The 72,089-nt window shown below is 35.6% G+C and overlaps 2 protein-coding genes, 1 long non-coding RNA gene and 1 pseudogene across 4 annotated transcripts; 2 read left to right on the forward strand and 2 right to left on the reverse strand.

Annotated features, from left to right (window-relative positions):
* Positions 1 to 24,116: 24,116 nt before the first annotated feature.
* Positions 24,117 to 26,389, reverse strand: LOC120086532 (60S ribosomal protein L8). The gene is made up of 2 exons (XM_039043231.1): positions 25,863 to 26,389; positions 24,117 to 24,846 (listed from the first exon to the last, which is right to left on the reverse strand). The coding sequence occupies exons 1-2, from the start codon at positions 26,300 to 26,302 to the stop codon at positions 24,504 to 24,506; spliced, it is 783 nt and encodes a 260-aa protein (XP_038899159.1). The 5' UTR covers positions 26,303 to 26,389; the 3' UTR covers positions 24,117 to 24,503.
* A 3,994-nt stretch (positions 26,390 to 30,383) lies between these two features.
* On the reverse strand, positions 30,384 to 46,132 carry LOC120086082. The gene is made up of 2 exons (XR_005484142.1): positions 45,994 to 46,132; positions 30,384 to 30,711 (listed from the first exon to the last, which is right to left on the reverse strand). It is a non-coding gene; the product is annotated as an uncharacterized LOC120086082 (long non-coding RNA).
* LOC120087431 lies at positions 32,630 to 32,725 on the forward strand (annotated as a pseudogene).
* On the forward strand, positions 45,648 to 49,410 carry LOC120086081 (putative beta-glucosidase 41). 2 transcript variants are annotated; one of them, XM_039042515.1, is made up of 13 exons: positions 45,648 to 46,562; positions 46,646 to 46,712; positions 46,824 to 46,882; positions 47,165 to 47,240; positions 47,331 to 47,402; positions 47,487 to 47,574; positions 47,652 to 47,907; positions 48,030 to 48,145; positions 48,234 to 48,457; positions 48,589 to 48,620; positions 48,703 to 48,805; positions 48,878 to 48,986; positions 49,076 to 49,410. In XM_039042515.1, exons 1-13 carry the CDS (start codon positions 46,374 to 46,376, stop codon positions 49,278 to 49,280), a joined length of 1,596 nt encoding a protein of 531 aa, XP_038898443.1. In that variant the 5' UTR covers positions 45,648 to 46,373; the 3' UTR covers positions 49,281 to 49,410. The 2 variants fall into 2 exon arrangements, with proteins under 2 accessions (XP_038898443.1, XP_038898444.1); XM_039042516.1 differs by lacking the exons at positions 45,648 to 46,562; positions 46,646 to 46,712 and having other exon boundaries at positions 46,849 to 46,990.
* The last annotated feature ends 22,679 nt before the right edge of the window (positions 49,411 to 72,089 follow it).

Consider the following 72,089-nt stretch of genomic DNA (forward strand, 5'->3'; position numbering starts at 1 on the left):
AGGTCTATGTGATCCAAGTTTTAAACACTTCAAAACCATGAATTTTAACCTAAGTGAGCATGCATGTCTTTCTTATTTCTTTTAGTTCTAATTTCCCTTTAAATTTTAAAAAGAAACAACTAAAACCATTGCGCACAACGAGGCATTTATAACATTTATAAATTAACCTATGTGTCATGCTTCATGCAATGTCCGGTCATTGCTATATATAACGCGTAACAACCTAGCAAACATGCTATCATTCACCCTTATACTATAACATTTATAATATAAAGATGATGCATGTCAATACTTTTTATGCATACATAAATATAACTCTTATATTATATAATGCATAAGCATGGTCTTACATAATTAAATCATGCTTCTCTAAATTATAACAATTACAATAAAGAGAAGATGTATGACCATTGCATAACCTAAGGCGGGATTTACTATATGTGCATACCATATGACATATAATAAACATACATCGCATGTAATAAACAAAGGATTAATGGACCGGGATGAGCCTTTACAAAAATCAGAATGAAAAAAAACTTATCTATTACATTTTTCATCGAGCAAATTGGTTCACAGGCGAACTGGGTTTTGAACCGCCAGGAGGTCTTCATCGTGTAGTAAACTCTAGTAGGTAGACGATCGTTCAGCGCGCACTAGATGATAGGAACATAAGTAAACGATCACGTAGACGATGGCGAGGCTACGAAGCCTGATCGTCCATGCGATCTTGTAGCGCGATGACAGGTAAACGATTTACCGCACGTTACTAAGCTATCGTTTAGTCAGTTACTAAGCGATGAAGCTTGCTGACCTAAACTTTCATCTAGGGCATGTACTTTAAACGATACGCGAGCATCTCATCGTCTACATGATGTCCGCAACCAGGTAAACGATTTACCTTGCGATGTTGAGCGATCGTTTAGTCAGTTATTGTAAGACCCTAACACTAAATCTAAAGTGGGAGGTTAAATAGAGAAGAAAAATCCTAAGTAAGGATATTAGGGCAAAAAGTAAAAAACATTAATACTAAATTATCCAAAAATGTGACCAAAAGATCAAACGCATATGGAAGACTTAGGCATGTTAAACGCAAGAGTGCATGGAGAATGGAAGCAGACTTGAAAAATGGCTTAGGGCTTGCATACAACCAATGCAAAGGCATACACAAGACATGCGGACACGGGCAGGAGGCATGTGTCGAGTGGGCATGCCAAGCGCATAGACCATGCATCGATGATAAGTGTACAGGCCATGCGTCGATGCCAAGCGCATAGGACATGCGTCGAGGCCAAGCGCGCAGCCCATGCATCGAGCAGGTATGCAAGCACCCTGCCTATGCGTCAAGCGGGCAAGCTGGATGCCCATCTATAACGTCGAGCGTTGTCGAGTCTGCCGAGCAGACCATGCGTCGATGCTGTATGCCAAGCACATGCCCATGCGATGAGACATGCCCACGCGACCGAGCGCGCCTATGCGAACAAGAGTGCCTATGCGGCCAAGCGCACCTATGCGGCCAAGCAAGCAAGTGCCTAGGTAGCACGCCCAAGTGTCGATGGTCAGCGTCGTGCGGTCCATGCCAAGTAGGCCGAGCAAGCATACCTAGTAAGCCATGCGTTGAGGTGAGCGGCACCCTATGTGTTGGTGATGACCGAACTCATGCGATGGCTAAGTGGAATTTCAATGGAGGTAAGTTGATGCGTTAAGGACAAAGATTAAGGCTAATTGATGGAAAGAAACTCCAAGGAGAGATGCCAATAGTTATACGATCATAAGTCTTAACAATTTAAATAGAGGAATATGTTTAAGTATTTAAATGATATAGGTGGCAAAGGAGGATCACACAAAGTTCTAGCAGGAGGTGGAAAAAGGAGATTACATGCAACGGAGGTCTTATCACCCTAAGCAGGAGGTAGGTGAAGGAGATTACATGCAAAAAAGGAAATTTTTGCTGGCAAAGTTGAGGGTGAGAACAACTCAAGGCTAGGCTGGAGTAGGCTTAAGTGTTGGCAGCTCCAAAGTGAGACAAATGGGATTAGTTGTCACAAGAGGGTGAGTTTGGAATGGCTATAAATAGAAGGGTTGGGCGAGAAGGATTTATTCATACCATCACCAAAATCTTGTGTTGAGAGCATATTAGAGTTTATACGTTCGAGTTATTAGGCTGCCAAGTTAATTGGAGTTCAAAAGAAACAAAGGTTGTGTTTGGTGAAGCATTGAGCCAGCCCGGACGCACAGCCAACCAGCACATCCGGCACCTTGCACGCACGCCTTGCAGTGCTGCGTCCGCCATCAGCGCGCCTCGCTTGACGCATCCCGCGCGCTAGCCTAGTGCAGCTGCCCACCGTGTGACGCATCACGCCCAGCGCAGCAGCCCCACCATGCAACGCATGCCCAATGCATCAGCCCCTGTGTGGCACAGCACGCCCACCCTGCCTACTACCAAACGTCCAGCTGCCTACCACAGTCCAAATAACCTCTAAAGAGGCTAATCTTAGGATTTTGGCTAAATTGGAGTAGGGTAAGCTAGTACTTTGATTAAATAATGATATTTTGGCTATTTTGACATTATTTATTGATATAACAAGTATTAATTGAGGAATTTCCATTAATATGGAGGAATTCTCAGGAAGGTATTCTCAAGGTGATTTTAGTGGAAAAACTTGCTTGCGGTGAGTGGTTACTTAGTTTTATACATTGATATGTGAATATATGCATATGTAAGTGCAAAATGCATGCTGATGATGTTATGCTGCTTACCATGATATTGTTTGTGAAATTTCTATGGAAACTGAGATTATACTCGGACTACATAAGTTAGCATGCTTAAAAAAGGTACTTGGCGGGAAAATATAGTCGGCCTCGGTCGACAAGAAATATTAGTCGGTGACAACTGGGGTGAAATATAGTCAAGTTACCTAAGCATGACTAGCGGGAAAAGAATTGTCGATGTGCACATTGGCGGGGAAAGTGGGTTATTGGAAAGTTTTCATAAAAAGTTGTTATGATTAATATTATGTGCATGATATGAACTTGCCAAGTATAGCATGGAACTGAAGGATGATGATTGAATGAGTGTACACATGATCATGCATAAATTATACTGGAATTGTGATTATGTGATTGACTTCCCAAAAAGATGTTTTGCAAAGTGATTATTATTTTAAAAGCACCACTCACTAGGCTTAGAAGCTCACACTCTTCCAAATGTTTTCTTCTATTTCCCCCTCCCCCCCAGGTAGCAAAGCGGAGCGTTCAGGAAGGAGTCTACAAACCACCAAAACACTAGGACTTGGTAAATTCTCAGGGCACGGCTCGGATCATGTGATAAAAGAATATAGGAAATTGAACTATATGTATGAAAGTTAGATAGATTATTGTAAACATGTTAAAGTCTTTAATAGATAAGGGGGAAAATGTTAAATTAAAATGTTGTCTTGGAATACTACTGGTGTACCCTCATGCTCCTTTCCAAGTCTTGGGACTAAGGCTAGGGGGAGGGTGTGACAGTTACTAAGCGATGAAGCTTGCTAACCTAAACGATTGTCTAGCGTGTGCGCATTAAATGATACTTAGCGATCACGTACTCGATCGTCAACCCGATGCGATCAACTCTTGATCGCATTCCCCATCGTTTAACCGATGCGTTCAACAGCGATCGCGTACACCTTCATCTTTACGATGCGTTCAATGGTGATCACGTAGAACATCTTCTGCACGATGTGATCAACCTAAGATCGCCTCCTTCCTCGAAGAGCTGCAACGCTTGCCCAAAACTTCGACGAATGACTCAAAACTTTAAACAAACTTTGAATACAGACTCGATAATGATTATTAATGCCCAAAAATGCAGAGGTCTTTACAAACAACCGCAAATGTAAAAGGATTTAAATCAAACTAAGGCTTATCATCCCGAAAACATCCATTGATCCCGCACATCCACAGCAGATTTAACAATTAAACAGCGTAGAAATGCACCCACCATGAATGTATATTTCATTTCGTTGCAACAGATGAAATCGGAGTATCAGAACCTGTCTCTGATACCAATTGAAGGATCTCATATCTAAGAGTTCCATGAGCTTGTTTGGATCGCTCCGATCTCACAGTGACCAAAATACAATAATATACATTCAACACATACAGTTATGCAAACAAATCTAATCATCGGCATGCTACGAACAACAAATTAACAAAGGGATAGAGTTCCATACCAGTTGAAGACAATCTTCACACTTCGAAACTCCAACGCAGCGGAAAACCTCCATGAGATCTACCAACGCCCAGCGGAAACGTTAACTACAATAACACGATCAACGCAAACTCACGACCGCAATGAGGACGACACCACCACTAAAGAGCCTTGGGTATTCTTGGAGTGAAAACTCAAAGGGTGAGCTTTGGTGAATTTGATAAAGGAAGGAGGAAACAAGAATCGTGTAGGCGATAAGCAAGTGGGAGGGAAAACAATGCTATCGCATAGCAGAAGTGCTTATCGTTTAGGAGGTGCTACACGATCATGTAAGATTTACTGAACGATCATTTAGGAAAAGGTATACGATCGTTTAGTTAAATTGGCACACTATACGATGGTTTAGAGAAGCTATCCGATCGTGTAGGCGAAAGTGTACGATTGTTTAGCGCGAGGTGGACGATCGTTTAGGCGGAGAAGATCTATTGTATAGTCTCTCGATTTTCTTAAGCGATCACTTAGAATTCTCCAACGCGCGCTTCACGAAATCCTTTGGGCGAATGACAGACGATGCAAAAATGAAAACAACTTTCGTTTTGACTCATCGGTTACAATAACCAATGTTGCCCACTAACCCACGTTCGAATGTGAAATTTCGCATAATTATCTTATAATTAACCAACTAATTAATTAATAAATATAATCATATTATATTTTTATCTTATAGTTTGATATCACATATCTACTATAGTATTTTCTCCTTTACTTGATATAAATCATATTTATATCTAATTTTCTTCAAAATAATGTATCTTATATATTTGCCAATTATATCATATATAATTAACCAGTCCAATTATATCATATATAATCGAACTTCCTCTTGTCAATTTGAACATTTCAAATTAACCCAAATATTGGTTCTCGACTTTATCCAAGATTCCTATGGGACCTAATGGACCTGTGGCTCGAAACTCTAACGGTACGTGAATAGCTGGCTAAACTCTTTAGCCATGAGATCCACCATCCGTTAACTATCAGGCATTCCACTAAAGACCAACAACTGAACTCTTCTTACCACAGATATATTTCTGGGTCCATCGGATATAAAAAATCATGAGTACGATGACCCTTCACAGATGCTCGTAAGTATAGCTGGGCCAAATTACCGTTATGCTCCTGTAGTTACATCTCACTTCTTAAGTATCACTGATTTCTCTAATAAACAATACAACATAGTCCTACTATGTTTGAACACCTCTCGGGCCAAGAGAAGTTGTGTGGTGCCACATTGTTCAAGCCCCGAAATCAACCCTTAAGGAAGCTATCTATCTACTTACCCCTGCCTCGGGGAAGGAGTGAATTCCATCTTGTGTAGCTGAGTTCCCACCTCCCATATCAAACGAATCCCCAAAATGGTAGGTTTGAATTGGCGACCTGGCCATTCGCACCCATACAAATCAAAGGACCACCCTCAATGGTTGGAGTTCCCAACTCACTCAGGATTGAGGTCATGTTCCCTATGGTCATTCTAGTGAAGTGAAGTCTCTGTCATGAATGGTGTTATATAACGAGACATTAACACTTCGTGGTCAGGTCTTATACAAACTCTTTGTATAGGACGCCCCCACTCGCATGTCTGCAACACGAATGATCAGGATCAGACAATCTGTGACAAGTCACAACACTTGTGACCATTCCACAAAGCGGGTCGTGTTCGTAGCGTTACCAAGATAAGGTATCCTTCATTTATCCATATACTACAGACCATTTTGGTTATCACTCAAGACATGATCCACATGTATGTCACCACATACATGCTTGAGTCACATACAGATAACCAGGGATTTTATGTTTATTGGTTTGTGGTAAAGCAAATAAAACAAGTAAATGAGCAAAAAAAAAAGACGTGAAGTAAATATCATATATTAACAACACAAGCATTCGTACATACAGTTTACAAACTACAGGACACGAGACTTTAGGGCATCAACCCCAACAGTCCATACAACGCTTCATGTCGATTATGAATCTCGACTACTCCATCGAAAAATGTTTGTATAGGGTCAATATCAAGGTGAATGGGGAAGCAGTTCACAGTAAGTGGATGAAGGATATGTGTCAATGTATCCTACGGTCTCTTCCATTTCTTTGGATCGTGAGATTCCTATGTTACGCCTGCTTGTCGTCTTTAAGTCGGCCTCGCTAGTCGTTTAACGACGGCTATCCCCTCGGAGGGTTGTAACATAGGTTTCGAAACAACTCAAACTTCAGAAATGGATATGATTTCTTAGGACATTTTCGACTTTGACATTTCAATTCGGTAGAATCGTTGGAGCTGACCTCTGAGGACTGAAAATGGAGGGTTGCACTTATGGGATTACTAAAGTGTTAGTGAATTTTGACAAAAAAATGGTAGCTAAATGACTATCGGAATATGAGTTATTCTAGGGATAGTATTTTGTCAAGAGTGTCTTGCTATAGTATCGATGTAAAAATAATGAAATTTTGTGTACATTATTACTTTGCTAAAACATGATTGGGTTTAAAAGCAATTCTCTAATAAAATTTGTTTAATTTTTTCAAAATGACGAGTTATTGAGTACAACTTTTGGCTTCTGATAAACTTACTGGGATAATTATCTACGTGGAAATAAAACCTAAATACAATACTGGTGATAGATAACCTACAGTTTGTATTAACAGAGGAGTGTCTTCTCGTTCCTAGCTCAAATGCAAACCAAAATGTTCGAGATGAACACGATATATGTATCAGTGCTAACGAGAAAGCCCGTGCCTATATTCTTGCCAGCATATCTGATGTATTGGCTAAGAAACATGAGAACATGAGTACTGCCAGGGAGATTATGGAATCTCTACGTGGGATGTTTGGACAACCGTCCTTCTCCCTAAGGCATGATGCTATCAAATATGTTTACAAATGCCGTATGAAAGAAAGGGCATCTGTTAGAGAATATGTACTGGACATGATGATCCAGTTCAACATAGCAGAAGTAAACGGTGTTGTCGTTGATGAAAAGAGTCAAGTTGGTTTTATTCTTGAATCTCTTCCGAATAGTTTCCTGCAATTCTGTACGAACGCAATGATGAATAAAATAGAACATAACTTGACTACGCTTCTCAATGAGCTACAGGCTTACCAGACCATGATGAAGGCTAAAGGACTGGAATTAGAAGTAAATGTTACTACTATTGAGGAAAGAGGATCATCCTCTAAGAAGCCTGATATTGCCTCTTCTTCAAAGAATAAGAGTATTACAGTAAAGAAGAATAAGAGGAAAGGAAAAAAGAAACCTATTGGCAGAAAAGACAAGGCAAATGCTGCAGATAAAAACAAATGTTTCCATTGTAGTGAAGATGGGCACTGGAAGAGAAATTTCCCACAATACCTTGCAGAGAAAAGAGCAGAGAAAGCAACAAGGAAATTAGTTTCTTGTAAACTCCAAGTTTTGAACATGGGAGTATTTCTCAGAACAACCAGTGGGAAATGCAGTTGCTGTTAGAAGATAAATTTGTTTACTTTTATTACTATAATGAAAGTTATTTTATCTTTTTGTAAGAAACATATTGTGTATAAACTTTTATTATAAATGAAATGTTCATTAATAAAAGTTATATTTGTTCTACTGTAAAGCAACTTCTGTTAGAACCAACCAAGTTAAAAGTCATTTGAAAATATTCAGATATTTAAACGGCTACAAATGAATAAGGCAAAGAGTTATTTGACCTAAGTAATAAGTTTAGAACAGTTGAGAGGTTCGAGGTGTATAAAACTTATTAGTTAAAATAAAATCCGAAATACTTCGATTGATCAAAGTAAAAAGTATAGAGAGTTTGAGATTTCTAGGGCTATTTTGATAGAACTTGAAATTCAGTTAAAACTCTCTGCACCTCGTTACCTTAATTGTTTTGAACATCATTCCAAATTTCAAGGTTTTTTTTTTCCCTAAAACTCCATATGAGATGTGGAGAAAATTCATAAAAAATGTTTATGATATGTAAAAGATGTTTACATAGTTCAGAAATCTAAAGAGATCGGCACATATTTTTTTCCTTAAGTATTGGAAGACCGTTCAAATAGCATGCCTATTTATAGGCAATCCAAAAAGTAGTATACTTTTCATGTAAAATGAAAATCAAGTGTTTGTATTGTTAGTTACTAAATTTTTCCTATAAAAGTATAAGAGATCACCATGTATTATTTAGTTTCCATAAAAGCAAGTGTATATCAACAAAGAGTTATTGATTAAAGTTGTCACTGTAAACAAAAGTTGTTTGGACAGGTCAGATACATCTTACTCAAAGAGTTGAAGGTACCTTGATGTAGTGGGAGGAATGTATGACTTCCTAGCCATTATTTGAGTTTAGTGGAAACTCAAGTCATCAAGACTTGGCGACAGTATCGAGAAACAAGAGTTGTGAAAATAAGATGCATTCCCTATATAGTTTAATAAGAAGTCCATTGTATACTAACATGCTTACAACGATCTCTCAGCTAAAGTGTTCGATAATCTCCTAGTAAGACTAGGACTATGAGGTATATAACCTAGGGTAAGTGGGAGAAAAAACCATGGGTATGTGATATCTAAAGACAAACCATGGGTATATGATGTCCTAGTTTATTGTATTTCTCCGTAAAACTCAAAAACTCAGTATTATATATTCATATATGAAGAATATAAGCTCATACATCAACATCAAGATGCTGTTTCACATTTCTTTAATCTTTACAGTTAGTTATTGTAACTACTTGTATCAGAAATTAGTATATAAACTCATCGTTTACAAATTTTAGATACAACAACATATACATAGCTTCAAGAAAATCTTAAACAATCTGTAAAGAAAAGGGTCTCTGACTTAGCTTCTTAATAAAACTCTCTCCTTCTCGTGGACGTATGCTTTCATAGCCGAACCACGTACATCGCAATGTAAATTTCTTCTTCTCTTCTCATCGTCTACAAGATCGCTCATCGTTTACCTTTTTTCTTCATATCTTCTAGAAGAACAAACGATCGTCTACCTTTCTTCCAGCAATCGTCTACACGATTGCATGATCGTCTACCTCTTTTCTTCTGCCATCGTCTACCTGACTGCAAGCATCCTCATCGTATACTCATAAACAATTGCATAGATTAAACAAAAGGCATTAGGGTTAGAAGAAAGAAAAGAATATAGAAAGGCAGAGAACGAGAGAATCTGAAAGCTAAAGAGAGAAAGAAATTTTTTTTGCATTAATCACCCATAAGAAATCAAAAGTCTTTTTTATTTTCCATCAGACAAAAATCAGTGGGATCAACCATGTGTAAGCCATCAGCTGGAAAATCGTGGGCACTTCTCAATCAAGTTCTCTACCAATCAAAGAAATTTGGGGCAAAGATCAGGGCCTCTATGGATCAAGGTAAAGGGCCTCTTTTATTCTTCATCATTTTGGCTAATTAGTTTTTCTTTTGCAGAAGCAGGCCCAACGAAGTGGTAGCAGGCCTAACAAAGTGGTATCAGAGCAACTAGACATTCAAGATCTCAATTCTTGGAGAATCAAGACACAAGTTTTCATCCAAAATGTCAGTAACAAGGTTCGAGGTGGAGAAATTTGATGGCAAAGGAGACTTCGGACTGTGGAAGGCCAAGATCAAGGTGATACTCGACTAGCAGAAAGCCCACAGAGCCATCCTTGATCCATCAACACTCCCTGCCACGGTGACAGCCCAAGAAAAGGAGGATTGAGAGCTGGCAGCCTACGGTACGTTAGTTCTTAATCTAAGTAACAGTGTTATTAGACAAGTATTAGATCAAGAAACTGCATATAGAATTTGGACTAAGCTAGAAGAGTTGCATGCTACTAAAGACCTTCCTAGCAAAATGTATCTTAAGGAGAAGACCTTCCTAGCAAAATGAGTTACAGGCTTTAATTCCCTGACTGATGCGCCGAATATTTGTCACTGAAAAGCCGAATGTAATTGTTATCGTTAGCGGCTGTCAACTTAATTCGGATTCGACTGTAATCAGCTTTCTGTCCCATCGTGATAAGTATGCCTTTCACCCATGTTACGCCCACCAAGTTGCAGCAATCCTTCTTGAGCACATGTTTACGAACACGATCACCACAAAGCCTTGCGATAATGCTGCGCTCGGCCAATGATTTCCTATGATCGCAATTTTCGCTTTGCGCCAACGCATTTTCTTCACAAAAATACAAAAATCAACTGTTCCTATGCGATGAACGTATGCGACCGCAATATTATGAATTTGATGCTTGTTGGACGCAATTTAACATGTTTTATCAACGCAAGCCAGCATTGATTAAGAACTTAGCACTATGATAACGTGCATTTCTACCCATTATCACACCCCCAAATTTAAACAATGCTTGTCGTCAAACATAAGCTAAAGATTTCTTTTAGCAAATCGACCGCAATGTTCTTTAACTAGATTTCTCAAGGATACTTCGTTCAAATCCTATATACCAAAATTTCCTTAAGTCTTATTCAAGTCTCTTCATACAATATTTCTAAGACCTAAGGACTGCAAGCTTAACCTTCAAAAGGACTTTACTAATTTTCGGAACATCGCATAATTTATTTCAAAAAGAAAATTTTCCACCGAGGTGTCAAATGATTTTATCCTTGCATATTTCTTGACATTATTATTTTTTTCTGACCTTTCGCTGAACCAAATGCCTTGCCTTGTTTTTGGCTTGCCCCCATGTATGTCATGCGGACATCCAACTACGAGCAATGCGCTCTTTCTCAGACTAAACTCATGCCTACTTGGCAGTGAAGTTGCGGTCATTTATTTATGCGTTGATCCTGGTGACTTACTTTTGTTTTGGCTTGCCCCCACGTGTGTCGTGCAAACATCCAACTACGGGTAAGTGCCTTTCACAACTTAACTCTTATCAACATAGGTTTCCCATTGCGTTGACGGTGGAGTTGTTATTCTCAAAATTTTTCTCTCTTTTTTCTTTGTTTTTTTTGTTTTTTTTTTTCAAAATAGCAAGGTCAAAAATAAATATCTCACTCCTAAATTTAAAAAGCGGCAATGTCCTCATTGCCAAAAGATTGAGATAAGTCATGCAATGTTCTTAGAATGCATTGTAAAGAGAGTTTGAAAGAAAACTAGCAAACCCCTAACTTCTAGGAATATTTCATGAGGTGACTATCTTAAAGTTAAGTTGACTTTAGTATATACGAAAGAAATAAAAGCATGTTTTTCATCATTGAAATCGTAATTGGCAAAGAGACAAAATGCGGTAACTTACTAAATTTATCCATGTCCAATGATTATTGTAATAAAAAAGGATGCGTGATAAAAACTTTTAAAACTAAAACGCGATGCGATAGTGCAAAATTTGAAATAAAGATAAGGAAGAATACACCTCAAATTTGCTTGTCGCCCGCATTGTATATTGATGTGTCCTTCTTTACGGTGATCTATCTTCTTTGGATTGCAGTGATGGAATAAAGTAAGTTGTTCTTCATGTATCATCTCCGTAATCCAGCGCCTCGATCGTTGCAAGAAAAACAGAGAAAGGGTCAAATTATTTTAAACAAAACAAAATTCGTTATTGCAATCTCCTTTTTTTTTTGTTAAGAATAGAACAGCATAAAGCTGAAATAGAGATAGTATAATGAAAAATTCAGAATAGTAGAGAATAGTTGAAGAATTCCTATGCTTCCCAACACTTGTGTCCCTGATGGATTGCGAACATCAGATAATTGTAGGGACCACTACTTCCTTTTTCTCAAAGTTTCTTTTAGTACCACGGAGTCGACTTGGCGATGCCAGCCTTCTCCATGATATGCCTTTACTCGTGCCCATTAACTTTGAATATGTTGGTTCCGTCATCATTTGATAATTCAACCGCGCCATGCGGAAATACTTGTCTAACTATGAATTAGTCCAAACCAACGTGACTTTTAGTTTTTCCGGGAAGAGCGCAGACGTGAGTTGAAGAGTAAGACCCTCTGCCCGACTTGGAGGTTTTTCCGCATATTGTGTTTGTGTTCGTGTCAACGCTTGATGCGCTATTTGTAAATCTTCATGTTTTCATATGCATTAATCCTTCATTCTTCTAGCTCGACCAGTTGCATTTTTCGCGCTTCTCTTGCTTTCTTCAAAATCAAAGTTCAGATTCTTTACCGCCCACAATGCCTTATATTCCAGCTCCAGAGGCAAGTGACACGCCTTACCAAATACCAACGCATATGGGGACATACTATTGGTGTTTAAATGTAGACCGGTTATGCCCACAATGCATCATCAAGCTTTGGTTGCCCAATCTCCTTGCAAAGGCTTTACTACCTTCTCGAGTATCAGCTTAATCTCCCGATGTGGACACCTCGGCCTGACCATTCGTCTATGGGTGGTATGCGGTTGGCCACTTTGTGGAGAATGTTGTACTTGCGCAGCAGCTCCTTGATATTATGGTTTACAAAATGGGACCCTTCATCACTTATGATGGCATGGGAGTGCCAAATGATGAGTGAAAATATGTTTCCTCAGGAATTGGGAGACGACCGCTGCATCGCTTGCTGTGCATGCTATTGCCTCTACCCATTTGGATACATAATCGACGGCTAATAAAATATAATGTTTACCATTCGAATGAGGGAATGGTCCCATGAAATCAATCCCCCATACGTCGAACAATTCAAGCTCCAAGATGGTGTTCATTGGCATTGGATGTTTCCATGAAATGTTACCTGTGTGTTGGCACTGATCACACTTCATTGCGTAGTCAGCTGCATCCTTAAACAATGTAGGCCAAAAGAATCCACTCTGTAAAACTTTAGTTACGGTGCGCTGCCCTCCAAAGTGCCCACCATATGGTGAGTCGTGACATTGCGATAATATGCATTGTTGAGCAACGTTCGGTACGCATAATCGCAAAATCTGGTCTGCCCCCCTTTTGTACAGATTCGGCTTATCCTAATAATAATGTCTGCATTCGTGTTTGAGCTTCCTCTGTTGGTGGTAGGTGTAATCTTCAGGAAACTGCTCGCAAACTAAATAATTGACTATGTCTGCATACCACGGTAGTTCTTCAATATGGAACTGCTACTCATCTGGGAACACCGCACTCACCTCTGATTCATTGCGGTCAACTTCAAGGTTTTACAATCTAGACAAGTGATCCGCAACTTGGTTCTCTTTCCCCTTCCGATTAATTATTTCCATGTCAAATTCTTGAAGGAGGAGAACCCATCTGATCAACCTCGGTTTTGCGTCTTTTTCATCAAGTACTTTATTGCCAAATGATCAGTATGGATGAGTACCTTTGTCCCCAACAGATATGCTCGAAATTTTTCCAACGCAAAAATTACCACCAAAAGCTCTTTCTCTGTGGTGGTATAATTTGTCTGAGTAGAGTTTAATGTTTTACTCACATATGCGATGGGATGCAAGATTGTTTTTCTCTTTTGTGCCAAAGCTGCCCCCATCGTATACCCACTTGCATCACACATAATTTCAAAAGGAAGTGTCCAGTCAGGTGCAATTAGTACGGGTGCAGTAATCAGCGCATTCTTCAAAACTCGAAATGCGTTGAGGCAGTTGTTGTCAAAATCAAATTTTCTGTCAGCCTCTAACAACGCACTCAATGGTCGTGCTATTTTCGAAAAAATCTTTAACAAAGCGTCTGTAGAACCCAGCGTGCCCCAAGAAGCTTCGTACAGCCTTCACGCTTGTTGGGGGTGGAAGTTTTTCAATTGCTTCGATTTTTGCTTTGTCCACCTCCAACCCATCCCAGAAACCTTGTGTCCCAACACTATGCCCTCTTCACCATGAAATGGCATTTTTCCCAATTAAGCACCAGATTCGTATCTTTGTATCTCTTCAATATCTTCTCCAAGTTGGCTAGAAAGACTTCATAAGTGTTCCCATAAACAGAGAAGTCGTCCATAAAGATTTCGACAGAGTCCTCAACATAGTCCGAAAAGATGGCCATCATGTACCTTTCGAACGTGTTTGGTGCACTGCAAAGGTTGAACGACATACGACGAAAAGCAAAGGTCCTATATGGGCAGGTGAATGTGGTCTTGTCTTGGTCTTCTGGAGCTATCATAATCTAGTTGTACCCGGCATAACCATCTAGAAAGCAGTAAAAGTCATTTCCAGCTAGATGGTCTAGCATTTGATCAATGAATGGCATAGGGAAATGATCTTTCTTTGTGGCCGCGTTCAGTTTGCGGTAATCCATACAAATGCACCACCTAGTGATGGTTCTTTGCAATATTAATTCATTGTTTTCATTCGGGACTACTGTCATGCCGCCCTTTTTCGGCACACACTGCACGGGACTGATGCACGTGCTATCTGCTATAGGATAGATGATGCCCACATCTAACCATTTAATGATCTCCTTCTTGGCGACCTATTTCATCGCAGGGTTGAGACTGCACTGATGTTCGATCGTTGCTTTGTGGTCCTCTTCAAGACGAATGTGATGCATACAATACGTTGGGCTTATTCCTCTAATGTCGGCGAGCGTCCAGCCAATTGCTCGCACATGTTTCCTTAGAATGCTCACAACGCATTCTTCTGGTCTTCGTTTAGCTCAGAGGAAATAATAACAGGCAGCTTTTCATTCTGCCTAAAAAAAGCGTACTTTAAATGATTCGGCAGGGTCTTTAATTCCAGTGTTGGTGGTTCTACTAGGGATGGTTGTGTTATTTTTCTTTCTTATTTTTTTGTTGGCTCTTCTTCTTTATTTGCGATATTTGCTTCTTCCTTGTTTGTTTTTGTTATGATATTACAGGTAGCAACGAATGTGTTGGCATCCTCTTTTTCATTCTCTTCATCAAAATTTTCTTCCTCAATCAAATTCTGGTCATCTGAGTCATGCAGGTCTTCTTCATCCGGAAACTTCATGGCACGAATTATGTTGAACTTGAGCTTCTGTCCATTGATTCTCAAAGTGATGTCCCTTTTATGCACATCAATCTGAGCACGACCTATTGATAAAAATGGTCACCCCAAGATGATGGGCATACCTTTGTCGGCCACGTAATCCAATATGATGAAGTTGGCTGGTATGATAAATTTGTCAATAGTGATCAGCACATCCTTCACCTTTCCTTCTAAATGCACCAGAGATCGATCGGCCAACTGGAGAGTCACGGTCATGGGGACAAGTTGCCCCACATTTAGCTGCTTAAAAATCGACAGAGGCATCAAATTGATGCTGATTCCAAGGTCACACAATACTTGCCCGATGTACAGTCCTCCTATGGAGCATGGTATAGTAAAGCTCCCAGGATCGCTCATCTTCGGTGGAATTATTGATTTTAAACTTTGTGTTAACGCCACCGTAGCAAATTTATTAGTGCCCCTCTTCTTAGTTACCATATCCTTCAGAAACTTTACGTAGGCAGGAATTTCTTCAATCACTTCACTGAAAGGAATATTAATATGTAATTGCTTTAACATAGATAGAAAACGTTGGTATTGTACCTCTTCATTCTTTTTCTTCCTTAGTCTCTGCGGGAAAGAGGGTAACTGCACTTTCACGGTCCCCGTCTCAATTGGCTTTAAGGTCGATGTAACCTCTGGTTCTACTGCTTCTTTTTCTCTTTCTTCTTCTTACGTTACTGCAATTTCATGTTCAGCCGCAATAGGAGCTGTTCGACTAAGCTTCTTCTTTTCTCCCTCCACAGTCTTCCCACTTCATAATGTCACAACTTGACATTGCTCTTTACCTGGTCCCCCCAGGTTGCGTAGGAGTTCTGTTGAACTTGGCAGAGCCCCTTGTGGTCTACTTTTCAGCTCACTCGTAATTTAGCCCATCTGTAATTCTAGATTGCGGATAAACGTAGCCTGACTTTGAAGCACAGTTTTGTTTTTCTCTATGTATTGCTTCAATAGGCTTTCCAAGGAAGAGGATTGCGGTGGTTGTGAGCTACTTGTTTGATTGTTTGTCTGACCGTTGTTGCGTGGGAAGAATCCTGGTGACCCTTCTTTCTACGCCACGGGTTGGAAATTCTGTTGCTAATTCTTCCAGGTAGTTTCTCCACCTGGGGTTGTATGTATTCGAAAAGGGATTATTTTTTCCAAAGTAAACGGACTGTGGATTTTGAGGGCAATCTTCCATTGTATGCCCATCACCGCAAGTTGCACACCTTGCGGTGTTTTGACTGATTGCGTTGATTTGCCCATTTTGTGGGTGTTGGGCTGCTGATCGCAATTCCCTAAATTAAGTTCATCATTGCGATCATCTAGTTTTGTAGTGAAGCAATAGCACCATTACGTGCGTCATTGTCTTTGATTCTCAATCTCTGGTCACTCTCTCTCCAATCTTCATGGTTCTTAGAGATGCGATCCAAGATATTCTTCGCCTCGTCATACGTTTTATCAAGCAGACCACCAGTGGCTGCCGCATTGGCAGTGGTCTGCGAATCGAGATTCAAACCATGATATAAAATTTCTATTTGAAGGCAGTCTGGCAACTCATTGTGTGGACAATCCCTGACCAACCTCTTAAACCTCGCCCAGGCATCGCTGAGCAATTCGTCCATGTCTTGTTCAAAATGTGTAATTAGTTTCCTTCGTTTGGCATTTTCAGTAGGTGAAAATATTTCTTCATAAACTTCTCTACGACCTGTTTCTAGAAGTGATCTCTCCCGGTTTGAGAGAATATGCCCATTTCTTAGCCTGATCACAGAGAGAAAATGAGAACAAAGTTAGTCGAACTTCTTCGGCAGAGATGTTCGGGAACACAAAAGTATTGCAGATTTCAATAAAGCTTCAGAGGTGAACATGCGGGTCCTCGCCATGTCGGCCTCCGAATTGTCCTGCAATCTGGATCATCTACAACATCACCAGTTTCATTTCGAATCTGCTTCCATCGAGGGTAGGCCTCATAATTCCTGGAGAGAAATCGTAGAGGTTTGGTGATGCAGAGTCCCTAATGGGTCTATTACGATCGTTTGCCAGCAGGATTGGATTCGCCATGACATTATTTTTGTTTGGTGCTCCATTTTAAGGCTACTCCGCCATCTCTTCTTTATTTGACTGTGGTTGATGTTAGCAGTCTCTTAATCTTTGTCTAAACGTCCTCTCAATCTTCAGTCGTAATTCGCCAAAGATTGAAAGTTTGCAAAGAAATTAGAAAAATTATCATTAGCACACTATTTTGTCGAAGTCCCCAACAACGGCGCCAAAAACTTGATGCTTGGTTTTATAAAGTGAATTATGGATGATATGCGATGGTGGAATTGCGTTGAGCACTCAAGTTTCCTCAGTGGAATTCAAGTGTAAACCCCACTGAGTTTCCTGGTAAGTCTAGGGTCGAACTCAGGGACTTGTGAAATAGGTTGCGATGGTAATTTTTATGAATACTTTGCGGTAACTAAATAAATCAATAATTGTTAAGGTTGTTATTGATTGCATTAATGAAAAATAAAAAAATGCGGCGAAGTTTGAAAAGAGTTGATAAACTGAAGATGTGATGAGTATGTGGTGAACGAGTTGAGAAAAGTTTTGGGTAACACTTCTTAGAATACGTTCATGCTTTGCGATCATGCAACAGGCATACAATAGTAAACCACCTCTCGGTGCGAATGCCACGGCTTCTAAGACTATAACGCATGTGACGTACGTGCAAAGATGTCTATATGACCTACACATAAACCTCTAATTCTTGTCTATGCAATGATACACAAACAAGGCGACCACGTATCATCATTCCCATTTCTAGGATGCATGCGATGCAAGTTGGCAAACAGAGCTTATCTCTAAGTCTCCATCTCTTGTTTATGCAGTTCTAATATGACTCTCCCAAGCCTAGATTTTGACCTGACCTTCCCAAGCCTAGATCCTGTCCTTAGACTACCCTCCCGCGTATCTCTAATGGATGAATGAGGCACACATAAATATGAGACTTGGCCCGCTCTCTGCTTCTTCGCCTCGAGGTTCTCTCTCGAGTTTCCCTGAGCGATCTCCGGTGTATCGGCTCTTCCCTTTCTCCGCCTTAAGGATAAAAGAAAACTATGGACAAAGACTAAATTCTATAGAAACTTTTCCTAAGTAACCAAACTTCTTTTCTAAAGGATGCCTTCTGTATTTATAGGGCTTCGGGGTGAAGGCGGCTTCTTTCTTATGATTGCACAGATGGGATGGCTTTAATTCCCTGACTGATGCACTGAATATTTGTCACCAAAAAGCTGATGGTACTTGTTATCGTTAACGGCTGTCAACTTAATTCGGATTCGACTATCATTAACTTTCTGTCCCATCGTGATTAATTATGCCTTTCTCCCAGATGCGTCCACCATATTGCGCCGACCAAGTTGCGGCAATCCTTCTCGAGCAAATGTTTGCGAACAAAATCACCTCAAAGCCTTGCGGTAATGCTGTATTCGGCCAATGATTTTCTATGATCGCAATTTCCGCTTTGCGTCAATGCATTTTCTGCACAAAAATACAAAAATCAACTGTTCCTATGCGATGAATGCATGCGACCGCAATATTATGAATTTGATGCTTTTTGGACGCAATTTAACATGTTTTATCAATGCAAGCCAGCATTGTTTAAGAACTTAGCACTATGATAACGTGTATTTCTTCCCATTATCAGCCATGAACCAAGAAATGGAGTCTATATACTTCAATAACGCCTGGGAGCTTGTTGATCCACCTGATGGGGTCAAACCTATTGGGTGTAAGTGGATCTATAAGAGAAAGAGAGGTATAGATGGAAAGGTGCAAACCTTTAAGGCTAGGCTCGTGGCAAAGAGTTATACCCAGGTTGAGGGAGTTGACTATGAGGAAACTTTCTCACCTGTTGTCGTGCTTAAGTCTATCCGGATTCTTCTGTCCATAGCCACATTTTATGATTATGAAATATGGCAAATGGAAGTCAAGACTGCTTTTCTTAATGGTAGTCTTGAGGAGGCCATCTATATGACTCAACTAGAGGGCTTCGTACTTCTAAATCAAGAGAAAAGAGTTTGCAAGCTTAATAGGTCCATTTATGGGTTGAAACAAGCATCTCAATCTTGGAACATCATATTTGACACTGCTGTCAAGTCGCTTGGCTTTTACCAGAATGTTGATGAGCCTTGTGTTTACAAGAAGATCTCAACAGCTCAGTAGCTTTCCTGATACTATATGTGGATGATATCCTACTCATTGGGAATGATGTAGGATATCTGACTGACATTAAGAGTTGGCTAGCTAACCAGTTCCAAATGAAATATTTGGGAGAGGCACAGTATGCTCTCGGGATCCAGATCATTCGGGATCGCAAGAACAAATGGTTAGCCCTGTCTCAGGCATCGTACATTGATCAAATGTTGATCAGGTACAAGATGCAGGATTCCAAGAGGGGTTTGATACCTTTCAGGCATGGAATCGTTCTGTCTAAAGATCAATGTCCTAAGACACCTCAAGAGGTTGAAGAGATGAGACGGATTCCCTATGCTTCTGCTGTAGGAAGCTTGATATATGCAATGTTGTGTACTAGACCCGGTACTTGTTATGCAGTAGGGACTATCAGTCGATATCAGTCCAATCCAGGATTTGATCACTGGATGGCGATCAAGACAATCCTCAAGTATCTTTGGAGAACAAGGGACTACATACTTGTGTATGGAGATAAGGATTTGATCCTTACAAGATACACGGACTCTGACTTTCAGACCGATCGAGATTCTCGCAAATTGACATTGGGGTCAGTGTTTACTCTGAATAGAGGGGTTGTAGTTTAATGAAGCATCAAGCAAGGATGTATCTCGGACTCCACTATGGAAGCCGAATACGTAGCGGCTTGTGAAGCAGCTAAAAAGGCTGTTTGGCTGAGGAAGTTCCTTACAGATTTGGAAGTCGTTTCAAATATGGATTTTCCTATCACTTTTTATTGTGATAACAGCAGGGTTGTGGCAAATTCGAAAGAGCCTCAGAGTCATTGTCAAGGTAAGTACATAGAACGAAAATATCACCAGATCAGGGAGATTGTGCGTCGCGGTGATGTGATAGTCCAGAAGATCGCATCGGAGCACAAAGTTGGTGATCCCTTTACAAATCCCCTCACGGCTAAAGTGTTCGAGGGTCACCTAGAGAGTCTGGGTCTGCAGACATGCGACATCTTGTTTAGGGCATGTAGGAGATGATACTGGGTATGCCCTAGTTTATATTGTATATTGTACATTAGTCTCCCGAGTCATTAGGACAAGTGGGATATTGTTGGGATTGGTGTCCTAATTCTCTTGGAGACTCGTTGTTTTGTAAAGATATACATTGTTCAATGAATAAAATAAGTGTTATTTAATTCTGGCATTTACTCATATCCAATCAAACAAAGCTTCTTGGTAATCTTATGTAAACTTAAGCATGTATATGTGATATACAAGTGGATCATGTCTTAAGTGTATAAAACTAAATCGGTCTGTAGTATAAGGATTAAGGTGGGATACCTGATCCTGTTGACACTACAGATACGACCCACTTTATAGAGGTCTGCAAGTGTTGTAAACTACTACAGATGGTACATCCTAACCATTCATGCGGAGACGTGGGAACATGGGTGTCCTATACAAAAAGTTTGTTTAAGAGCCAGACCACGAGATGACTAGACTCTTGTATATAACGCCGTTTGATACTAGAGACTTGCATCTCACCTAAACATCATAGGTGACACGACCTCAATCCTGAGTTTTTGGGAACTCTTGCCTTTGAGGGCGGTCCTTTGATTAGTATGGTGAGAGTGGCCTAGATTCCAACTCAAAATGCCTACCTTTTTGGGGACTTGTTTGATCTGGGAGCTGGGAACTCAATCTACAAGATGGATTCACTCCTTTCCCGAAGCAGGGATACGTAGAGAGATTGCTCCCTTAAGGTTGATTCTGGGGCTTGAACATAGTGGCCACAGCTTCTCTTTGGAAGAGAAGATTCAGTCATAGTAGGACTATGACTTATGTTCATTAGAAGGATCAGTGGTACTTAAGGAGACAGATATAACTACAGGGGCATAACGGTTATTGGCCCAGTTGTACTTACAAGCGATCTGTGAAGGGTTGTCGCACTGTTGATTGGTTAAGATAGACACATAATATATCTGTAGTAAGAAGAGTTCAGCTATTGGTCTTTAGTGGAGTGTCTGGCAGTTAACGGATGGTGGATCCCGTGACTAAAGAGTTTAGTCAGTTATTCACGTACCGTTTGGAGCTTCGGAGCTACAGGTCCATGAGTCCCCTTGGTAGCTTGGATTCTGTTGAGGATCAGTTCTTGTGTTTGATTTGAAATGTTCAAAATTGACAAGAAGTATTTTGATTATATATGATATAATCGGTATGATGTATAAGATACATCTAGTGGAGGATTGATATAAATGAAATTTACATTAAAGTACCATGGAATAGAAAAAAGAACTATGGTTTATATGTTTCATGAGATGAAATATTAAAACTATAGGTTATGAATATAGTATGATAAGTTGATTATCATTATATTATAATAATAATTAATTATTGGATAATAATAACTTTTCTTTTAAAATAACCAAAGTAGTGGGCGATATTGGATCATGTTAACCGTGAGTTTAAAAAGAAAGTAGTTTCCTATTTTGAAAATGAATTTTTACAAAGAGTTTGAAAAGGAATTTGAGTTCTCTCTCCGCGAAAAGAAACTCACGTAAGTCGTCAAGTAAATACAGATTTACTAAATGACGGTCGCGAGCTAAACAATCGTACAGAATTACAAAACGATAGCATAGCTTTGCTAGACATCGCATAACCGTTTGTTTGAAGTCGACTGTAAATGATTTGTTGATTCGGTTGTAATTTGGAATAGCCTTGTTTCGCTGCTCATGGAAATATATTGTGATTCTGATTTCCTTCATAAAGACATGGTAATGGATTGGTGACGAGTTAATCTAATAAATTTGAATTAAATCAATAAAATTAATTAAATTGTTTTATTAATTTATTAATTTATTAATTTTATTAGAAAATAAATTATTGAATTAATTTTGTAAAATTAATAAAATTTTAATTTTTTAATTGAAATGATTTTTTATTTTAGAAATTAAAATTAAAATTTTCAAATTAAAAGAAGAAAATTGGAAACGCAAAAAGTGGGATTTTTCCACTTTCAATTTGTAGCAGCTTACACACAATTCCATTCTTCTGCAGCTCAATTATTCAAGCATGAGCTGTGATTCATACAAGGCTATTAGCTACATGAAAGTCATACAATATAAAGTTAAAATTTTGAGTGGAAGAAGAGAGCCATTGTTGTTGAAGCTGAGAATTTGTGTTTAAAGAAGTATTTTTCACACTATGTAAAACTAGTAACCTCTTCTCCAATTTCCTTCGATTCAAGCTTATTTTTAGTCCCACAACTTAATTTAAGGCACCAAGAGAATAGTAGGGAAGACCTTGTAGTGGTTCACTTCCAAAGAAAAGGAGATTGCAGCTGAAGATCGTGAATCGAAGGTACTTCAAAGGTTAGTGTTGAAACTCTGTTTTTAGTTTATGTGTGTGCTTAGTTTGAAGCCAAAATTAATGAATTAGAATGTTTATGATCATGTTTTACTTCTGCTGCTTGCTTCCTGAATCTAACACCAAGCTCCCTCTATTATCACCAAAGGAGTAACAACTGAGCCAAGCTCATTGGTTAGAAGTCTGTAACTTTGAGAACTAATCCTTAATATTACACATGTCTCGAGCGAATGTCAGACAACATACTCAATAAATAGTCTTTTTCTATACCTGAAGGGTTAAAAAAATATTCTAGGTGCTTAACCGAACTAAACACTTTGACTTCGTGTGCTAACTTAGGCATTAGAGTGTATCCAAGTTTTCGCCATACTATGCAAATTCCTCTTGCAGGTTAATTCGGACAAATTTCTAATACTAAAGGAGTTATACCTGAAGATAGACGAACTAGACGAGATTTGTGCACCAACAAGACAAAATTGTTAGAAAAATGTTGTGTAAAGACTAACAATTGTTAATAATTAAGATTAAAAAAGTAAAGTATTACATATTTGAAAAATACAAAGACTAAGGAGTGTTATTAACAAAGTTGTGGGATTAATGAAGGATTGCTAATACATTTCTTTTATCATTAAACTAAGGGTCCATTTGGATTGATTTGGGAAAAAAAAGTATATCAAAGAAGTTAATTTTATATAAACATAAAAATTGTTGAAAATACACTTCCAAAACTATTTTGAGTAGTTATCAAACATTCTTAATTTTTTTTAAAATGACATTTTAAATTAAACATTTGAAAATACATTCTTAACCCAACCTAAATTGGTTTTAAAACGACTTACGTCATTGTTATTATTATGTTAAAATGCAGACTAAAAAGTGATATGGCAATGACATATAACATAGTGGTACACGTGACATGCGTGTATATTGTATTATCTCTAACGTGGTGATTGGTTGAAAAGTATAGGCCATACAGCCTACAGGTCAGCAGACTTTGGTGATCAGTTTTAAAAGAGTTGAAAGGTTTTAGTTGAAATGGAGAAAGAAGCCAAATATTGTGAGAACAATAACATGTTTGAGTATAACACAGAGAAATGAATCAAGAATAGGATAGAAAAGCTTCGTGAGAGGAAGACTCGAGATGGAACGAAAACATTAATGAGAAACAAATTGTAGAAGACTGAAACAACGAAAAACAGCTTTCATAATAAAATTACGAATTTATTCTGTAAATGTAGTCCTATTTTTGTTCAAATTCTTTCTATGTTTAACTTCCAAGTCTACAGCATTTTCTCCTTAACTAGATAGATACAGAAATAGAAGAAACCAATCAACTTAAATTCTTATCTTCAAAGTAAAAATAAGAATGAAAAACAAAGTAGTTAAACCAAAGTAATTTATGTTGTATCATATTAAAAACGACCATTACCATCAACCATAACGATACAAGTTGTGAATGTAAACAGTAGGAACAAAAAGGACGAACATGATCATATTACAAGCTTCAATTACATAAACCAACCCCTTATTAGCCAAGGTTAGATGGATTGTCTCGTGACCAGATATACTTGTAAACTGGTTTTAGTAGTTGGCTAGAAATTGTTCTCCCAGAACCTGTCATAAAAAACCTAATATCCATCCTTTTTAAGAGATATTACCTTGGTGTTCATGCTATCAAATTCATCATAGCAACAAGAAACAAGGGAGAGATTATGTTCAAAAAGGATATTTGTAACAAAACTCAGGAACAAAAACATCTAAATACGGTCTTCAAAATAATCCAAATCCAATCAAACATAATGTAAATGGGGCTAAGGATTAGGCAAAATAAGCATTGAACAGGTTGAATTGCTCTAAGCCTTGTCGGCCTTGGCAGCAGTAGCAGCAGCCTGTCCACGGAGCCGACCAGTTCTTCTGGCAGCAATAAGACCAACCTTTTGACCAGGCGGGGCATCACGGCGGACAGTACTGGCGTGACCAATGTGTTGATGGTTACCACCACCATGGGGATGCTCAACTGGATTCATAGCAACACCCCTAACCTTGGGCCAGCAGTTACGCTTGACACGGAACTTGTGGTAAGCATTACCTGCCTTGAGAAGAGGCTTCTCTGTTCTTCCTCCTCCAGCAACCTGACCAATCATAGCACGGCACCCGCTAGGAACAATCTTCTTGGCTCCAGATGGTAGCTTAATCCTGCAAAAGACAGAATTTTAAGATCGAAGGCATATTAGGAATGGAATAGAAACAAATCTAAAAATCTCATACTCAAGGAACAAAATTTAGTGAACATTTTAAAACACAACTGCATTTGACTACAGAAAACTAATCTCCTTCAGTCTTTCCCTTTTTTCCTGACACAGATATGATCACTCCAGAGGGGGCGCTCTACATGTGCCTTCTTGAGAGAACTGAATACACGATAGCCAGCACTAACAAATCACTCAGCAAGTAAACTTAAATGTGGAGAGTTTGTATTCTAAAGGAGTACGAGGTTTCCTATCATTAAAAAATCCGTTCAAATTGATGTTCATGTTCATGAAGGAGGAACACCATGTTGTAAAGTTACTAACAATAAGCAGCTGTCAGAAAACACAATTAAAAATTACCTCGACACAGATAAACAATATTCTTTTAAAGGAAGCACGACATTATCATCAACCAAGTGATGGTATAACAAAGAAAAGAAAACCATATAACATGGTTAAGGATTTGGAAAAATCCATTCAGGAATAGTTGACAACAAGAATTAGTTGCAAAAGATTTACACTATGCACTCCAAAAGGCTAACAAAAGGCTAAAAGAATTGACAATCTCATAAAGCTTTCAACTTATTTTCCTTCAAAAATAATCCTCTTCCATCCCAACCATCGTTCTCACAAAAATTTCTTCATGGTGCCAATATGATTATCCCCACAAATCAATTTCATCATTTCTTGTCAGTTCGAAAACAAATGGAACTTTTAGTACACAGAAAACTAATTTCACATAATAGATCTTTTCATATTAATGAAGAAAAAGATTATTACGATAGAAAATTAATAGAAACGAGAAACGTAATATGTAGCCCAGATCAGAAATCTTAAATCCTCCATCTCAGAATGCAAAATACACAAGCACATTCAAAGGAGCAAAAAAAACCCAGAAGTTCTTAAAAAAAATATGCATCGATTATGATAAACAAAAAACAAAGTTAACAAATCCAAATTTACCTGCTGGTATCATTATCTGGGTTGTGGCTGATAACAATAGCATAATCACCAGAGCATCTAGCGAACACGCCTCGGTCACCAACATGGTGCTCGACATTACAAACCACGGCACCTTCAGGGATGGCTCTGATGGGAAGCACATTACCAACAACAAGATTAGCCTTTTTCCCGCAGTAAACGAACTGACCAGTGTACATACCCTCGGCGGCGATGAACAGTTCCTTCTGGTGCTTGTAGCGGAAGGGATGGCGGAAGGTAACGCGGGCCAACGGCGCACCTCTGCCCGGATCGTGAATGATTTCACTGACCACACCTTTTAAGTAACCATTTCGCTCGCCGAAGTCGAGGGAGCGGAAACGGGCAGGACCCTTCCGGTGGTGAGTGTGAGAGCGGAAGACTGATCCAGCTCCCTTACGCTGTGCTCTGATCACACGACCCATTGGAGAATGGGAATTAGGGTTTTCGGAGGTTTGGGGGAAGGGGAAGGGGAACGGGAAGGGACGAGGCGGTAGAATGATAAAGGGAATGAGATTAGGGTTTTTAGAGGAGAAGGAAGGTTGCCCTAGATTTGATGTTTGGACACGCGTTTATGATAAATCTTGTTTGGATTTGTTGTGGCTTTGTCCTTCATAAGGATATATTCTTATTCCTTATGAGATTATATTTTCAATTTCTTCACCCTACTTGACATGGAAAAATTGCATAACACCACCTATTTTAAAGGTCTAAAATGGCAAATAATCCAATTTTTTTTAAAAAAAAATGTCAAATGACCCTCTCTTGATGTCATGATCACGTGAAATTATCAAACTGCTCTTTTTTTTCTTTTTTTTTTTCTTTTTCCTTTCTTCTCCACGCTACTAAGATTTTTTTTTTCTTTTTCCTCTTCTTTTCTCCCCCTCTTTTATTCTTCTATTTTGTCTTCTTCTTCTCTGATACATTGGGTTCACAGAGCAACTCCGACACAAAGAAGAGTGATTTTGTGAGTGAGAAAAGGAAGAGCAAAATCAGCAAGAGTGAGATCGATGAGAGCGAGACCAACGAGAAGTGAGACTAGTGTGAGCGAGACAGGCGAGAGGGGAGAATAAGACGCTCCATTGTTCCATAGATGTTTGCAAATGGATCATCAACGAGGGGGAGAGAGTGAGTCCGAGACTCAAAATGACCGAGAGTGAGATGCTTTTCTGTGTGCGTGAGTATATTTTGGTAATTTCACCTGAATTTGACGTCAGTAAATGATCCTTCGATATTTTCTTCCCATCTTGTGTCATCTGACATTTTTAACCTAATTTTTTAGTCATATGTACAAATTTTTTTCACATAACATTTGTTTAAGAGTGTCCTTGAAATTAAACTTTAAAAAAGTAGTTTAAATTATTAATGTCGGGAAAAAAATTAATGAATTTGGAAAAAAAAAATGTAGATGATAAAATTATATAAAAATTCAAACTATTAGAAAAATATAACTATATCTATCTATATTTATGTCTTCTTTTATCTTATCTTAGAAAATCTTGATTTCCTCTTATCCTCGAAGAGAGAGAAAAAAACTTTTGATTTGCTCTTTTTTATCTCTTTTAATTATGCTCGTAGTTATTCAATTTCACATTTAAATCATTAAATATAAATTTTTTCCTATTTTTTTAGAAACATTTTTTTCTATTAAATATGTGGGTGATGGAAGATCAAACCTTTTAGTTCTAAACAATAAAGTCATATATCAATCATTATTGAACCAAATTCGTTTTTGCTTAACCAAATTAAGTATGCTCAAGTGAGTATTAATTGAGTTGAAAAGGGTCAATATTATAATTTATTGAAATATGTATACTTCTCATACATAAAAAGTTTACATACTATGTTGGTTATTGTAGTCTTGGCTTTTGCTTACCTTAGTCCTGTTATTTTCAAAATGTTCATTTTGATCTTATGATTAATCTAAGATCAAATAATTTTTTTAATTGATTCGACTCTAATGTAAATTAATTATTCCATAGTGTTCAAATCAAAAAACGAAGAAAAATAAAGGAAATGTGATGACTAATTAGCAAAACAAAAAAAATGTGGGTAATGAACAATTTGAAATTATTGATTTTACTGAGTCTTAAAATAAACTCTCATAAACTTCTGTTATTTTAATTAATTTGAGAATGTTGTTTTATATCAAAAAAAAAAAAAAAATTGAAAAGGTTTTTTTTTTTTTTTTTTAATTTTTATTATGCTAACTCAAAACTAAAATAAACTAGCGGTTCCAATAAATTATATATGCATGTGTATGTATATATATATATATATATATATATATATATATGTATGTATATTTGTCAAATATCATTTTTAATCTCTGAAGTTTGAGTTTTTTTTTTTTTTTTTTTGGCCTAGGAGTTACTAACGTTTTAATTTTTTAAGTTTAAAAAATGACTATAAGTAGAGGTGTTCAAATAACCCAACAACCCGTACAATCTGGATTACCCAACTCAAACTATAATGGTTTGGTTTGGTTAGTTTTATTTTTGGATTAAATTGGGTTGATTTTTCTATTTTTGTTGGGTTAAGGACATATATATTAATAAAAATATATGTATATTTCTTTTAGAATTGATTAACATGTGAATTATTTATGTTTTTTTTTATTTGTGTATAAAGTTTGTAATAGATATTATAGATATCTAGTATATAAGAATTGAGTTTTATGAGATTTTAGTTATCATATATGTATTGTAGGTAAATTTAAGTATTTTAAATTAGAAAGAAAACAAATAATAACCCAACAACCAAACCTAAAATTTGAGGGTTGGGTTGGAGATCATATTTGGATAATTTGGATTGCCAATTTGATCCACTTGAATTTTCAAATTGATCCAAAAATATGTTACAACCCAACCCCAGCCTACGTACATCCCCTAATTATAAGTCTTATATTGACTAATGAAAAGAGTTGAAAATGTTGTTAATTTAAATTAGCCAAAAACATTATTCTCTTATAGAGATACCTAGTGTGCACACTAGTAACGGATTGTAGTTTTGAAGTCTAATAGACAATTATTTAATTTAATGACATTTTATTTTAAATTAAGAAGAAAAAAAAAGGATGGGTATTAAAAAAGAAAATAGGTAAATTTTAGGCAATTAAAATTTGACACGTCATAACAACAACCTATTTTATTTGTTTAAGGAAAATTAAGAATTATAGTGCCCCTAAATTAGGGTTGGCAATGGGGTCAGGACCGGAGTGGTGGGTAGGATTTCCCATCCCCGTCCCCGCGGGGTATTTTCCTTCATCCCCACCTCCTTCCCCACCACAGGGAAGGGGACGGGGATTCCCCACCGGGGGAAACGGGTCCTTGTGGGGACCCATCCCTAATTTGTTGTTTGTAATATACATAATTATATAAATATTTATAAAATTAATATATATTTATTATTAATAATAACCAAAATAAATACACAAACTGTATATGGAATGGTGCATAACATATAACCTATAGTTCTAAAGGAATTCCTGCGGGGACCCGACTCCACGGAGATTTTTGCCAACTCTACCCTAAACTAAACTTTGGTGACTAATGAATGGCAAACTAAAAATTTCCACGTGTTTCCTTTATGGCCATCTGATGATAACAATAAGTTTATCGAATTATATGGTAATTAAGTATAGACCACAATCAATAAATTTGACCACTAATCTGATTGGACCTGAAATTATAAACGGATATTTGTAATAGATAGTGCAATAAAGAAAAAAAATCTAAAAATATAATACATTTTTAAAATATTTGCAAATATGGAAGTATTGATGTGTCAACTTTTGATTTTTTTTTTCTAATTTTGAATCTTACCCTCCCGTATCTTTTTACATGTGTTATTTTCTCTCTCTCTCTCCCCCTTAATTTTCTTTCATTTTCTCCCTTTTTTTTTCTTTCTTTTCTTCCTTTCTTGTTCTCTTTTTCTTTTTCTTTTTTTTTTCATCTTTTCATTTTTATTTTACTTTCTTTCTCCTTTTTTTAAAAAAATTCCTTTCTCCAATTTTTTTTAATTTTTTAATTTTTTTTCTTCCTTAGATTTTTTTTTTTTATTTTCTTTCTTTTCTCCAGTTTTTGCTTCCATTCTCAATCTCCTCATCTCTCCAAACATTCCACTCTCTCTCTCTCATATTCTCATTTTCCACTAGAATCATTTAAAAAAAAAAAAAGAATTGCGAGATTGAGTTTCAAACCAGTACTTGAAAGTGCCTAACTCATAAGTGACTTAACACCAACAAGTCAATCATCAAGTTTGATTATTATAACGAAATTTTAAATATAAATAGCATATGAAAACGAATTTGAAAGAAATTACTTTTTTTACTCCTCAAGTTTGCACCATTTTTAGAAACATTTATTAAAAGATTGAAATAAAAAAAATAGAAGGATATCATTCTATACCTATATGCATCAATAACGACATACAAACACACTACATGTATCAAAAAATTAATCAAAAGACCTTGATTATTTACAAACTGAATGGAACCAATGAAGGTTTCGATGCGGAAAGTGAGGATCGTTCTCATTTTTCTTATTTCACATAATTGTTAAAATTACAGAACAAATAGCATAAGGATATGTATTAAAATATCTTAATTTTACAGCATTGGATAAGGAATTTGGAAGAAGAAACATACTTTTGAAGAACATTTCTTCGCATATTCACTCAAATAGATCTCGATCCGATCTTCCAGTTGGGACACCACCACAAATGGAGCCTCTTGTATTCTTTAGGGTTGAGAATTGACAGGAATTGTGGGCTATGTTATTTTTCTTTAGAGAATTGAGGAAGAACATCAATGTTCACCTTCCATTCACTCCATCTGCACGTTTAGGTTGAGAGATTAGTGGGAGGGAGTTGTATCTCCCTCTCTTTTAATTAAATTAATACTAATCTCCCTCTCTTTTAATTCGCATATAACACATAACCTATAGTTACATATTGTATCAAATACAATATACTCTATAGGTTTATTTTCTCTCAACTATTTATGATATTTAACATAAATCATATTTATATTAAATTCAATTACATGAATCTTATTCATATAATTAATATTCGAATCATATTTGAATTCCTCTCATAATACTTTATATTAATTATATATCATACACACACACACACACACACATATATATATATATCAATTTAATTAACTATATCATATATAAATAATTATCTCATTTAATTTAAACAATTCAAATTAATCCAATAATTAATTCTCAATTAAATCCAGTTGAGCTACATAGAATACCTTATGGACCTGCCGATTGAAACTCCAATGATATTTGAATAATTAATTAAACTCTTCAATTAAATTACCCAACTTTCATTAACTGTTGGTCGTTCCATTAAAGATCGAGAGCTGCACTATTCGCACTAGAGATATATTTTTGTGCCCATTAGATAATTGCTCGTAAGTACAATTGGGTCAGAATTACCGTTTTGCTCCTGTAGTTATATCTAACTCCTTAAGTACCACTGATTCCTCTAATGAACAATAAGTCATAGTCCAACTATGACCAAGTCCTCTCGAACCAGGAGAGGGTGTGGCCGCATTGTTTAAGCCCCGAAATCAGCCTTTAAGAGAACAATTTATCTACTTGTCCCAATATCAGTGAATGAGTGAATTCTATCTTGTGTAGTTGTGTTCCCAGCTCCCCAATCAGACAAATCCCCAAAATGGTAGGCTTATTGAGTTGACAATCTAACCACCCTCACCCATACAAATTAAAGGACTTTGTTCACAACTCACTAAGGATTCAGGTTATGTCACCTATAGTCATCCTGGTGAAATGTAAGTCTCTATTATTAACAGTGTTATATAATGAGACTAACCATTTCATGGTTCAGTCTTATACAAACTCTTTATATAAGATACCTCCGTACACATGTCTCCACATGAATGATCAGGATCAGATCATTTGTAGCACTTTCCAATACTTATAACATCTACAAAGCGGGCCGTATCCGTAGTGTCACCAAGATAAGGTACCCAACCTTATTTATCTACTACAAACCATTTAGGTTATTATTTAAACAAGATCCACCCGTATGTCTTTACATACTTGTTTAAAATGCATAAATAACCTAGGATCTTAGTTTATTGGAATTGAGTGTATGATCATAAAATAACAATTATTTTATTAATAACAATTTGTTTGTACAAAATTTACAAGCCACGAAAATACAAGAGATTTAGGATACTAATCCCAACAAAGTATAACATGATATCAAATTCAAACAACAAAAAACATCAACTACAGATAGAAACATATCAACGATAACTACTATTTAGCTACCATTAATAGAAACAAATCAGTGATAGCAACTGATAGCCCATTTCTCAAATTGAAAGCTCTAACTAATAGCAACATCACTAATAACAACTATCAATGATAGCAACTAATAGCACATTTCTCGAATTGAAAATTATCACTAATAACAACTATCAGTTACTATCATTAATAGCAGCTATAAGTGATATTCACTGATAGTAACTAATAGCAGCTATTAATCATAGCAACTGATAGCATATTTCTTAAATTGAAAGCTATCACTGATAGTAGTATCATTGATTGTAGCTATCAACGATAACAACTAATAACACACTTCTCAAATTGAAAGCTATCGCTGATAGCAACTATCAATGATAACAATTGATAACACACTTCTCAAATCGAAAAGCTACCACTGATAGCAGTTATCAGTGATAGCCACTGATAGCACACTTCTCAAATGTGTTCAATTAAAGGAGAGATGGTTGGCATCTCACCTGACAGGGTCGAGAATAGCCTTCAGGCTTCCCTATTAACACATATGGATAGCACATTTCTCAAATTGAAAGCTATCACTGATAGAATCGAGAAACAACGTGCGAAATAGTGACTGGACGTGAGTTTTTTGGTCTTTTAACATTTTTTGTTCTATATATGCAATTATTTTATTCTTGTACTCAATATGCTACTATTTTGGGCTTGAATTCCATTTATGAAACTAGTCCCATTATAAATTGCATCATGCGAAGTAATCAAAGTCGTTTATGGTTCAAAAAGAAAAAAAAAAGTCGCTTCAATCCAAAATCTAAACCAATTTAAGTCCATAGTAAATTATACCCAAATGGACCTAATTTTGAATGACATGAATATTATATGCATAGAAAGCATATTAATGTATGTACCAAAATTTATTTAACATACATATGAATTCATATATGCCACAAATGTTAGCATAACAAAGATATATAATATATTTGCACGTATATAAACTACAATTTGTGGTATTGAATCATATAAATTAAAGCATATTGTAGATGCATGCTAGTGAGTAGTGAGTATATACTAAAGTTGATCTTATGACTTCTAAAGATATCGTATATGTAGTCTAGTATAGATATTTAATTTTCTCAATCAATCGAAATTCAGTATATATATATATATAAAAGAGAAAATGATCATATAAGCATTCACATTCCAAACATGAGGGGTATGTGATATAGAAATACAAAGACAAACAATCTTGAACATATATACATGCTACTATAAAGAACATATACCTCGAATAATTGAAGGATTCCTACTAGTATATGTCAAAACAACCAACTAATCACGTTAGTTTTCGTTCACATTACCGACATCAAAGGTTTAGAAGAGATCTTCAACATCGAAGATTTTGTATGATTATGGCGAAAGATTAAATAGAGCCTAAGATTTATAGTAAAGTCTCATAGATGGTTTTGCATCATAAAAGGTTTTGGAAGTAGGAATGGATGACCTAAATTTTGTGAGAAAAATAAGATTTGTCCTATTTTTTGAAAATGAGGTTTTTTTTTTTATCTTTTGTTTATATCAAATTTGGGTAAAACTACCAAAAGAGAGCTTTGCGCATGCGAAATGAGCTTTCTTCCTTTCTTATTCTTGCTCTTGCACTCTCACTCTCGCTCTCCCACTCTCTTTCCTCTCAGAGATCACTCTCCTCTCTCCCTTTCTCTCACGATCTTGCTCCCTTACTCTCGCTCTGCAACGCAAACTGAATAGAGGGAAAGAAGAAGAAGAAGAAGGCCAAAGCTGCTTGTATGGACTCGCCAAAGCCGGTGCATGGTCTCATTGAAAATAATCGCACGGGAGAAGAAGTGCACCAGAAGAATATGAACAAGGAGAAGAAGAAATAATGGAAAAATTGTAAAATTATTTCATGAAGAGCTAAGAAAAATGTCAAAAATTTAAAAATTTAAAAAGGAGATATTCAGTCATATAGTACACATTACACTTTCATTTGAAAAAATAGCAAAACACGGAATTGTTTTGGAATATGTTAAAATTTATATGTAGCACCCGAGTCACTTTTATTTTAATCTTAAAATGGCCTCATCGGCCTTTTTAGTTAAAAAGTAATTAATCCAACAACTTTAGTTAACTTATCGAATATATAATTTGCCATAAATTTCGTGAATTAATTTGAAAATAATCCAAATTAGTATCTTTATGATTTTCTATCTTCAAAAGTTGTTTTGAAATTTAAAATATTGTATTATATTAATTTTTCTAATTAACTTTCTCATTGTTCACACGAGATTTCAATAGAAATTTATTTCGTGGAACTTGAACTTTGTATTTGTATTAATTTTGTGGAAAGTGAGTACAATCTCTAATACATAGTATTTTGATACTTTCAAAATAAATTATAATTTTTAAACTAGTTGATCTTCTTGAATGATCGGTTTTTGGACTTGTTAATCTTCTCGAGTGATCGACTTTGGGCTTGTTGATTTTCTTGGATGATCGACTTTTGGGCTTGACGATCTTCTTGGACGATTGGCCTTTGGGCTTGTTGATGTTCTTGAATGATCGACCTTCGGGCTTGTTGATATTCTTGGAGGATTAGTGTTCGCACGAGGCTTCTGGAGAAACTTGTTTTGTGGAGTTGAACTTGAGTTGATGTTGATGTTGAGGTTAATTTGATGCGATGTGGTTCGATCTCTAGTACTTGATCCTATGATTATCTATCAGTTGGGTGGATGTGCTTGACTTGAAGAAGAAAAGTACCGAACAAGTAGAAGTCTTGGAAGTTGGGAGTTTTGGTGAATTCTCTCTAGGCTCTTTGAAGATAGAATTGGTTGAATCTTTAAAGGACTTTATTCAGAATGAGTCTTCTAATTGTAGAGAATTTCCTATAAGTTCTATAGAATTGCTGGCTTTGCAAATAAGAGGAGTTCTTTATTTATAGAGAACCCTGATAGGTTTCATGGGCTTAGGCCTGGCCTTGATTGGCCCATGAGTCTGATCTTTGGGCCTAATTTAATTGGACTTGGGTCTAGCCTTTGAGCCTAATTACTTGAGCCGGGTCTTTAGACCTATTTTGGCGTTTTAGGCCCACCTTAAGCTCATATTTGGGCGTAAGGTGGGCCAACGCCCAAATTATAGTGTCAAATTGGTCGAAATTAATTTTATTCAATCGACGTCATATGAAAACACAGAATTTGTCCTCAATTTCACTTTGAGACACATGTCAACTCTTAATTGGTCACAAATTTGAAATTCTGTCATCAATTTAGTGAATGACGTGAACTTATCGAATATATAATGTGGGCTTTATTGAAATCCTTTTAGATTTTCAGCGTCAATTAAGTGTTTCTTTTCATACGGTTAATTTGCCATAAATTTCGTAATTTAATTAGAAAATAATCCAAATTAGTATCCCAAGTATCTTCTATCTTCAAAAATTCTTTTGAATGCTCAAATTCCATAGATGTTCTATCTTTAAAAGTTGTGTTCAAATTTAAAATATCATATTATATTAATTTTCTAACTGACTATTTATATTATATTCCAATTTTGTATCTCAACCATCTCCTATGTTTTGGATTTTCAAATCTTGTAGATGCTCTATCTTCAAAGATTGTTTTGAAATTTAAGATCTCATATTATATTAATTTTTCTAACTATTATATTAATTTTTCTATTATATTTATATTATATTTTCTCTTAATCTTAACTAAATTTCATGGTTTTAAAATTATTTTATCATTATCATAGATTTCTTTTAAACATAAAATTTTATACCACATCTCATTTATTTATTTATTTATTATTTTTATTTTTAAATTTGGAATCTTATTCTTTATTCTAAATTTGTTTGTCATAGTGTTTAGTTCATACCTTCTTGTCTTTATTCACATAATCAACCCTATATTTCATTAAATTACGCTATAAACGAGCATAGTCAATTTGTAATTACATAGCAATTAGTTTTTTTTTTTTTTTTTTTTTATTGTCTTATTGCATGGCTAGATTAATGGTTTTGTTCAATGGTAAGTGAGATGAAAATAACCACTATCATGACTTACGATTTTAGGAACTTATCACTGTCGGATGGAGAACGATCAACAACAAATTTGACCGAACATTGTACACTATCGGGTTCCACTCTCAGATGAAGGTCGATGAAGCCTTTCTCACTCCTCAACATTGTACACTATTAGGCTCACTCTCCGATTATTGATTTTGAAGTGATGGATGGAAAAGAATTTTGTTTTTGAGAAGATGAAAAGACTGGTGGATTTCAATCTTCAACTCTAATGGACATGTGTTCCTATTTCTTTGTGGGTTTTGTGTTGAATAGAATTTAGCATTGGAAAGTGAATTGGCTTGTGATTTTCGACATACTAAAGGTATGTTGGTATGTTTTAATTAAAGTTTATTTAACAATCTTTCTTAATAAGGTAGTAGATTTTGGCTTTCAGAAGTTGAAACAACCGGTGGGTTTCAATTTTGAACTTTGATTGATGCATGTCTCTATTTCTTGGATGGTTTCGTGTTGAATAAGGTTTGGCATTGGGAAGATGAATTGGTTAATGGTTTTTGACACCCTAAATGTATGTTAGTATGTTATAATTACAATGTATTTAATAATATTTCTTAATAAGATAATAACATTTCAGATGAATGATTGAGGGGTAGTATAGACTTTTACAATTTTGTAATTAACTATTTTTTAATTTATTTTGCCATTTTTACAAAAGGAAAGTTGATTTGCTATTTTTCCAAATCTACTATTCCTCCTTGTTGACGTCAAATTCAGGTGAAATTACTAAAAGAGAGTTTTACGCATGTAAAATAAGCTTTTCTCACTCTTGCACTCTCGCTCTCTTGCTCCCTTTCCTCTTATAGATTACTCTCCTCTCTCCCCTTTTTCTCACGATCTTGTTTTCTTACTCACTCTGAACACAAACTGAATAGAGGGAGAGAAGAAGAAAACCAAAGTTGTTCGTGTGGACTCATCGGAGCTTGGTAATTTTGTAAAATTGATTGATGATGAGGTAAGCAAAAGGTCAAATCGATAAAAAAAAATATATTTTGGGTATTGAATATAGGTCTTTTAACCAATTTTTCCAATTTTTCCTTGAGGTAACTGGACAGATGTCTAATTTCAAAAGGCATTTTTGGAAAATGCCTAAACACATATTCTATTAAAAAAAATGTCTAAATTTAAAATATTTAATTAAATAAACGGTAATTAATTGAAAATATGGACAAATATACTCTTCTTAATAATTAACAGAATTACACCATATTTAAATGCAGAATCTACGCAAAATCTAAAGTTGTCGAATCTAATCCAATAATTCAAGATAAAAAATAAAGGAAGATTTAATGAAAATAAATCAATACAACAAATAAAATCTAAATTTCTAGATTACAAAATCAAAAGATAATGACCAAAGAAAGACTAACACGTCTAAATAAAACCTTTATGGACAGAAAACAAAAGGTAGGAAAAAAATCAAAATTGATTTAAAAACAGAAAACATAAGTTCTGCAAGTTACTATTGTTCTTAAATCTTTGATTTAACGGTGACAATGTAAAACCCACAACTATTGAGGATCGAATCAAAATAATGATCACTACGATTACTACGTTTCTACTACATCAATACCGTAATGCTAGATACATTGACTTCACATCAACAAAATCGATAAACCTAGACATCTACAATTCTTCCTAGACAATGTATTTGTAGGTTCAACTTATATTTCAAAATATTTGACAAACCCCATTTGAAATAATCGACATAAACTGAAAGACATCCCAGTTTATAATTAGGTTGAAATCAATCAAAATTTAAGCATTGAATGTAAATACTTTATGATAACATGAAAATATCTTGTAATAAAAAACAGGTAAATACTTTGAATTCGAATTTATACTTTGTTTCCATTTTTCCATTTTTTCTGCACTCGCATTTCATGAATACATCCAATTCCATCCCTTTCCTCCCTCTTTTGATAATATGGTTACTCATCCTTGATGCTATTCACGTCAATCCCTTCAATCACAGATCAAATCAACCATTTTCACCGACAAGACCCACCAAATCTTCGACTCCCAAATCCCAAAAATGGGAGAACTTATAGTAATTCAACTATATTTATTCATAAAACCAAGGTATTTGCTTTCATTCTGTAGAAGATAATCATGCTTCTTGCTCGCACAATTTCAGCGAATTACACCAAAAATGGGATTTGTGAAGTGCTTTCTTGCTACGAGGATTTCCCAGCTATAAGCTATGAGGTAACTTTAGAAGTTTGATTGTTCAAGTGGTTTTAGGTATGCTTTTGCCTTTTTTATTTGAGTATCAGAGCAAAGATTCTAACAATTTTAACCTCCATTGTGTTCTTCAAGGTCGATCCAGATGTGGTTTTGTTGGACTCGAGGGATTTTCATAAGATCAACGTTTAAATGGCAACAAAGGGAAGCTCCACGTGTGAGGGAATTTTCTTCGGACCCTTTTTCAAATTTGATAAATGTTGGTTGATCGTATATTTCATTGTAATTCTATAATTCAAAGTATAATTTCCTATTTGATCCCTTTGAATTATTACTCAACAAAGAATAAGAGTTTTGGCTTCAACTTATCGGGATGCAAACAAAACAAAAGAAACCTCATTTCTTTAGATCAAAATGGAACCTTATAAGATATCACCTTCCCCAGAGAAAGTTATTCCATTGTGCTCTCCTATATCTTCTCTATTGATTTCAAGATTTGTATGAGTTGAATATTATCCAACAAATTGTTTATCAATAACTAAAGAATAAACTTTTTACTTATGATCGTCACAAATTGAATTTATTATTAATTTTAAAATATTTTTTATTACTTATAACACAATCATTTATACATATATTGATTTTAATTTTATCTAATTTCAATATTTTTCTGAATAATTTATTCTTCAAAAACTAGTTTCTTTGCATTTTAGAAAGAAAATTTTCACTATATAAATTGAAATTGAATTTAATTTTAATTCAATATATGAAATAATTAAATTAGATTTTTACATATTTATATTTGGCTTCTTTTTAGAATAAAATTTTAAATAAATGACCTGATTAATCCGAACTAATATTTGGGTTGGGTTGGGTTTATTTTTTAATACAGATTATTTATTGAAGAAATTTATAAGAAACAATTGAATAATTGGATCTAAAAAGTCTTTCGACCTTACCTAACCCAAACCATGAGAACACCCCTAAGAAACACCAATAGTTTGTTGTTGTGTTTGATTGTTTTTTTGGTTTTTTATTTTGCCGAACTGCTCCTTTTTTTATTTATTATTTATTTTGTGTAGTTCCCTTTTCAAAATAAGGAAACATTTTGTTTGGAAACAGGCACATGGATGAAAACTTTTGGCTTTATTTATTTATTTATTTTCAATGCTCCACCTAAAAAAAAGAGTTTCTCATGGCATGTAAAGGATTTGAAAAGAAACGACTAGATAAATGTTTAATTTATAGATGTAATTTTGAAAAATTTCTAAACTAAGATTCTATTAAAAAAAATGTCTAAACACAAAATAATTATCATTTGATTTTAAACAGTGACAGATATACCCTTCCTAACACTAACATAATTACAAAATATTTAAAATCAAAATGTATTAAAAATTTTGAACCTACCATAAACATAGGAATTAGAATCCAATCTAATGATTCACAAATCCTAAGATTGAAGGAATTTTCAACTAGAAATGAATCCAAAATTATTCCAAAAAATAAAGAAAAAGAAAAATATCGTATGAAGGTAAAACAAAAAAGGTCCCTAGACCGTGTATGCACAATTACAATGCTGGAAACAAACAAAAATAAAATCAATGTGAAAACAAAAATAAACTCCCACCCAATAAATACAACGTTCAATACTCTATTTTTTCTTCCTAAATCATCATTACTCACTCTTCCTCAAAATCCAATACCTAACATCCTTTCGACTATCACTATGATATTTTTGTCACCGTCACTACTTTGAACAAATAGTTTGTTTGTAATTGCATCTATTAGACTGCATACATTACTATGCATATACTGTGTATTTGACGTATTGTCAACATCAATAATTATACACACGTCATTTACTAACACTTTTGAAATAATTGACATATACCAAACAACGTTATTGTCTATTGCAATTCTACTTAGTTTAGAGATAAATCCATTCATGTATATGGTAAGTCAAGACATAACTTGATTGACATTAAATTGCAATTCAACATCAATACACTCTCTAAGTTGATTGATATTAGTGTCAGGAGGGACATGAAAATGAATCCGTCATAACGGTATCTACCTCCGTATAACACAATAATTGGATGCATCAACATAATAATCAAAGTGAACGAAGAGGGAAAATTAAAAAGACACGTAGCAAACTAAAAAAGAATAATAAAAAGAGTATACCCATCCTTGTCACCCATCCTACTTTGTTTAATCTATCAAAACGTTAAAAACATTAAAAGTATATGATTTAAAAATCAAATATGCAAATTTAAAAAATAAATCTAATAATAAAAAAAACCCACAATCCACAAAAATAGGCTGCCAACAACCCACGAAAATAGGCATTCAAAATAGGGAAAATTAAAATTTTAGGCGAATGTTGTTTCAAAATTTGCACAGTTTAGATCACAAAATTCGAAAAATTGATTTTAGAAATAAAATCTAATTTGTCTACCAAATACATATTTAAATCAGTGAATCTGAAAACATAATGCAAAATTTTGATTATCTATACTCTTGGTATATCTTGATTTTTAAAAAATAGTAAGCAAGAATGTCAAAAAAATCCGATGACCTGAAAAACCAAATCAACCCAACCCACGCGTACGGTTTGGGTTGGGTTGGGTTCAAAAAATGAAAACTTAATGAGTTTGGTTGTTAATGAATTCACCTAAAATACGCCCGAATCAAACTGTACTAACCCAAACTTATTTATTAAAAGGTATGTTTTACTTCCAATACAATTATATATCCGTATATTTATTTTAATTTAACTTAATTTCATGATTTTTTAGATTATTTATTATCCAATAATTCGAAAATAAATTTTCATAATATAAATTAAAATTGATTTATTAATCTTATTTCAATATGTGAAAATAATTAAACAAATTATTTTCCATATTAACATGTTATTATTTTTTAAATAAAATTTTAAATAATGACCCGACCAACCCATCCCAATCCAAACACTTCAAGATTGGATTAAATAGTGCTTCAACCCAACCTAATCCAATCCACAAACACTCGTAAATAAGTTTTATGAAGGAAAAAAAAAGTAATTTAAGACATTTTAAAAATACTAGCTCTATATAAGGACTATCTATGTAATGTAGAAAGTCTATACTTCAATAATGTTTCGAAAACAATATTAATAATTAAAAAAAAAAAAAAAAAAAAAAATCCTCTCAACCTTGCAAACATGAGCCTGTTAGATGTTTTGTGCACTGTTTGACCAATTAGTATTTGGACCTCTCTTATTTTATATGCCTCTTGTTTCTTCAATTTCTTAAAACAAATGGTAGGGTGGGGAAGAAAAGAGACAAAAACTAATGGGACCCTGGTGGCTGCTTATCCATTTTTTACATTAAAAAAAGATCTACGAGGTTCACCTATTTATAAGACGTTAATAGTAACTACATAAACAAAACAAAAAAGATATTTGCTACCCTAATCTTCATGCATGATTTTCATTCCCAAGTAAAAAAAAAATATTTAAAAAATGTTCGAAACGTGACAGCTTATTCAATAGACATTTGAATGAGTCATACAAAATTGTATCAAAGTATTATTCTAAAACATATAGAAGAAACTTAGGGGCTATTTGGAAGTCCAAAATGAGATGGTATATTCCCACTTATACTATATCATCTCAGTGTTTGAAGGCCCATTATCCCATCTCACCGATTTTAATTGTTTATGGGTCCATTTTTCGAACATGTTTTGTATCTCACCGTCATTTTCCTTATATGTATCGTATATCATCTCAATGCTTGAACATACTTGATCATTTATACTCTATTAGAACTCCTCAGACATCAAAACTCTCTAGATATCAGGACTACCTACATTCTATATCATTTCAATGCTCCAAATAACCCCTTATAAGGAATTGGAACGCTGTCGTAGTAGGACATACACCTATTCAAATTATGAAACTTCCTTATATTTTTTAAGGTTGTTTCGTTGAAGTGATGTAATGATGATGAAAGAATATCTTTCTATAATGTTAGGATGAAAGGAGTGACGAGGGGCCAAGTTGATGGGTGGGCAAAGAAAATATCAAAATAATGTGTACTTGATTGAACATGTGTACTGATTAGGATATCACACCACTTAAAAATAAAAATTAACCATAATTTGTCCACCATCTTAACAATTTAGCTATATATATTAAAATTCTTATTTTAGTAAAAAAAAAAAAATGCGAAAGATTTGAATTTCCAACTTCAAACAAAAATGTAACATTCGAATAAATTAGGATTAATTATCTTCAATTGTTGGACTTTAATTTCTTTTAGTTTTTGAATTTTGGAGTCAACTTAAAATAATCGAGGAGATCATTAATTTTATATGGTTTTAAATTAAATTAATTATTCAGAAAGATTTAATTTGTATCAAATTGATGGATTTTATATCCTTTAATTTTACCTAAATTAAGGTAATTTGAGAAGGCAATTGATTTATTAATTTAATATAATCTTTGGAGATTATAAAGATATTGTAATAAAATATTTGATTTATTTTTTTAAAATATGAAAAACAAAAGAGAAAGAATTGGGATATTTGAAATTTTAAGGAGAGTAAAAAGAGACAGAATGATAGCAGTTCGGTTTTTCAGTGATAGCTTTCATAAAATTGTCAATTTTCGAAGTTTAAATCGTTGGATCGTGCTGAAATTTGGTCAGTCCGTTCGAGACATATAGGGTCTCATTTTGAACGGTTGATCGTTATTTGGAGCTCTGGATTATCCATAATCGCTGTTGAATAGAATCTGTAAAATTGGAAACCCCTTCTCTCACTCTCGCAAACCCTCCCCATGCAAGACCCTCACAACCAGCCGCTAGCCTAAACAATTTACGCCATCCGAGCCCGCCGCCTGTCTATAGTTGCTATCGCCGCTAGCACCGTTGTCGTCGAAATTAATATTTTGGGTAAGTTATTTGGTGTTTTATGGGTTTTCTTGGAAGATCTTGAATATCATCAAATTTTGGTTTAAGTTTTGGTTTACCCATATTGTTTTAATGTTGGAATTAGGTTTTACAAACTCCCATATTGCTTTTCGACAAGATTAAAATTGTTCAACGTTCTTTTTGTAAGGTTTGAGGTCTTTGTTGAGAATTTTTGGATACCTACTAAATGTCGGCTTAACTATTGTCTTTATTGTGATTTTTGGAGGTTGGATTAGAAGATCTAAAGTTGTTGTTCATTAGACTAAAAGGTTGATTTTGGTATAATTATTGGATCGTGTTGATTTTGAAGCTTCAAAGTAGTTTTGGATCAAACCACGTGTTGGGATTCAAGGCTTTGCGAAGTTGAATTGCTAGCTATTTAGACTTAATTCCAAGGTAAGTAATTTTATTACTGGAACTGCCTTTGTGCCGCGCGATACTATCAGGATAATTTTAGAGAAAATATAATGAGCATAATGATAATTCTACTTGAGGTATGTTATGTGAATATGCATGATCTAGAATTTTATGAAATATGTTATGAGGATGACTAAGTATATACTAAGTTTTATATGATATGTTATAAGGATGCATGAGCATGATGATATATTTCCATGATTATGGGACTCTGATTTTATTGCATGATATTTATGTTAGTGATAGTTGTCCCTATCCATAGTCGTGTACCCACAAGAAGTTGTGATTTTCGGGACTTCACTAAAGGCTAGTGATCTCCTTCGAGATTTCACCAGAGGTCTGTGTTTCCTTCGAGATTCATCAGAGGTTAGCGATCTTCTTTGGGACTTCACCAGAGATTTGTGTTTTCTTCGAAATTCACCAAAAGTTAGTGTTCTCCTTCGAGATTCACCAGAGATTAGTATCTCATTTGGGATTTCACCATAGGTTTGTGTTTTCTTCGGAATTCACCAGAGGTTATTGATCTCTTACGGAATTTCACCAGAGGTTAGTGATCTCCTTCGGGATTTTACTAGAGGTTAGTTATCTCCTTCGGAATTTTACCAGAGGTTTGTGTTTCTTTCTAGATTCACCTGAGGTTTCTAATTTATTCGGGATTCACCAGAGGTTGTGATTTCCTTCAAGACTTCAACAGAGGTCAGTAATCTCCTTCGGGATTTCATCAGAGATTTGTGGGTACATCTCACCTGCGGTAGGGCAGGTTCAATTATCCATTAGATGACCATCCAGGATTCATAGAGGTTGTTGCATGTCTCACTAGAAAGTTGCATTTATTGGACATAAATGCATAGCCTGTCCCCGGTAGTGGTGTTACTTACTGAGTATTTTATACTTATTTTTTATTATGTTATGTTTTCAGGAAGGATAAAGACACACCGACAAATGACAAAAGGAATCTGTCACCATGCCATTGGGACCAGAGAGATGCTTCGACTCATGTTTTTCATGTTTTGACGTTTTAAATTCCAGTCTTGAAGTTTGAACTTAGAGTTCCATTGTTTGAAATTTTTTATTATAAAATTTCATGAAATTTATTTTTATTTCAAGGGGACCCAACCAAAGATTTTCACTATTTATTTAATAAAATTCTTTTGATTTTGGTTAAGATTATGAGAGAGTCGTTTTGAGATTTATATGTGCATGTAGTATCGACCTAATATAAGTTCTAGAAAGTCGGGTCGTTACAAAGAAAATGTTTTTAGGTCAAAGTGATAAAAAAGACAATGAAATAAGAAAAAAATATAGATGTAATCCAAAACTAATTAAAACCTACCACGTGGTAGATTTTTTTAAAATGTTTTTTTAAAAAAACTTTTTACTATGTAAGAAAATAAGATGTATAGGATTAGATGCAACCTTATTTATTGCCATGAAATAAATATATACTTTTACTTAATGTTTTTATATTGTTTCAATTTCAACTGAGTCCATTAGTTTTGACCATGTTATCTTCTTTTGATTGAAAAATGTTAAAATTTAATGTACTTAATGAGTATGAAAAAAAAAAAAAAAAAAGAGTAAAATCACTTTAGAGAAAAAAAGTCTAATTCTATTTTAAAAATTAGGTGACCTAATTCCTCTTAATATAAGTACCATACTGTATAAGTTTGTTACCAACAAATTTAAATATATAGTTAGAAAAATATATTAGGACTAAATTGAAAATTTTTAAACAATAAAGCCAAATTATTATTATTTTTAAAATTTAAAAAAAAAAAAAAAAAAAAAAAAAAATTCTCAAACATTATAGCCTTACGAAATGGCCAAGATATCAATTTTCCCCCTCTTTTTGTCAAAAGAGAAGCCAATGGGCAATCTTAGGATTGGTCCAAAAAGCACAATTTTAAGAAATCAAAACTCTTAACTGAAAGATTTTGCATGGGCCCAAATTTAGCTTCTTCCTATTAGAAATCCCCCCTCCAACATACTCTCTTTCTCTTGACCTTATCTCCCTATTTTCTCCATTATTTCCGTGGAAGGATGATATAATAATCACCACCACCTTTTGTAATATAGTAATGACACATCATTGTTAATATCCAAAACGCAAAAAAAGAATCTATTTATTGGATTCAATATTAATCAATAAAAATTAAAAAAAGAGAGAAAAAAAGAGGACTTACCTTTCAAAGCAAACCGACCAGTTCTTGCGGTTGTTGGCTTGGCTTCATCAAATTGAAACGCTTCAAAGCTTTACAAACTTGAGCTTCTTCTCCACAGACACGCCACTTGAAGCCCTTTTCTTCTAATATCTTTTGCTTGCAGGATGTGTCATCTCTATATTCCTTCCTATCTCTTTTCTCTTCTTTATTGACATATTTGATGATATCTCCAACTGCATATAGATTCCAAAACGTGAAAGAACTGAATGACATATTACATTACACGCATCTCCTTTCAAAATTCACCAAATCTTTCTATCCTTTTCTGTTCATATCATGTTTACGTTTCTATCAAATTATTTTACCTTTTCCAATCGAAGTTAGAAGTAATGATCTAAAGAATGATTTGGGGAATTGAAACAGAACAACCTGAGAGTAGTACATCTTCTCATCAGCAGTCAATACTTCTCCCTATGAGAATCATTCTGATTTCCTTGCTGATTATTCAATTCTTTACCAATTCTGAATGTCTAAGCAGAGCTGATTTTCCAGATGGCTTCATATTTGGAACTGCAGCATCGGCATACCAGGTAAGGAGGAATCCGTAGCTACTTTTTCCCTTCATTTGGTTTCAAACAATATGAAAAGATAGGGAGAGCAAATTTTATTGCAGTTTGAAGGGGCTGTAGATGAAGGAAATCGAGGTGCCAGCATATGGGATACATTTGTGAAGGAACCAGGCAAGTATAAATTTGATGGGAAACTTCTTTTACTACGCAAGACTAGTTTGAATAAACTATAATTCATCCTATTAGTAAGTAAAATGGTACTTCTTGTGATGCATTCTATAGGAAGAATACTAGACTTCAGCAATGCAGACAGGACTGTTGACCAATACCACAGATTTAAGGTGAAGAGAGAGAGAGAGAGAGATGAGTATGTTGAGAGATCAACATATGCAACAGAAGGGCCAAGACAATGACAACATATGCAGGATAAGAGTGCCTAATGTTTTACTGTAATAATTTAAGCATTGTAAAGTAGAATAAACTTTATGAATAATGGTTTAATGACCAACCAACTGTAAGATATAATAATGGAAGTATAAAGACATCTGTCACAGTTAAATTTATTTATTAATCAATTTGGGATTTCATTACTTGTTCCTAACTAGATTAATAATTATGGTCAGGACGATATACAGCTGATGAAAGATATGGGAATGGATGCCTACAGATTCTCAATCTCATGGCCAAGAATCTTTCCAAGTAAGAAATTGTTCAAATGTTGAAAGTAAAACCTAACTATATTCCTTACCAAAAATATGCCATTAACTGCCTGTGAGAAACTTTTTACAGATGGGACAGGAAAGCCCAACGCAGATGCCATAAACTATTACAACAATTTTATAGATGCTTTGCTAGAAAAAGGTCATCTATTAAACTATTTCTCAAAATTCAATTTTCCGGTTAGTGATATATATCATCACTGAAGTAGAATTTTCCCTTAACAAGGAATCCAACCTTTTGTAACTCTTTACCATTGGGATCTTCCTCAAGTGCTTGAAGACAAGTACGAAGGATGGCTGAGCAGAAGGATAGTGTAAGTACAATTGAACTACATAACATACCATTGCGCAGAAATGATGATCAATTGATAACAAGCTCCCTTCCTCGTAGAAAAGATTTTGAACATTATGCCGTTACATGCTTTCAAGCATTTGGTGATAGAGTGAAGCACTGGATCACCTTCAATGAACCACATGGTTACTCAATAAAAAGCTATGACCTAGGAATTCAAGCTCCTGGTAGATGTTCTTTTTTGGGTCATATATTATGCAAGAAGGGAAATTCATCCTCTGAACCATATATAGTGGCACATAATATTCTCTTGTCTCATGCTGCTGCTTATCAGAGTTACGGAAATCATTTCAAGGTACGTATGCTAACTTCTTCTTCTTCTTCTTTTTTTTTAAAAACTACTTTAGAACTTTACTGCATGTACATGCTAAATCATAAGTTAAGAATTTAACATGTTATATGTTTTTTGTCTCCTAGAAAAGACAAGGAGGTCAGATAGGAATAGCATTAGATGCCATATGGTATGAACCATTATCTGAAAATGACGAGAACAAAGAAGCAGCACTCAGAGCCCTTGATTTTGAAATTGGATGGTAATTGTTCACCCCCATTAATTAAGTGATGGCACTTGACCAGACATTGAATTCAGGAATTTGATGAAACGACCTTGAAAATTTTCAGGTTTCTCGATCCACTTTTCTTTGGCAAATATCCTCCTTCAATGAGAAGACTTGTGGGGGGAAGACTACCAAAAATATCACGTGTAACTGCAAAGTTCCTCACAGGAACCCTGGATTTCATTGGCATGAACCACTACACCTCCTTGTATGCTCGAAATGATAGGATCGGGATTCGAAAACTAATATTCAATGATGCTTCATCAGATTCTAATGTCATTACTACTCGTAAGCTTTTAGACCCAATCCTCTTATCCATATTCAATATTTGCACACACAAATTTGCAATTTGTACGTGTATGGTTACAAATCGAAAGTAGAAGGTAATCTCTCTTTATTCTACGTATGCTCTACTGCAGCACACAAAGGCGTCTCTACCATCGGAGAAAGAGTACGTCTCAAAGACATCTAGATCCCAGGAATTCTCTTATATATTCCAATTGAAGTGAGCTGATGCATTCTTCCTTTTCCAGGCAGCTTCCCGCTGGTTACGTATTGTTCCATGGGGAATCCGGAAATTGGCAATTTATTTGAAATATAAGTATGGGAACCCACCAGTGATTATAACAGAGAACGGTGAGTAATGATAGTTGGAACTTTGTACTCAACTTTCACAAACTTACAACAAGTTTCAACTCGTTCTGACAGGCATGGATGATCCAAACAAACGGTCCATACCTTTAGAAAAGGCACTACAGGATGATAAGAGAATAAGATACCATATAGATTACCTATCAAATCTATCCAGTGCTATTAGGTGATAACACTGCTAATCCTTGATTTGATGAAGTCTCACTAGATTGATTCATGATCAATAGTTCTTTTGATATCTATAAATTAATGCAGGCAAGAAGGCTGCAATGTCCAAGGCTACTTTGCGTGGTCGCTACTGGATAATTGGGAGTGGAACATGGGATATACTGTTCGATTTGGACTCTACTACGTCGACTACAAGAACAATCTTACGAGGATTCCAAAGGCATCCGTTCAGTGGTTTCAGAGCATGCTCAAATCAGAAGATAAACAGACAAATCAAACTATATGTTCCTAATAGTCTTTACAATTTGAATCTCATATCAAGTATAACAATGTACATTTTATGTCAAAACTGAAATTGAATGAATGATTACGAAAATGACGACACAGGAAGGAAAAAAATGTTAAAGACGTGGATTTGTAAACTTACTGAACACGCCATTTCCTACTCTTCAAGGATGCAAATCGATTTTGGCAATAGCTGAGATTCCGAACGATTCAATTCGGCTTCGTAAAGTTTTGATGGATTTTCTCAGAGGCTTCGATTGAACCGCGCAAATTCTTGTCAACACCATTGAAATTTTTTTGGCCAAATTTGGGTTGATGACCTAAAATTTGGGACCATAATGTTAAATGTTTTTTTTTAAAAAAATGTCAATTGATTCTTCGCTGATATTATCGTGATATTAGATTACAAAATTGTCCTCCCTTTTATCTTCATACGATATCCCTCTCTTCAAACGTAATGGTCTTCCTATATGGCGTCACTCGAAATTCTTGTATGGAAGTGTCGCTTAATCTCGCTTTGCAAAATCATCATCCATCTGTTGTTGCAATCGAAACTCTTGAATAAGTGAATTTAATCTTTATCATGCATGTTGTGTCTGTTTAGGTTTCGTTGGGTTGGAATCAACTGACACGTTCTGTGGGTTTCGGAGTTTAGTAATCGGTCACGTCTGTTTTTATTTTAAGTTTCAATGTGTTCTGCGTGGGTTGAGGACGAAGACAATATAGTTAGAGTTAGATAAGGTGAAAGCGAGTTTTGCGAGAGCGAGATCAATGAGATCGACACTGGGGAGAACGAGATGGGCGAAAGTATAATAGGTGAGAGCGAGACAAGCTAGAACGAGATCGTCGAGGGAATAATAGGCGAGAGAGCCATGCTAGAGCGAGATAAGCGAGAGCGATTATAGCGAGACTTTAACCGTATGTATTGTTACTGATTTTTTTAAAAACCTATTAACTGATAAATTGAATGTTCATATCATATAAGTAAGAGTAATTTAAGAGGTCAAAATCTTTGAAAATACGTGACATTGACCTCGTATTCAACAACCCACTTATCCACATATGTTGTCACTTATCCACCATATGTTGTTGAAGGAAGTGAAGAAGTAGAGAGCGAACTTGACCAACTTCTTTGTTAGAGGAAAGGTCATCACATTTTCGAAATATGAGTTTTTTGTTGATTACTGGTTTATGTCGGTCCCCTATGTGAGTTGTTTGGAGCGAGGGGTCCTTACAAGAACGTGCAACAAAGTACTTTGGTAATCGGTCGACTTTGAATGCATTCCACCTGAATTTACTAGAAGAAGAATACAAGAATTTGAATTTCGGAAACGACGACAATGCTGTTAAGATCACCCTAGTGTATTACACGGAGGTTGCAATGATGGGAAAGAACAAGCAGAAGAGTGTAATCAATCGTACATTATTTGAAGATGTTGAAGACATAGATTATTACAATAGCCTAGATTGGAGTACAATTATTTGGAAGAGGACATTCGACGCCCTCAAGACTACATTGAATGATAAGATTGGTGTATATAAGAAGAAGGTGGGAGGAAATAAAAATTATGTTGTGAAATACTCGCTGCGTGGTTTTTTCCAAGCATTCCAGGTAGATGATCCATAACATAAGTTTATCTTTGGTTTAATATTAACATAGTTTATGTTGTTTCATATTTAGGTGTGGACGTACAAGATCCTAGTATCGGTAGTTGGGAATGTTGCCACTCGAAAGAGTAAGGTAGTTGTGCCTCGTATATTATGATGGTCATGCTCCCACTTGGTGTCATTCAAAGTACTCGAGAGAGACATTTTTTAATCTTAAAATGTAAGTGTAATCTAGCCACAATATGTTTATTTGGTTGTTAAATTGACACTATCCATCTTACTGCATTAGACTGTTAATGCAGACAAAAGTCAAAGAGGGTCTTGTCATGCCTGATGCTGAGAAGGATTTTCGGGACACCCTCGTTGATAGATGGGTCATAAGACAAGTACATTTTGACACCGAGAGTTTGGGAAGCTTTAGTAGTTCAGAAAGTGTCGATAGTTCGAATGAGGAGGATAGTTTAGAAGGTAGGGACGGTGATGAGCAGGATAGTGCCGAAGGTGGAGTGAGGGACGACGAATCTGATGATGACATAAACATCCACCAGTCCACTTACACCCCTAGTGAGGATATATTTCATGATGTGCTGTTGGGCCACGTACGCCCTGAGCCTGAGGATGAGCGTTATGAGCCTGAGGTTTCAAGTCGCAGGGAGGGAGCCAATATTGATCCTTCTATATATTTGTACCTACAAAGTATTGACAGCTCAATATCGAGTTTGGATGGTCGTGTATTGAACCTCGAGGAAGACATAAGAAACATCAAAGCACAATTATCAGCCATTATGTCTTTGTTATAGTCTATGAAAGGTTCCACGATATTTGAGGCGACGAGGTCACCCGCTCCACAAACAGGCCACGATGCCACTAGGTCACCCATCCCTCCTCTATCTCGGTCAATCACCAAACCTCTACATAGGTCACCCATCCAGCCTTTACCTAGGTCACCATATCTTCACCCCTACCTCGGTCACCCATCCAACCCCTACCTGGATCACCCATCCAGCCTCTACCTAGGTCATTCACTCCACCTCTACCTTGGTCAGCTACCTCACCTGTACAACCTAATACATCTGTTGGGGTTGATGCCCTAAATCTCGTATGTTGGATCAACACCAACACGCAACAGAAGAAATCAGGATCCATAAGCATTCTAATTGATTAATTTTGGCATAAAAGAAACATGCTAAAACAGAGTTTAATGAGTTTCATGAACATACCTTGGCCGAACCATCGAAATCTTTATTTCCAGCTGCTAAATCCTCTGAATCCTTGTGTAGACCACCAAAAGATCTTTCATACTATCCTCTTGGTGCTCTAGATTGAGTTGTGAGACTCAAAATAAGTTGGAATCAAACGGAATATGGAGAAAGCTCACTGAACCAACCCATTGAAGAACACCTTCTTCATCCGAATTTTTCAACAAAAATTCAATCGGTTCATCAATCTTTTCTTCACTCCAATCTCTTCAATATATTGCAGACTATCATGCAAAGAGATGTGTTGCATGGGATGCAGCTTAGGCTTTGAGTAAATCAAGGAAGAGGTGATGGGTTTCTTGTAGATAGTTGAAGATGAACTTTGAAAAACCCATTTTTCAAAGTTTGTGTAATTTTTCAATTTCCAAAATCTAAAATTTGATTTTTATAAATCAATATTTTACTTATAAAATCAAAATTTATTAATTTTACAAATTAATTTCATAAATTAATTTTCTAATAAAATTAATAAATAATTATTTAAAAATAGTTTAAATAATTATAATTAATTTAATATCCAATATTAAATTAGTTTTTACACAAATTCATGTTCATATATTTAAATCATACTTAAATATATTTTCTCTAATTCCATTTGATTCTAATTTGAACATTTCAAATAACTTATCACGCTACTCTAGAGTTAGTCCATTTTCGAGCTAGTAGGGGGACCTCATGGACCTACGATCATGGGCTCCAACGATCTGAGATTAATCGACTAAACTCATTAGATTGATCTAACCCCTATTCGTTAACTAATGGGTCACTCCACTAAAACCCATACTTGAACTCCCCTCACTATAGATATATTATGTTCACTCGATATAACCATGATTAGTAAGTTAACCCTTCACAGGTTGTTCGTAATAACGGTTGGGTTAAATCTCTGTTTTACCCCCGAAATTACCTCTTGTTCATTAAGTCCCTACTGGTCCCCTAATGAACAATTATTTTGTGATCCAATCAAAAAATCGAGTCCTTCTCAATAAGAGGGCGGGTTCCCTTGTTCAAGCCCCAAAATCAACACTTAAGGGAACAACCTCTCTACTATCTCTAAAGTGGGTAGGAGTGAATTCTCTCTTGTACCCTAAGTCCCCAACTACCTATCCAGTCTTACCCCTGAAATGGTAGTCTTATTGAATCGGCGCTGTTGAGCCAACTCTCACCTATGCAAACCTAAGGTCAATCCCGAATAAACAGGAGTTCATAGTTAGCTCAGGATTAAGGTAAGTTATCTAGGTCATCACTTTGAAATAGTCAGTCTTAAACAGTAAACAACGTTATAAAGTAAGAGTGACTCATTTCGTGGTCCGATTTTGTACAAACTCTTTTGCACAAGGACACCCTCACTTCTCATGTATAACATGAACGAATTAGGATCACTTCATTTGTAGTACTTTACAACTTCTTGTAACAACTACAGAGCAGGCTGTATCCAATAGTATTACCAGAATTAGGTACCCAATCTTATCCATGTACTATAGATGATTTTGACTATTTACTCGAACCTGATCCACATTTATGTCTTCACATAAAGTTCAAGTACTCATCCAATAGTTAAGAGACTTTTAGGTTTATTGGATTTCTATTCACGCAATAGATCTATTCAAAACACCTTTATTGAATTTTCAGAATAAGCTCCATTGTTTACATACCACGAGTTTTAAGACATAAAACTCAATAGTAAGGTTCTATAGTTTGTAAACATTGTATAAATAAACTCTTATATGATTAATAATATATGATATTTTATTCACTTTGTCTATAAAATATGTGATATTTTAGTTGCATTAACCACAAACCAATAAACTAACATCCAAAGTTATCGTTGTAACTTAAACATGTATGTGGAGACATACAGGTGGATCATGATTAAGTGATAACCTAAATGGTCTGTAGTATATGGATAAGGCTGTGTACTTTATCTTGGTGACACTACGAGTATGGCCCACTTTGTAACATCCACCTCACCCATTCTGCTTCCACCCGCAGAGCCTGATACCACGACCTCACCTATCACTCTTTCTCCCATATAGCCTAATATCACATCCTCATCTATTTCTCACCCTGATACCTCAACCGCTGCCTTTTCCACTATTCTTCCACCTCCAGATACGAGTAGAGAGGACATTGAACCTCTATCTTCTGAGAAACAATGTTTGTTGGAGCCACCACCTATCAGTACAGTCTGAAACCACTAATAACTTGTAGAAATACAAGTTATTTTACCTCTTTTATGTAAAGTAATTAGGAAAATAAAAAGCTCTTAAAATGCGACAGTTTGATAAGGAATTTATAAAAATAATTGTATCATGCGATCACGCACGTATAAAGTCTTTATCTACTAAAGTTATAAAAAATCATGCTTTCTGGGTGCAGGAAATCTACTTATGCGATCACAAGGAATTCTCAACGCCAACATTGGAATCACGTAGTTGAATAAGTTTGTAGTCGTATGCGATAAACGATGACATGATGCATGGGCGGTGGAAGTCAAATCAGAGACCAAGTTGGTAGCTGACAAGAAAGCTTAATAGCAGAGCCAATGAACTTCTAACGTAGAGCAGATGGCACATCAGGATATGGAATTTAATACACATTATCAGTATAATCATTAGAAAGAGAAGAAAAGCTACTCATTGACGCCTATAAATACCCTATAAGACTTCCATGCAAGATATAATGAAGACATTGGAGAAAAAATTATGCCCAAATTCTTACTTCCCCTTCGAGCCCTCGTGGAGTCTTAAGTGAAAGCTTAGGATTCCTTTCTGGAAGTAATAAGGGAACCTCATCATCAACACACTCTTTGTGAAGCAGTCGTCCATAGAGTCGGAGGGAGCAAGGAATTGCATTCCATGGCTTGACTTTCTATCTCTACTTTTTTTTTGTTCAATTGTTATTTGTATTGTGTAAACATTAAAAGACTTCTTTATTTCAATATGAATGCATTTACAGTTTATCTCTTATACATCTCCTCAACTTTTACCATGAGTAACTAATTTCTTTATGAGTTGAGAAATATTGCAGCTACCCTGAACTAAGCAAGGCTTAATCATGCATTCAACTAGTTTTATGCATGCTTTATAAACTATTTGAATAAGTTGAAATATTATTCTAAGTAGATTAAATACAGGTTTGAAAAGACTAAGGATTTAGACCTCATAAAACTAGAAGAGAGCATCTTTAGAAATTAAAAAATATCTTTTGCATCAAATACTCATCGCATGCATCCTAGAGATAGAATATTATGGTTGAATACACTAAGAAGTGTAGGTTAATTTTTGAATAGTTTGCTTGAACGCATGATTTATGCTTTTAACTAGGAATGTTAGTGAATATTTTTCTCAACCATACCTTCATTCATTTGAATCTTGTACTTCTTAATAGACTGCTTTACTCTCAAGTGTGACTTCCATCGTATTCATCACTCTTTATTCTAACAATAGAATAGGATCAAAATCATTGCATATTTAGTCAACAACTCGCATCAAGATTGAGATAATATTTGCCCTCGCATATATAGAACGCAATCCATGAGTTTGACCCTGCACTCACAAAGACTCTAGTTAAGTTTATACTTGGGTTTAACTAAGCAAAACAATGCGCTAATAAGACATCGCATAACACTAACTCCATTGTGAAGGAACTCATCTTGAAGAGATTCTTGAGCGGAAGCAGATCGTCCAATTTTCACTAATTATTGAAAAGATAATTTACAGTAAACATACAATGGATATGCATTTAAAGTTAAACTACAACATGCTTTTACAAGAAATAAAAGGGTTCAAAATACATTACCCTTGAAGAACCTTTCTTCACGTATAACTCCCTCGAACAGTCACGAACACAACAACCTTTTGAAGACCTTCTTCAAGATTTTTTCATACCAAACAAACTGAACACTACCACAATGAGCCTTTGGTATTCTCGGGGTGAGAACCCAGGAATGGTGGGTTCTGACTATTTTGGTTAGGAAGAAGAGTTTGGATGGAGGAGGAAGAAGATTGAGGAACACACATAATTTTTTTGCAACTCTCAATCGTTTAGCAATTACAACATTAGTCGTAGAGGAAGAAGAGAAAACAAAATTTCTTTTATTCCTCTTGCCATAAAAACAATAACCAACCATTAAGGTGATTGGAGAGAAAACAGGGAAGTTATTATTCAAATAATAAAATAATATAAATAAATATGATAACTAACTTATCATATTATATTTATATTAAACTATATGTTATATCAAATATAACATATAACGTATAGTTTTAATATTGTATCATATACAATATAAACTATAGTTTCTTTTCTCTATTTTATGACATTTAATATAAATTATATTTATATTAAATTTAACAACTATGAATCACATTCATAGAAAATATATTTGAATCCCATTCAAATATTTATTTTCTCCCATTAATCTATAATGTATCAAATACATTATGACAATTATATCATATATAATTAAATCCCTCTTATTAATTTGAACACTTCAAATTAACCCAAAAAATGATTCTCAACTAAATCATTTTGAGCTACCAAAGGGACCTTATGAACCTATAGCTTGAAGCTCCAACGGTACATGAATAATTAATTAAACTCTTTAATTACATTATCTACCATCCGTTAACTACCGGACACTTTATTAAAGACCGACAGCTGTACTCTTCACACTACAGATATATTTATGTGTCCATTGGATATAACCAATCAATAGTGCGATGACCTTCAAAAATTGCTCGTAAGTACAACTAGGCCAAATTACCATTTTCCCCTTGTAGTTACATCTAACTTCTTAAGTACTATTGATCCCTCTAATAAATAATAAATCATAGTCCTACTATGACTAAACCCCTCTTGGGCTAGGAGAAGGTGTGGTGCCATATTGTTCAAGACCTGAAATCAGCCCATAAAGGAGAAATTTATCTACTTACCCCTACTTCGAGAAATGGGTGAATTCCATCTTGTGTAGCTGTGTTCCCAGCTCCTCAATCAAACAAATCCCCAAAATGGTAGGCTTGTTGAGTCGGCGATCTGGCCATTCTCACCCATAGAAATCAAAGGACCGCCCTCATAGGCAAGAGTTCACAACTCACTTAGGATTCAGGCATGTTACTTATGGTTATCCTGGTGAAATGTAAGTCTCTATTATGAATGGTATTATATAATGAGACTAAACATTTCGTGGTCTGGTCTTATACAATCTCTTTTTTATAGAGTATCCTCATTCGCATGTCTAATACATGAATGATCAGGATCAAATCATTTATAGCAGTTTACAACAATTGTAACACCTACAAAGTGGGTCATACTCGTAGTGTCACTAGGATAAGGTACCCAACCTTATCCATTATACTACAGACCTAGGTTATCACTTAAATATGATCCACTTGTATGTCTCTACATACATGTTTAAGTTACAACGATAACCTTGGATGTTGGTTTATTGGTTTGTGGTTAATGCAACTAAAATATCACATATTTTATAGACAAAGTGAATAAAATTTCATATATTATTAATCACATAAGAGTTTGTTTATACAATGTTTACAAACTATAGAACCCTACGAGATTTAGGGCATCAACCCCAACAATCTCCCACTTTTCTTAAAGCTAGTGGAGTGTACAATATAATAAAATACAAAGTACACAAAACAATAAACTAGGACATAAGATGCCCAATATAATATCTCCCATTTGCCTTAGTCAATCGTGGTCTGTCCCATAGACCTATACTCTGCAGGTGACCCATACCCTGTATCCCATAAGAATCAAATCCTTAGAACCATACACAAGCATGTAGTCCCTCGTTCTCCGTAGATACTTGGGGATGTTCTTAACGGTTGTCCAGTAATCTAATCCTGGATTAGACTGATATCTACTGACTATCACCACTGCATAGTAGATGTCAGGTCTAGTACATAACATCACATACATCAAACTGTCCACGATGGATGCATAAGGGATCCGTCTCATATCCTTAACCTCTTGAGGTGTCTTAGGACACTGTTCCTTAGACAACGTAACTTCGTGCCTGAAAGGCAATAGGCCCCTCTTGGAGTTCTACATCGAGTACTGGATAGGCATCTTGTCACTATACGACACCTGAGACAGTGCTAACATTTTGTTCTTTCAATCTCGAAAGATCTAAATACCCAAATCAAACTGAGCCTCTCTCAAATCTTTCATTTGGAATTGGGTTGCTAGCCAGTTCTTAACTATAGTCAGTAAACCTACATCATTTCAAATGAGTAGGATTTCATCTACATACAACACTAGAAAAGCTACTGAACTATTAATGAATTTCTTGTATACACAAGACTCATCAACATTTTGAACAAAGCCATAAGATTTGATCGTAGAATCAAACCTTATATTCCAAGATCGAGATGCCTGCTTCAGTCTATAAATGGACCGATTAAGCTTGCAAACCTTTTTCTCTTGACCTTAGATTATAAATCCCTCGGGCTGCACCATATAAATGGTCTCCTCAAGATTGCCATTTAGAAAAAAGCAGTCTTGACATCCATTTGCCATATCTCATAGTCATAATATTAGGCAATGGATAGGAGGATCCGAATAGACTTCAGTATGGCAACAGGCAAGAAAGTCTCCTCACAGTCGACTCCATCTACCTGGGTATAACCCTTTGCCACCAGTCTAGCCTTGAAGGTTTGCACCTTCCCATCAGCACCCTGTTTCCTCTTGTAGAACCATCTATGACCTATAGGTTTAACCCCATTAGGTTGATCTACAAGATCCCAAACTGAATTGGAGAACATTGACTCTATTTGAGATCCATGGCTTTGATCCATTCATCTCTGTCAACATCCTCTATTGTCTTCTTATAAGACAATGAATCCTCAACCTCGCCATCAGCTACCATAGCTAGGATTTTAGTTAAACCTATATAGCGAATAGGTGGGTTCGCAACCCTTCCACTCCGTTGAGGTTCCCTCAACACTTAAGGTGGATTTGACCTACTAGATGAACCTACTTCAACAACTCTTGTTGAGGTACTAGGCTCTTCAACAACTCTTGTTGAAGATTCAATAGTTTCATTGGAAATATTATTCAACACAATTTTGCTTCTGGGTCTATGCTCCCTTATATGGTCCTTCTGAAGAAAAGTAGCATTTGTTGATACAAATACTTTGTTTTATTTATGATCAAAGAAATAACCACCTCTTAGCCTACAAATCAACACAACCTTGAACGTGGTTCCAATTACTTAGGATTAGCCTCAAGCACATGTGTTGGGCAACCCTAGATTCTAAAATGATGTAAATTAGATTTAGGACCATTTCATAACTCCAAAGGTGTTATGGAAACACTCTTAGAGGGAATATAATTTAGGATATACATTGTAGTCTCCACTGCATAACCCCAAAATGAGTCAGGTGAGGAAGCGTAACTCATCGTAGATTGAACCATGTCCAATAGGGTTCAATTTCTCCTCTCTGATACACCATTTTGCTGAGGTGTGCCAGATGCTGGGAGTTGGGATACTTTCCATGCTCTATCAAATAGTTCTGGAAATTCAAATCCATAAACTCTCCACCTCGATCAGATATTTTTTTTAATCGTTCTATTTAATGCATTTTCAACTTCATCCTTGATTTTTTTGAACTTTTCAAAAGACTCATACTTATGTTGCATTAAATAAATGTACCCATATCTTGAATAATCATTAGTAAAAGTGATGAAATATTCATAACCTCCCCTAACTTTTACATTCATCAGACCACAAGGGTCTAAATGCACTAGCTCTAGAGGTTATTTGGCCCTATGACCTTTTCCAGTAAAAGGCCTTTAGTCTTGCCTTCAAGGCATGACACATACACATGTAAAGAATTTTCTTTTAACTCGCTTAAAAGTCCATTCTTCACCAACCTCTCAATCCTATTGAGATTAATGTGTCATAATCTTAGGTGCCAAAATTGGCATTTTCCTTAGGAGAAATTCTAAGTCTTTTATGTTGAGTTACAACAGTTTTAAACATCTCTATGTTATGGAGGGCATTTGTTGCTAACGGCCTTAGCACATAAAAATTATTTTCCAGTTTAGCAGAACATATATCAACACCATTCTTAGTAATAAACACTTTATTATAAGAAAAGTTTACTTGATAAGAATGTTCCAAAAGACACTTTACAGAAATTAAGTTCATTTTTAAATCAGGAACAACATATACATCATTCAGAATGAGAAATTTGTTCTGTAAAGTTAACCGAAGACCTCCCACTGCCACAGCTAAGATAACGTGTCTGGTTCCAACTTGCATCGTCATCTCACCAGCATCAAGTTACCGCCAGGAACTAATTCCCTGAAACGAAGAACAAACATGGTTAGTGACCCCAGAGTCAATAATCCAGGTAGAGTCATCATTCTCCACAAAACGAGTTTCCAAAACAAGCAAATCACATTTACCTTGTTTGGCCTTCTTCTTTTCTGCCAAATATCTGGGGCATTTTTTAAAGAACTCTAAACCTAGAGGACTTGTGAGCAGAAGCAGATCATTCCAAACTCCATTGTGAAAGAACATAAACATTTACAAGCATAAGGAAATGATTATGCATTATAGATAAATTACAACATGCTTCTTAATAAAAAAAAAATACAAGGGATCGAGAAGACAATACCTTTGAAGAACTCTTTCTTCACGTATTTCCCTCGAACAAACTTGAATGCTTCAAACAGCACGAACACAACGAGCAATTGGAACTTCCTCGATCACCAACGAGTAAAACTCGATCCTCGAATAGACGAACACCACCACAAGATTACCTCCGTATTCTCGGTGTGAGAATCCAGGAGTTGTGGGCTCTGTATGATTTTGGACAGAAGGATGGAGGAATAGAGGAGGAAACGATCGAGTATTGGACAAAACGATCGTGTAGCACAAGGAAGTCTATAGCATAGACTCAACGCTCGATCGTGTAGTAAACGAGTACTATCGTATAGTAAACTCAATGTGATCGTTTAGCCTCTCGATTAGCAATCTGATTACTTGTTACAGATGGAATGGTTTTTTATTTTATGGCTAAATCTGATTACTTGTTGCACTTGGAACGAATAATAAAAAATTATTATTCTTCTTTATCCCATTTATCCATAAAACCGTCTAAAACCACCCACTAAAGTAGTTATTGGAGAAAAAGGAAATTAATTATCTCATAATTAATAAATTATAAATAAATATAATGAGTAGCTTATCATATTATATTTATAACCTATTGCATCATATGCAACATACAAACCATAATTCTTTTTCTCTTTTATGGTATTTAATATAAATCATATTTATATTAATTCCTCCAATCAAATAATGTATCAAATACATCATATCGATTATATCATATATAATTGAATTAATTTAATTATATCACATACAATCAAATTCCCTCTTGTTAATTTGAACATTTCAAACTAACCAAAAAACTGATTCTCAACTTGAATCCATTGAGTTACCAAGAGGACCTTATGGACCTATAGCTTGAAGCACCAACGGTACATGAATAACTAACTAAACTCTTTAATCACAATATCCGTCGTCCGTTTGTTGTCGGGTATTCCACTAAAGACCAACAACTGCACTCTTCACACTACAGATATATTTCTGTGTCCATTGGATATAACCAATCAACAGTACGATGACCCTTCACAAATTGTTTGTAAGTACAACTGGGCCAATTTACCGTTTTTCCTCTGTAGTTACATCTAACTCCTCAAGTACCACTGATTCCTCTAATGAACAATAGATCATAGTCCCACTATGATTAAACCATTATCGGGCCAAGAGAAGATGTGGGACACATTGTTCAAGCCTCGAAATCAACCTTTAAGGGAGCAATTTATTTACCTACCCCTGCTTCGGAGAAGGAGTGAATTTCATCTTGTGTAGATGAGCTCCCAGCTCCTCAATCAGACGAATCCCCAAAATGGTAGGATTGTTGAGTCAGCGATCTGGCCACTCTCACCCATGCAAATTAAAGGACCACCCTTATAGGCAAGACTTCACAACTTACTCAGGATTAAGGTCATGTTACCTATAGTCATCCTAGTGAAATGAAAGTCTCAATTATGAACGGCGTTATATAACAAGACTAAACATTTCGTGGTCCGGTCTTATACAAACTCCTTTGTATAGAATATCCCTGCTCGTATGTTTAATACATGAATGATCAGGATCAAATCATTTGTAGCACTTTACAACATTTGTAACACCTAAAAAATGGGACATACTCGTAGTGTCACTAGGATAAGGTATCCCTCCTTTATCCATATACTACAGACCATTTAGGTTATCACTTAAAGCATGATCCACTTGTATGTCTCCACATACATGCTTAAGTTATAACGATAACCATGGGTCTTAGTTTATTAATTTGTGGTTAAAGCAACTAAAATATCTCATATTTCGGAAACTGAAGTGAATAAAATATCGTATATTATACATCACAAAGTGTTTGTTCATATAAGTGTTTACAAACTACAGGGCCCTACGAGATTTAAGGTATCAACCCCAAAAATCTCCCATTTGTCCTAAAGCTAGCCTAATGTATATAGATACAAATGGTCCAATGGGAGCAAGAATTTCCAGGAACATTTCATTTATGAGCATAAGAGCCATTTTCATTTACAAGTACACAAAACAATAAACTAAGGTACAAATGCCTAGAACAAGATCTCCCACTTGCCCTAGTCCAACCATGGTTTGTCCCATAGACCCATATTCAGCAGGTGACCCTCAAACATTGTAGCCGTGAGAACCTTCGTAAACGAATCAGCAACGTTGTGCTTCGAAGCTATCTTCGTGGCAATCACGTCCCTTTGATGCAAAATCTCTCGGATGAGATGGTATTTCTGCTCTATGTGCTTGTCGTGCTTATGACTCCGAGACTCATGGAAATTCGCCACGACACCACTATTATCACAATGAAGGGTGATGGGCCTGACATGTCTGGAACAACTTCAGATCAATCAGGAACTTTCTGAGGCAAACGGCCTCCTTAGCAGCTTCACAAGCCTCTACATACTCGGCCTCCATGGTGGAGTCCGCGATGCACCCCTACTTGGTGCTTCACCATACTACAGCCCCTCCGTTAAGAGTGAACACTGTTCCTGAAGTGGATATCTGAGAATCCTTATCAGTTTGAAAATAAAAGTTCATGTATCCTTTAAAGATCAAATCCTTAGAACCTTACACAAGCATGTAATCCCTCGTTCTACGAAGATACTTAAGGATGTTCTTGACGACTGTCCAGTGACCCTGTCCTAGATTAGACTAATATCTACTGATTGTGCCCACAGCGTAGCAGATGTCAGGTCTAGTACATAACATCACATACATCAAACTGTCCACGGCAGATGCATAGGGGACCCGTCTCATTTCCTCAACCTCTTAAGGTTTCTTAGGACATTGTTCCTTAGACAATATAACTTCGTGCCGAAAAGGCAATAGGCCTCTCTTGGAGTTCTACATCGAGTACTTGATCAACATCTTGTCAATGTACGATGCCTCAGACAGTGCTAGCATTTTGTTCTTTCGATCCCGAAAGATTTGAATCCTAAGAATAAATTGAGCCTCTCCCAAATCTTTCATTTGGAATTGGGTTGCTAACCCCTTCTTAACTAAAGTCAGTAAGCCTACATCATTCCCAATGAGTAGGATATCATCTACATACAACACTAGGAAAACTACTGAACTGTTGATGATTTTCTTGTAGACATAAAATTCATCAACGTTTCGGTCAAAACCATAAGATTTGATCGCAGTATCAAACCTTATGTTCCAAGATCGAGATGCCTGTTTTAGTCCATAAATGGACCGATTCAGCTTGCAAACCTTTTGGTTTTGACCTTGGCTATGAATCCTTCGGGCTGCACCATATAAATGGTCTCCTCAAGATTGCCATTCAAAAAAGCAATCTTGACATCCATTTGCCATATCTCATAGTCATAATATGAGGCAACTGATAGGAGGATGCAGATAGACTTCAGCATGGCAACAGGCGAGAAAGTCTCCTCATAGTCAACTCCCTCTATCTGGGTATATCCATTTGCCACAAGTCTAGCCTTGAAGGTTTGCACATTCCCATCAGCACCTCGTTTCCTCTTGTAGATCCATTTACAACCAATAAGTTTTATCCCATCAGGTTAATCTACAAGATCCCAGATTGAGTTGAAGTACATAGACTCCATCTCGAGATCCATGGATTTGACCCATTCATCTCGGTCAACATCCTCAATTGCCTTTTTGTAAGACAACGGATCCTCAATCTCACCATCAGCTACTGTAGCCAAGATTTTAGTTAAACCCATATAGCGAATAGGTGGGTTCACAATCCTTCTACTACGTTAAGGTTCCCTCGACTCTTGAGGTGGATTTGACCTACTGGATGAACTCATATCAACAACTCTTGTTGATGTAGCAAACTCTTCAACAACTCTTGCTGAAGTTTCAGTAGTTTCTTTGGAAAGCTCATTCAACATGATTTTACATCTAAGACTGTGCTCCCCTACATGATCATCCTCAAGAAAAGTAGCATTTGTTGATACTAACACTTTATTTTCCTTAGGATCATAAAAGTAACACCCTTGTGTTCCTTTGGGGTAGCATATAAATAGGCAGAGCCTCGAACGTGGTTCCAGTTTCATAGGATTAGCCTCAAGCACATATGTTGGGCAACCCCAAATGCGGAAGTGACGTAAACTAGATTTACGACTGTTCCACAACTCCAAAGGTGTTCTAGCAACATTCATGGAGGGAACGCAGTTCAGGATGTAAGCTGCAGTCTCTACTGCAAAACCCCAAAACGAGTCCGATAAGGAAGCGTAACTCATCATCGACCAAACCATGTTTAACAAGGATCTATTTCTCCTTTTCGATACATCATTCTACTGAGGTGTACCAGGTGCTGAGAGTTGGGAAAAGATTCCATGTTCTATCAAATAGTTTTGGAACTCAGAATCCAAAAACTTTCCACATCGATCAAATCAAAGTGTTTTAATCGTTTGACTTAATGCGTTTTCAACTTCAGACTTGAACTCTTTGAACTTTTCAAAGGATTCAAACTTATGTTGCATTAAATAAACGTACCCATACCTTGAATAATCATCAGTAAAAGTGATGAAGTATTCATAGCCTCCCATGGTTCGCACATTTATCGGACCATAAAAGTCTAAATACGCTAACTCTAAAGGCTCTTTGGCCCTATAACCTTTTCCAAAGGTGTATTAGTCATTTTGCCTTCAAAGCATGACTCGCACATAGGTAAAGAATTTTCTTCGAACTCGTTTAGAAGTCCATTCTTCACCAATCTCTCAATCCTATTGAGATTAATATACCCTAAACGTAAATGCCAAAGTTGGGCATTTTCTTTAGGAGAAACTTTAATTCGTTTGTTTTGAATTTCGACAGTTTTAAGAATCTCTATGTTATGGAGGAAATTTTTTGCTAACGGTCTTAGCACATACAAATTGTTTTCTAGTTGAGCCGAACATACATCAACACCAGTTTTCATAATAAACACTTTATTAATAGAAAAACATATTGAATAATTACATTCGAACAACGACTTTATAGAAATTAAGTTCCTCTTTAATTTATGAACTACATACACATCATTCATAATGATAAACCTATTATGTAAAGTCAATCGGAGACCTCCCACTACCATAACTGAGACGACGTGCTCGGTTCAAACTCACATCATCATCTCACCAGCACCAAGCTGCTGCCAGGAACTAATTCCCTAAAATAAAAAACAAACATGGTTAGTGGCCCCAAATTCTATAATCCAAGTAGAATCTTCATTCTCCACTAAACAAGTTTCCAAAACCAGTAAATCATTTTACCTTGTTTAGCTTTCTTCTTCTCAGCCAAATAACGTAGGCAATTCTGCTTCCAGTGCCCATCCTAGTTGTAGTGGAAACACTTTCCCTTGTCAACCTGCATTGGTTGCCTACCCCACAGTGTAGGAGTATATTAGCATACAACGGAAGCAACAAGGATAAATAAGCATTCTAATTCATTAATTTTGGCTGTAAATAAAGCATGCCCATACAATAATAAAAGGGTTTCAAGTAATACCTTTGTAACTCCTCTTTAATCTCGAATTCAGTCGCAAATCTTCTCTAATTCTTTGTGAACCACCTCAAGATATTTCCTACTATTCTCTTAGAGCTTTAGATTAAGTTGTGGGACTCAATAAAGGGAATTTGGAGAAGAACACACTGCTACACCCACTTGAAAAACACCTTTTTCAACTCAGATTTTTCTGTAAAAATTCAACCGATGCATGCTTCATTTCCACTTCAGTCTTCTCTATATATTGCAAGACTATCATACAAAAAAGAAGCTTGCATGAGATGCAACTCATGCTTGGAGTATTGAAGCTAGAATCAACTGGGTCTGGTGTGAGCTCCTTGGTTAGATGAGTGGAGAAATCCAACATTTCTCATTTTTGTGTTTTTACCCAAATTTGATTTCAATTTTGTTTTATAAATTGATTTCCAAAATCAATTTAGTTTTCAAACTTAAAACTTTGTTAATTTTAAAAAATTAATAATAAATCATTAATTAAACAATTTAATTAATTCTAATTAATTTAATATCAAATATTAAATTATTTTTACACAAATTTCACCTTCATGAATTTAATATTTAAATATTAATTAATTCTCCAATTCCATTTAATTCTAGAATTGAACGCGTAATTATATCTCATATAATTACTAATTCTCTTAATTCTAATTTGAACGTTTCAAATTAACTTATTACACTATTCTAAAGCTAATCCATTTACGAGCTAGTAGGGGGACCTCGTGGACCTATCGATCATGGGCTCCAACAATCCGAGGTTAATTGGCTAAACTCTTTACACCGAATTAATTCCCATTCATTAACTAATGGGTCACTCCACTAAAGCTCATAGTTGCACTCCCCTCACTGTAGATATATTATGTCCACTCGATATAACCGTGATTAGTAAATTAACCCTTCACAGGTTGTTCGTAATAACGGCTGGGTCAAATGTCTGTTCTACCCCCGAGATTACTTCTTGTTCCTTAAGTCCTACTGATCCTCTAATGAACAATTGGTTTGTGATTCGATTAACAAACCGAGTCCCTCTCGGACCAATGAGAGGGTAGGGTCCCTTGTTCAAGACCCAGAGTCAGCACTTAAGGGAACAACATCTCTACTATCCCTAAAAGCGGATAAGAGTGAATTCCATCTTGCACCCTATGTCCCCAGCCATTTACCCGGTCTTACCCCTAAAATGAAGGTTTATTGAGCTGGCGCTATTGAGCCAACCCTCACTTATGTAAATCTAAAGATAATCTCGAATAAACAGGAGTTCATAGTTAGTTCAGGATTAAGGTCAAGTTACTAGGTCGTTGCTTTGAAATAGTCAGTTTTAAACAGTAAATGGAGTTATAAAGTAAGAGTGACTGATTTTGTGGTCTGATCTTGTACAAACCCATTGTACAGGACGGCCCCACTCCTCATGTCATATGATGTACAAATTAGGATCAAATTGTCTGTAGCACTTTACAACTCTTTTTTACAACTACAGAGTGGGCCGCATCCAATAGTGTTACTAGAATGAGGCACCCAACCTTATTCATATACTATAGATCATTTTGACTATTTACTCGAACCTGATCCACTTTTATGTCTCCACATAAAGTTCAAGTTCTCATGTAATAGTCATGGATATTTTAGTTTATTGGATTTATTTCTAAAATGAAATAAGCAATTCATATATTCAATAACAACTTATTGAATTTTCAGAATAAGTTTTATTGTTTACAAACCACGAGTTTTAGGACATAAAACCTAACAAACTCCCACTTGGACGAAAACTCGAGTGGTAACTTATATATCTGAATATATAAAACTGAGTTTCTGAGTTTTATAGAGAAATACGATAAACTAGGTCATCTCATACTCATGGTTTACCATTCAGTATCCCATACCCAATTTTTCTCCTACTTGCCCTAGGTTATTAACCTTGTATTCCTAGTCTTACTAGGAGATTCTCAAATAATTTACCCAAGAGAATCTTTGTAAACATACTAATGTACAATAGACTTCTTATTAAACTATATGGGGAATGCATCTTATTCTCACAACACTTGTTTCTCAATAACGGCTAGGAAGTCATACTTTCCTCTCACTACATCGAGGTGATCTGGAACAACATTCTAATGATGTTTGAAAACCAATTTAAGGTAATTAGAAAGTTTTCCACTAGATTTCAAGTTCTATCAAATATAGTTAGAAATATTAAATTTTCTATACTTTGATCCAATCGAAGTATTTCGTTCTTATTTGACCTTACAAGTTTTGTACACTTTGAACATTCAAATGTTCTAAACTTATCATTTAGGTTAAATAACTACTTGCCTTTAATTAATTTCTGGCCATTTTAAATATCTGAATATTTACAAATGGATTTTAACCTGGGTTTCATGAGCGTTGGCGGGTCCTGGCCATCTTTTTTGGTTAGGCTTGACAATTTGTATCTAACGAGATCAAAAAATTCTTAACGAACTAGTTTCATAACAAGGTTGGTTCTTAACAGAATGTTCTATGCGATAGAACAAACATAATTTTCCAAATGAACATTTCATTTACAACAAAAATATATACAATTTGTTCTTTACAAGAAGAAGAAAAAGAAGAAAAAGAAGAAAAAGAAAAAGATTATCTTCAAACAGCAACATCTCCCCTTGGTCAATCTGAGGACAGCTAGCAATCTTTAGGAACTGGTTTGCCTGTTTTGCTTTCTCTACCCTTTTCTCAGTAAGATACTGAGGGCAATTCCTCTTCTAGTGCCATTTCTCGTTGTAGTGGAAACACTTTCCTTTGTCTACAACGTTAGCCTTGCCTTTTCTCCCAGCAAATTTCTTTTTCTCTTTCCCTTTGTTCTTCCTAACAGGAATACTCTTACTCTATGAAGAGAAAGCAACATCAGGCTTTTTGGAGGACGTTCCTCTCTTCTCAACGGTAATAATGTGTACTTCCCGTTCTAGACCTTTAGCTCTCACTATTATCTGGTAAGCCTATAGCTCATTCAGAAGAGTAGTCAAGCTATATTTAATTTTATTCATAAGCGCGTTCGTGCAAAACTGCAAAAAACTCTTCGGAAGAGATTCTAGAATAAAACCGACTTGACTTTTCTCATCAATGATGCCACATTGAAGTGGACCATCATGTCCAAGACATGTTCACGAACAGAGGCCCCCTCTTTCATGCAGCAGTTGTAAACGTACGTAATAACATTATGCCTAAGGGAGAAGGACGGTTATCCAAACATCCCTCATAGAGATTCCATAATCTCTTTGGCAGTATCTATATCCTCATGTTTCTTTGCCAAGACATGTTGATATAGGCACGAGCTTTATCATTCGTCCTGATTCATCTATCATACGCATCCTGAACAGATCGATTTGCTTTAGAGCTTGGAATGGGAGGACAATCCTCTGTTAAAATGAACCGTAAATCATTTATCACCAGTATAGTATTTGGGTTTGATTTCAAAGTTGCATAGTTATTCCCAATCAGTTTATCAGATGCCAACAACTATACTAATGAACTTGTCATTATGGGGAAAAAAATATAAACAAATTTTATAAGTGAATTGCTTTTAAACTCAATCAAGTTTTAGCAAAGTAATAATATACCCAAGATTATTTTTGCAATGATACTATAACAAGACATTCTTGACTAAACACTATCTCCATAATAACTCATATTCCAATAGTCATTTAGCTACCATTTTTGGTCAGAAATTACTAACTCTTTAGTAATTCTGTAAATGTAACCCTTTGTTTTTAGACCTCAAAAGTCTGATCCCAACGACGCTCCCAAAGTTGGAAAGTCAAAGTTGAAACCGACTTTAGAAATCTTATCCATTTCTGGAGTTTGAGTTGTTCTGAATCCTATGTTAAAACCCTCCGAGGGGATAACCATCGTTAAACGACTAGCAAGGCCAACTTAAAAGACGACAAGCAGGCGCAACATAGGAATCTCATGGTTCAAACAACAGAAGAGACTGTAGGATATGTTGACACATATCCTTCACCCACTTACAATGAATGACTTCCCTATTCATTGGTCTTGACCACGTGAACACTTTCCGAATGGAGTAGTCGAGGTATAATCGACATGAAGTGCTGCACGGATCTCACGGTGGGAATTATGTAGGGGCATGAGAATTGAAATCAATATATCGTCTATTTGATTTTGCATTGAACAACTTCCCCTCATTTACCATGATCATTCACGTAAACATTTTTCGAATGGAGGTCACTCCCTGGGTGACACGAAGTGTTGTATGAACCTTTCGGTGTGAACATCTTGAGAACGTGAAAATTCTAAAATCAAAACATCATATTTGATTTTAAAGTGAACAACTTCCCTCATTCACCTAAATCTCGATTCATATAAACACTTTCCGAATGGAGGTTACTTCCAGGGTGACACGAAGTGCCACATGAATTTTTCGATTATGAACTCTTAGGGATGTGAGAGTTAAAAATAATTATATCATATATGTTTATTAATCTCCCACCAAAGTGTTCTAACATATCATATACATTATTTGATTTTCATTGAAGTGTTCTAATAGCATATCATATATGTTATTAAACTCTCACTGAAGTGTTCTAACATTTAAATGGGGTATTCGTTTCTTTAGGCTTGTTTCGGCTAATAAAACGACCTAAATCTAGGTATTTATCCAAGTATAACGTTTATAATTGGATTTAACTTACGATGTATAGGTGATAAACCAATTTTAAAACCTCACATCGTTCACATATTACTCATAAAACCAGTTAACAACGCTCAATAATTCGGCCATAATCCCTAGGTAAGAGATGTTCCGTAGACCGTCAACTTAAATACCTCCAGCCTTCGACAAGATTATATACTGGTTGAGTTTGTAACCCGAGTTTTACAAGTTTAACGACCTATTTTAACTATTAAAACGAGTGGTTAACCTACGTGAGCATGAAACTATTCTTTGTTATGGATTTTAAATGTCTAACCCAATTTTATAACAACTTATAAAATTTTAGACATGTTAAACATCCACAACATCATTAAAGACATTCAATATTTAATATAACATTTATATGAAATAAAAGAAACCTTAAACATGCATACTATATATTATAACATTTTATAACATATTTTCAATGCATGTGACATACTTCCTATATTGTGATTTTAAATCTACATGGCATACTATATGCACATACAAGATTTTAATTATAACATACATCACATGCATAAATAATTATACACATATTGATACAGTTTTAATTTTGATATTTTCAAGCAAACAAAGGCCTAATTATTATAAAAATAGCAAGCATCAGCTCCAAACCGCTTCCAGACCACTCGAACCACTCTAAACCGAATCCAAACAGATTGAACCGAATGAGAACCACCTGAACCAGACCAATCAAAACACTTTTGAAGGTGAATCGGATCGGAACTGCAGAAAACCGGTTGAACCGGCTATTATCGCTGGATCTCATTCGCTGAACCGGTTCAATCTTGCTGCTTTATTGAATCTCGCTCGCTCTCGCTCAGCTGCTCAATCGAATCTTGCTCAAACTTGATCTCTTGCTGAAAATCGGTTCAACTCTCGCTAGCTCTCTCTAAGGCAAGTGTCGATCTCACTAGCTATAGTCAAATCTTGTTGGTTTTGAAAGAGATTTCCCTTGAACTACAAATGAAAATCTCGCACTCGCTGAAATTTTTTAGTAGCGTCGCAACACTCAAGGGCAGTGTTGCAACGTTGTCTGGGCAGAAGCTCACGATCTAGAAATCTGCAACTTGGCCTTCTTCACTTCTTTCTTCAACTCTAATGACTCTAAATAAATTACAGACTTTTGAGCACACATATAAGCTCATCAAACAAGAA

This window comes from Benincasa hispida, chromosome 9 (assembly GCF_009727055.1).
Source record: "Benincasa hispida cultivar B227 chromosome 9, ASM972705v1, whole genome shotgun sequence".
In the NCBI taxonomy this organism is placed as follows: Eukaryota; Viridiplantae; Streptophyta; class Magnoliopsida; order Cucurbitales; family Cucurbitaceae; genus Benincasa; species Benincasa hispida.

Coding starts and splice junctions, on each gene's coding strand:
- LOC120086532 (XM_039043231.1), bottom strand. CDS start 26,302: ATGGGTCGTGTGATCAGAGCACAGCGTAAGGGAGCTGGATCAGTCTTC. Junction 24,847..25,862: donor CCAGATAATGATACCAGCAG/GTAAATTTGGAT, acceptor TGTCTTTTGCAG/GATTAAGCTACCATCTGGAG.
- LOC120086081 (XM_039042515.1), top strand. CDS start 46,374: ATGATTTGGGGAATTGAAACAGAACAACCTGAGAGTAGTACATCTTCT. Junction 47,908..48,029: donor GTTACGGAAATCATTTCAAG/GTACGTATGCTA, acceptor TTTGTCTCCTAG/AAAAGACAAGGAGGTCAGAT. Junction 48,806..48,877: donor AGTGATTATAACAGAGAACG/GTGAGTAATGAT, acceptor TCGTTCTGACAG/GCATGGATGATCCAAACAAA.